The 72,089-nt window shown below is 33.6% G+C and overlaps 2 protein-coding genes and 1 non-coding gene across 4 annotated transcripts; 2 read left to right on the top strand and 1 right to left on the bottom strand.

Moving 5' to 3' along the window:
• The first annotated feature begins 34,020 nt into the window (after positions 1 to 34,020).
• Positions 34,021 to 37,760, top strand: LOC139858351 (probable cytokinin riboside 5'-monophosphate phosphoribohydrolase LOGL10). The gene is made up of 7 exons (XM_071847206.1): positions 34,021 to 34,287; positions 35,735 to 35,832; positions 36,399 to 36,429; positions 36,512 to 36,611; positions 36,745 to 36,815; positions 37,255 to 37,398; positions 37,496 to 37,760. The coding sequence occupies exons 1-7, from the start codon at positions 34,135 to 34,137 to the stop codon at positions 37,589 to 37,591; spliced, it is 693 nt and encodes a 230-aa protein (XP_071703307.1). The 5' UTR covers positions 34,021 to 34,134; the 3' UTR covers positions 37,592 to 37,760.
• On the bottom strand, positions 37,239 to 41,689 carry LOC139858333 (probable diphthine methyl ester synthase). 2 transcript variants are annotated; one of them, XM_071847200.1, is made up of 6 exons: positions 41,525 to 41,689; positions 40,917 to 41,041; positions 40,405 to 40,634; positions 40,245 to 40,284; positions 40,056 to 40,147; positions 37,239 to 37,444 (listed from the first exon to the last, which is right to left on the bottom strand). In XM_071847200.1, exons 1-6 carry the CDS (start codon positions 41,672 to 41,674, stop codon positions 37,419 to 37,421), a joined length of 663 nt encoding a protein of 220 aa, XP_071703301.1. In that variant the 5' UTR covers positions 41,675 to 41,689; the 3' UTR covers positions 37,239 to 37,418. The 2 variants fall into 2 exon arrangements, with proteins under 2 accessions (XP_071703301.1, XP_071703294.1); XM_071847193.1 differs by lacking the exon at positions 37,239 to 37,444 and adding an exon at positions 38,059 to 38,381.
• A 186-nt stretch (positions 41,690 to 41,875) lies between these two features.
• On the top strand, positions 41,876 to 41,957 carry TRNAS-UGA (transfer RNA serine (anticodon UGA)). The gene has a single exon. It is a non-coding gene; the product is annotated as a tRNA-Ser (tRNA).
• The last annotated feature ends 30,132 nt before the right edge of the window (positions 41,958 to 72,089 follow it).

The following is a 72,089-nucleotide window of genomic DNA, read 5'->3' as shown; positions in this document are numbered from 1 at the left end:
AAACAAAACCGTGAGCCACCGTGCGTCGGGGCAAAGCGGACAATATCCACTACGGGTTGTACTAGGGCTGTTACAAATTCCTCAGTCACATAGTGAACAAAGAAGGTATTAAGGTGGATCCGGCAAAGATAGAAACTGTTGAAAAGTGGGAAACCCCGAAAACTCCGAAACACATACGCCAGTTTTTAGGACTAGCTGGTTACTACAGAAGGTTCATCCAAGACTTTTCCAGAATAGCAAAACCCTTGACTGCATTAACGCATAAAGGGAAGAAATTTGAATGGAATGATGAACAAGAGAACGCGTTTCAGTTATTAAAGAAAAAGCTAACTACGGCACCTATATTGTCATTGCCTGAAGGGAATGATGATTTTGTGATTTATTGTGACGCATCAAAGCAAGGTCTCGGTTGTGTATTAATGCAATGAACAAAGGTGATTGCTTATGCGTCTAGACAATTGAAGATTCACGAACAAAATTATATGACGCATGATTTGGAATTAGGCGCGGTTGTGTTTGCATTAAAGACTTGGAGGCACTACTTATATGGGGTCAAAAGTATTATATATACCGACCACAAAAGTCTTCAACACATATTTAATCAGAAACAACTGAATATGAGGCAGCGTAGGTGGATTGAATTATTGAATGATTACGACTTTGAGATTCGTTACCACCCGGGGAAGGCAAATGTGGTAGCCGATGCCTTGAGCAGGAAGGACAGAGAACCCATTCGAGTAAAATCTATGAATATAATGATTCATAATAACCTTACTACTCAAATAAAGGAGGCGCAACAAGGAGTTTTAAAAGAGGGAAATTTAAAGGATGAAATACCCAAAGGATCAGAGAAGCATCTTAATATTCGGGAAGACGGAACCCGGTATAGGGCTGAAAGGATTTGGGTACCAAAATTTGGAGATATGAGAGAAATGGTACTTAGAGAAGCTCATAAAACCAGATACTCAATACATCCTGGAAAGGGGAAGATGTACAAGGATCTAAAGAAACATTTTTGGTGGCCGGGTATGAAAGCCGATGTTGCTAAATACGTAGGAGAATGTTTGACGTGTTCTAAGGTCAAAGCTGAGCATCAGAAACCATCAGGTCTACTTCAACAACCCAAAATCCCGGAATGGAAATGGGAAAACATTACCATGGATTTCATCACTAAATTGCCAAGGACTGCAAGTGGTTTTGATACTATTTGGGTAATAGTTGATCGTCTCACCAAATCAGCACACTTCCTGCCAATAAGAGAAGATGACAAGATGGAGAAGTTAGCACGACTGTATTTGAAGGAAGTCGTCTCCAGACATGGAATACCAATCTCTATTATCTCTGATAGAGATGGCAGATTTATTTCAAGATTCTGGCAGACATTACAGCAAGCATTAGGAACTCGTCTAGACATGAGTACTGTCGATCATCCACAAACTGATGGGCAGAGCGAAAGGACGATACAAACGCTTGAAGACATGCTACTAGCATGTGTTATTGATTTCGGAAATAGTTGGGATCGACATCTACCATTAGCAGAATTTTCCTACAACAACAGCTATCATTCAAGCATTGAGATGGCGCCGTTTGAAGCACTTTATGGTAGAAAGTGCAAGTCTCCGATTTGTTGGAGTGAAGTGGGGGATAGACAGATTACGGGTCCGGAGATTATACAAGAAACTACCGAGAAGATCATCCAAATTCAACAACGGTTGAAAACCGCCCAAAGTCGACAAAAGAGCTACGCTGACATTAAAAGAAAAGATATAGAATTTGAAATTGGAGAGATGGTCATGCTTAAAGTTGCACCTTGGAAAGGCGTTGTTCGATTTGGTAAACGAGGGAAATTAAATCCAAGGTATATTGGACCATTCAAGATTATTGATCGTGTCGGACCAGTAGCTTACCGACTTGAGTTACCTCAACAACTCGCGGCTGTACATAACACTTTCCACGTCTCGAATTTGAAGAAATGTTTTGCTAAAGAAGATCTCACTATTCCGTTAGATGAAATCCAAATCAACGAAAAACTCCAATTCATCGAAGAACCCGTCGAAATAATGGATCGTGAGGTTAAAAGACTTAAGCAAAACAAGATACCAATTGTTAAGGTTCGATGGAATGCTCGTAGAGGACCCGAGTTCACCTGGGAGCGTGAAGATCAGATGAAGAAGAAATACCCGCATCTATATCCAGAAGATTCGTCAACACCTTCAACAGCTTAAAATTTCGGGACGAAATTTATTTAACGGGTAGGTACTGTAGTGACCCGAACTTTTCCATGTTTATATATATTAATTGAGATTGATATTTACATGATTAAATGTTTCCAACATGTTAAGCAATCAAACTTGTTAAGACTTGATTAACTGAAATAGGTTTCATATAGACAATTGACCACCCAAGTTGACCGGTGATTCACGAACGTTAAAACTTGTAAAAACTATATGATGACATATATATGGTTATATATATAGTTAACATTATATTATGATAATTAAACATATCATTAAGTATATTAACAATGAACTACATATGTAAAAACAAGACTACTAACTTAATGATTTTGAAACGAGACATATATGTAACGATTATCGTTGTAACGACATTTAATGTATATATATCATATTAAGAGATATTCGTACATCATAATATCATGATAATATAATAATTTAAAATCTCTTTTGATATTATAAACATTGGGTTAACAACATTTAACAAGATCGTTAACCTAAAGGTTTCAAAACAACATTTACATGTAACGACTAACGATGACTTAACGACTCAGTTAAAATGTATATACATGTAGTGTTTTAATATGTATTTATACACTTTTGAAAGACTTCAATACACTTATCAAAATACTTCTACTTAACAAAAATGCTTACAATTACATCCTCGTTCAGTTTCATCAACAATTCTACTCGTATGCACCCGTATTCGTACTCGTACAATACACAGCTTTTAGATGTATGTACTATTGGTATATACACTCCAATGATCAGCTCTTAGCAGCCCATGTGAGTCACCTAACACATGTGGGAACCATCATTTGGCAACTAGCATGAAATATCTCATAAAATTACAAAAATATGAGTAATCATTCATGACTTATTTACATGAAAACAAAATTACATATCCTTTATATCTAATCCATACACCAACGACCAAAAACACCTACAAACACTTTAATTCTTCAATTTTCTTCATCTAATTGATCTCTCTCAAGTTCTATCTTCAAGTTCTAAGTGTTCTTCATAAATTCCAAAAGTTCTAGTTTCATAAAATCAAGAATACTTTCAAGTTTGCTAGCTCACTTCCAATCTTGTAAGGTGATCATCCAACCTCAAGAAATCTTTGTTTCTTACAGTAGGTTATCATTCTAATACAAGGTAATAATCATATTCAAACTTTGGTTCAATTTCTATAACTATAACAATCTTATTTCAAGTGATGATCTTACTTGAACTTGTTTTCGTGTCATGATTCTGCTTCAAGAACTTCGAGCCATCCAAGGATCCATTGAAGCTAGATCCATTTTTCTCTTTTCCAGTAGGTTTATCCAAGGAAATTAAGGTAGTAATGATGTTCATAACATCATTCGATTCATACATATAAAGCTATCTTATTCGAAGGTTTAAACTTGTAATCACTAGAACATAGTTTAGTTAATTCTAAACTTGTTCGCAAACAAAAGTTAATCCTTCTAACTTGACTTTTAAAATCAACTAAACACATGTTCTATATCTATATGATATGCTAACTTAATGATTTAAAACCTGGAAACACGAAAAACACCGTAAAACCGGATTTACGCCGTCGTAGTAACACCGCGGGCTGTTTTGGGTTAGTTAATTAAAAACTATGATAAACTTTGATTTAAAAGTTGTTATTCTGAGAAAATGATTTTTATTATGAACATGAAACTATATCCAAAAATTATGGTTAAACTCAATGTGGAAGTATGTTTTCTAAAATGGTCATCTAGACGTCGTTCTTTCGACTGAAATGACTACCTATACAAAAACGACTTGTAACTTATTTTTATGACTAAAAACCTATACTTTTTCTGTTTATATTCATAAAATAGAGTTCAATATGAAACCATAGCAATTTGATTCACTCAAAACGGATTTAAAATAAAGAAGTTATGGGTAAAACAAGATTGGATAATTTTTCTCATTTTAGCTACGTGAAAATTGGTAACAAATCTATTCCAACCATAACTTAATCAACTTGTATTGTATATTATGTAATCTTGAGATACCATAGACACGTATACAATGTTTCGACCTATCATGTCGACACATCTATATATATTTCGGAACAACCATAGACACTCTATATGTGAATGTTGGAGTTAGCTATACAGGGTTGAGGTTGATTCCAAAATATATATAGTTTGAGTTGTGATCAATACTGAGATACGTATACACTGGTTCGTGGATTGATTCAAGATAATATTTATCGATTTATTTCTGTACATCTAACTGTGGACAACTAGTTGTAGGTTACTAACGAGGACAGCTGACTTAATAAACTTAAAACATCAAAATATATTAAAAGTGTTGTAAATATATTTTGAACATACTTTGATATATATGTATATATTGTTATAGGTTCGTGAATCAACCAGTGGCCAAGTCTTACTTCCCGACGAAGTAAAAATCTGTGAAAGTGAGTTATAGTCCCACTTTTAAAATCTAATATTTTTGGGATGAGAATACATGCATGTTTTATAAATGATTTACAAAATAGACACAAGTACGTGAAACTACATTCTATGGTTGAATTATCGAAATCGAATATGCCCCTTTTTATTAAGTCTGGTAATCTAAGAATTAGGGAACAGACACCCTAATTGACGCGAATCCTAAAGATAGATCTATTGGGCCTTACAAACCCCATCCAAAGTACCGGATGCTTTAGTACTTCGAAATTTATATCATATCCGAAGGGTGTCCCGGAATGATGGGGATATTCTTATATATGCATCTTGTTAATGTCGGTTACCAGGTGTTCACCATATGAATGATTTTTATCTCTATGTATGGGATGTGTATTGAAATATGAAATCTTGTGGTCTATTATTATGATTTGATATATATAGGTTAAACCTATAACTCACCAACATTTTTGTTGACGTTTTAAGCATGTTTATTCTCAGGTGATTATTAAGAGCTTCCGCTGTCGCATACTTAAATAAGGACGAGATTTGGAGTCCATGTTTGTATGATATTGTGTAAAAACTGCATTCAAGAAACTTAATTTGTTGTAACATATTTGTATTGTAAACCATTATGTAATGGTCGTGTGTAAACAGGATATTTTAGATTATCATTATTTGATAATCTACGTAAAGCTTTTTAAACCTTTATTGATGAAATAAAGGTTATGGTTTGTTTTAAAATGAATGCAGTCTTTGAAAAACGTCTCATATAGAGGTCAAAACCTCGCAACGAAATCAATTAATATGGAACGTTTTTAATCAATAAGAACGGGACATTTCAATATGTATCGGCAACATCCGTATTTCCTAAAATGTAACAATGACCCGGGAACCTCTAAACCACCAGGTTTTTCTAAACCATTGTGGAAAACGACGGCTCGTATTAGAGGAACACCATATATTCCTAGAAAATTAGGAAAACGAACCAAGTCCGAAGAAGAAGAAACCAGTGATTCAGATTAGAGGGTTGTAATCATGTTGTGTATTATATGTATTATAGTGTGCTTGTACTTTTATGTTCTACGTAAAAATTGCTTGTATTGTTTGTTAATTATCTTTTACGAATCTAATCCTTGTCTATTTTAAAATATAAAAACAAAATGGACGTTAAAGGTAGACAACTGAATATTTTAGAAGACCTACCAGAGGATATGATTGAGGAAATCTTGTCTAGAGTCGGTCAGAATTCATCAGCACATTTAGTTATGGCGAAATTAACTTGTCAAACATTTGAAAGACTTTCCAGAAATGCCTTAGTTTATAAAAGGCTTTCCTTTGATAGGTGGGGTATATCACATTGGGGAGACCGTAAGTTACGCCGTGTTTTCTTTAAAGCATTAAATGCGGGGAACCCAAATGCAATTTTACGCTACGGGTTAAGAACCTATTTTGACTCAACATATCCTAACATAGGATTTCGTGAGTTAGAAAGAGCTTCTAACATGCAACATAAAGAAGCATGTTATACTTACGGGTTAGTGATGTTCGCTTCTTACCAAAGTGAGAAAAAGAATATCGGGTTACAACTTTTAAATAAAACCTTCCCACAAGTAACGGATTCAGTAGTTGGGGTGAGAAACAAGGTTTTTAGATTATTGCGATGCTGTTGGACATTACGAAACCCTCGTCCTTTTGACGACATTACAACATGCTGCCTATCCAATGGTCATAACGGTTATTTTCCATAAGACCAAGGATGGGAAGTCATCTTAGTAAAACCAGAATGCATGACCTGTTTCTGGACTTATGAATTACGTGTCTTTATTTCCTTTGCTGAACAACTTGCGTATTAACTAGATTTATCTTCAAAACTGTCCTGTATCATAGTGTACTATATTTCATGTTATATGTAATATAGCGAAGTTGTAAGTTTGAAGAATATTTGTATTTGATATATTATTATAATCAGTTTTTCATATGGAATTGTAGTAGTTGAATTGTATATTAGCTACTAAGTACGAACTTAACGGGTAGGTAGTACCCGAATTTAAACTTATAAAACGCTAATATGAAGAAAAAGCTTTTATAAATGAGTTCATATTATGCTACGAAATACTATTGACTACTCTTAATATTCTGTATGATTAACTCGATTCAGTTGGCTATTTTGAAGGAAATGGTACCGACTACTCGACACACCATGAATATGAGCGAAGAGGAATTTCGTACCTTTCTTGCTGCAAACATAGCCACAGTACAGGCTGCGCTATATACCAACAATAACTCTGAATCTAGCAATGCAGCTAACGGCGCAAGAAATCATGTAGGATGCTCCTACAAAGAATTCATTGCCTGCAAACCTTTGGAATTTGATGAAACCGAAAGACCAATTGGATTGAAACGGTGGACCGAGAAAGTCGAATTAGTGTTTGCCATAAGTAAGTGTACTGAAGAGGACAAAGTTAAGTACGCTACGCATACCTTCACAGGTACTGCGTTAACGTGGTGGAACACCTATCTTGAACAGGTAGGACAAAATGCTGCTTACGCACTACCGTGGTCGGCATTCAAGCAATTGATGAACGAGCAGTACCGTCCTAGAAACGGAGTCAATAAACTCAAGGCAGAACTTAGAGAGTTACGAACACAAGGGTTCGACGTTACCACATATGAACGACGATTCACAGAGTTGTGCCTATTGTGTCCTGGAGCATTCGAAGATGAAGAAGAGAAGATCGACACGTTTGTAAAAGGGTTACCAGTAAGGATTCAAGAAGATGTGAGTTCACACTAGCCCGCTTCTATACAGAAGGAAAGTCGAATGGTTCATAAACTCATAAATCAGATTGAGGGAAGAATTAAAGAGCAGGCGAACGAAGAAGCCAACACGAAACAACTCAAGAAGAAGTGGGAGGAAAACGGTGACAAGAGTCACCAGTACAACAACAACAACAATTACAACCACAATCGCAATAACTATCCCAACAACCGCAACAATAATCGCAACAATAACCGCAATCCTAACAATAACTACAACAAACATCCCAACAACAACAACAACTACAACAACCATTTCAACAACAATAACAATCCCAACAACAACCTCAATAACAACGGCAACAAAAACCAAAAACAGCCATGTCATAGATGTGAAGAAAATCATCAGGGGTTTTGCACGACATTTTGCAACAGGTGTAAAAGAAATGGTCATAGCGCGACAAAGTGTGAGGTCTACGGACTAAAGTTTAATAGAACTAAAGGAACAAATAATGTCGGAACAAGTAATGCCGAAACGAATAGTGTCGGAGCAAGTAATACCAACGCTGTTTGTTATAAATGTGGAAAACCGGGCCACATTATTAGAAATTGCCCGAATCAGGGGAATACTAATGGGCAGGGCCGTTGAAGAGTTTTCAATATTAATGGGGCAGAAGCACAGGAAGACCCTGAGCTTGTTACGGGTACGTTTCTTATTGACGATAAATCTGCTTATGTTTTATTTGATTCGGGTGCGGATAGAAGCTATATGAGTAGAGAATTTTGTGCTAAATTAAGTTGCCCATTGACGCCTTTGGATAGTAAATTTTTACTCGAATTAGCAAACGGTAAATTAATTTCAGCAGATAATATATTTCGGGAGAGAGAAATTAAACTGGGGGATGAAACGTTTAAAATTGATTTAATACCAGTCGAGTTAGGGAGTTTTGATGTAATAATTGGCATGGACTGGTTGAAAAAGGTGAGAGCAGAGGTCGTTTGTTACAGAAATGCGATTCGCATTATGCGTGAAAAAGAAAAACCTTTAATGGTGTACGGAGAAAAGAACAACGTGAAGTTAAATCTTATTAGTAGTTTGAAGGCACAAAAACTAATAAGAAAAGGTTGTTACGTCATTCTAGCACACATCGAGAAAGTTAAACCTGAAGAAAAGAACATCAATGATGTTCCCGTCGCAAAAGAATTTTCCGATGTATTTCCGAAAGAATTACCAGGATTACCCCCACATCGATCCGTTGAATTTCAAATAGACCTTGTACCAGGAGCTGCACCAATAGCTCGTGCTCCATACAGACTCGAACCCAGCGAAATGAAAGAATTACAAAGTCAGTTACAGGAACTTTTAGAGCGTGGTTTCATTCGACCAAGCACATCACCATGGGGAGCTCCTGTTTTGTTTGTCAAGAAGAAAGATGGTACATTCAGGTTGTGTATCGACTACCGAGAGTTGAACAAACTTACCATCAAGAACCGTTATCCATTACCGAGAATCGATGACTTATTTGATCAACTACAAGACTCGTCTATTTATTCGAAGATCGATTTACGTTCTGGATATCATCAAATGCGGGTAAAGGAGGATGATATTCTAAAGACTGCTTTTAGGACGCGTTACGGTCATTACGAGTTTATGGTTATGCCATTTGGATTGACTAACACACCAGCTGTGTTCATGGACCTCATGAACCGAGTGTGTGGGCCATATCTTGACAAGTTTGTCATTGTTTTCATCGATGACATACTTATTTACTCGAAGAATGATCAAGAGCACGAAGAACATTTGAGAAAAGTGCTATAGTTGCTGAGAAAAGAAAAACTGTACGCTAAGTTTTCAAAGTGTGCATTTTGGTTGGAAGAAGTTCAATTCCTCGGTCACATAGTGAACAAAGAAGGTATTCAGGTGGATCCAGTAAATATTGAAACCGTTGAAAAGTGGGAAACCCCGAAAACTCTGAAACACAAACGCCAGTTTTTAGGACTAGCTGGTTACTACAGAAGGTTCATCCAAGACTTTTCCAGAATAGCAAAACCCTTGACTGCATTAACGCATAAAGGGAAGAAATTTGAATGGAAAGATGAACAAGAGAAAGCGTTTCAATTGTTAAAGAAAAAGTTAACTACGGCACCTATATTGTCATTACCTGAAGGGAATGATGATTTTGTGATATATTGTGACGCCTCAAAGCAAGGTCTCGGTTGTGTATTAATGCAATGAACGAATGTAATTGCTTATGCGTCTAGACAATTGAAGATTCACAAACACAATTATACGACGCATGATTTGGAATTAGGCGCGGTTGTTTTTGCATTAAAGACTTGGAGGCACTACTTATATGGGGTCAAAAGTATTATATATACCGACCACAAAAGTCTTCAACACATATTTAATCAGAAACAACTGAATATGAGGCAGCGTAGGTGGATTGAATTATGGAATGATTACGACTTTGAGATTCGTTACCACCCGGGGAAGGTAAATGTGGTAGCCGACGCCTTGAGCAGAAAGGACAGAGAACCCATTCGAGTACAAGCTATGAATATAATAATTCACACTAACCTTACTACTCAAATAAAGGAGGCGCAACAAGGAGTTTTAAAAGAGGAAAATTTAAAGGATGAAATACCCAAAGGATCGGAGAAGCATCTTAATATTCGGGAAGACGGAACCCGGTATAGGGCTGAAAGAATTTGGGTTCTAAAATTTGGAGATATGAGAGAAATGGTACTTAGAGAAGCTCATAAAACCAGATACTCAATACATCCTGGAACGGGAAAGATGTACAAGGATCTCAAGAAACATTTTTGGTGGCCGAATATGAAAGCCGATGTTGCTAAATACGTAGGAGAATGTTTGACGTGTTCTAAGGACAAAGCGGAGCATCAGAAACCATCAGGTCTACTTCAACAACCCGAAATCCCGGAATGGAAATGGGAAAACATTACCATGGATTTCATCACTAAATTGCCAAGGACTGCAAGTGGTTTTGATACTATTTGGGTAATAGTTGATCGTCTCACCAAATCAGCACACTTCCTGCCAATAAGAGAAGATGACAAGATGGAGAAGTTAGCACGACTGTATTTGAAGGAAGTCGTCTCCAGACATGGAATACCAATCTCTATTATCTCTGATAGGGATGGCAGATTTATTTCAAGATTCTGGCAGACATTACAGCAAGCAGTAGGAACTCGTCTAGACATGAGTACTGCCTATCATCCACAAACGGATGGGCAGAGCGAAAGGACGATACAAACACTTCAAGACATGCTACGAGCATGTGTTATCGATTTCGGAAACAGTTGGGATCGACACCTACCGTTAGCAGAATTTTCCTACAACAACAGTTACCATTTGAGTATTGAAATGGCGCCGTTTGAAGCACTTTATGGTAGAAAGTGCAGGTCTCCGATTTGTTGGAGTGAAGTGGGGGATAGACAGATTACGGGTCCGGAGATAATACAAGAAACTACCGAGAAAATCATCTAAACTCAACAACGATTGAAAACCGCCCAGAGTCGAAAAAAGAGCTACGCGGACAGTAAAAGAAAAGATATAGAATTTGAGATTGGAGAGATGGTCATGCTTAAGGTTTCACCTTGGAAAGGCGTTGTTCGATTTGGTAAACGGGGGAAACTAAATCCAAGGTACATTGGACCATTCAAGATTATAGATCGTGTCGGACCAGTAGCTTACCAACTTGAGTTACCTCAACAACTCGCGGCTGTACATAACACTTTCCACGTCTCGAATTTGAAGAAATGTTTTGCTAAAGAAGATCTCACTATTCTGTTAGACAAAATCCAAATCAACGAAAAACTTCAATTCATCGAAGAATCCGTCGAAATAATGGATCGTGAGGTTAAAAGACTTAAACAAAACAAGATACCAATTGTTAAGGTTCGATGGAATGCTCGTAGAGGACCCGAGTTCACCTGGGAACAAGAAGATCAGATGAAAAAGAAATACCCGCACTTATTTCCAGAAGATACGTCAACACCTCCAACTGCTTAAAATTTCGGGACAAAATTTATTTAACGGGTAGGTACTGTAGTGACCCGAAATTTTCCATGTTTATATATATTAAATGAAATTAATATTTACATGATTAAGTGTTTCCAACATGTTAAGCAATCAAACTTTTTATGACTTGATTAATTGAAATAGGTTTCATATAGACATTTGACCACCCAAGTTGACCGGTGATTCACGAACGTTAAAACTTGTAAAAACTATATGATGACATATATATGATTATATATATAGTTTACATGATATTATGATAAGTAAGTATCTCATTAGGTATTTTAACAATGAGTTATATACATAAAATTGAGTTTATTGAATTAAGAAACTCGAAACGATATATATAACGATTATCGTTATAACAACGTCTTACTAAATACATATGAATCACATTAAGATATTGATACACTATGTTTAATCATGATAAATGATATGTAAACATGTCATTATGTATATTAACAATGAACTACATATGTAAAAACAAGACTACTAACTTAAGGATTTCGAAACGAGACATATATGTAACGATTATCGTTGTAACGACATTTAAATGTATATATATCATATTAAGATATATTAATATATCATAATATCATGATAATATAATAATTTAACATCTCATTAGATATAATAAACATTGGGTTAACAACATTTAACAAGATCGTTAACTTAAAGGTTTCAAATCAACATTTACATGTAACGACTAATGATGACTTAACGACTCAGTTAAAATGTATATATGATAATGCTAAAAACGAACATATATTTCATAGCATTATTCCTCAAGAAAGACAAGCTTTTAGTTGCAATTGTTCTATTTACAAGTGATATTCGTTTAAATAATAAAAGGTGAAGACAAAAGACAGATTCGACGAATTGAAGACGCAAACGACCAAAAAGCTCAAAAGAACAAAAGACAATCAAAAAGGTTCCAATTATTGATAAGAAACATCTCGAAATCACAAGAGTACAAGATTCAAAACGCAAAGTACAAGATATTAAATTGTACGCGAGGACGTTCGAAAATCCGGAACCGGGACCAGAGTCAACTCTTAACGCTCGACGCAACGGACTAAAAATTACAAGTTAACTATGTATATAAATATAATATAATATATAATTAATTATATTAATTATATATATATTATATATATATATTAAAAACCGTCGGCAGCAAGAAACTCCAAGGGTGTGAGCTGTAAATATATCTCCGTGACTCGCGGAGTTTTAAGGGCATTTTGCCGCGAGTCGCGGAGCCCCAATTTTCAACTCTGGCTATAAAGCCAACCGAATTCTGATCAAAATATATCATCTTTTTTCTTCTCATTCATACGAGTAAATATATTTATATTTATAATTTATATTTTAATTTTAATTATAATTCTAATAATAAGGGTATGTTAGCGAATGTTGTAAGGGTGTAAGTCGAAATTCTGTCCGTGTAACGCTACGCTATTTTTAATCATTGTAAGTTATGTTCAACCTTTTTACATTAATGTCTCGTAGCTAAGTTATTATTATGCTTATTTAAAACGAAGTAATCATGATGTTGGGCTAATTACTAAAATTGGGTAATTGGGCTTTGTACCATAATTGGGGTTTGGACAAAAGAACGACACTTGTGGAAACTAGACTATGGGCTATTAATGGGCTTTATATTTGTTTAACTAAATGAAAGTTTGTTAATGTTAATATAAAGATTTACAATTGGGCGTCCCTATAAATTACCATATACACTCGATCGGACACGATGGGCGGGGAATTTATATGTACGAATAATCGTTCATTTAACCGGACACGGGAATGGATTAATAGCCACTAGAATAATTAAAACAGGGGTGAAATTACATTCAAGGGTAATTGGTGTAATTGTTAACAAAGTAGTAAAACCTTGGTTTACACGCAGTCGATAACCTGGTGTATTCATTAAACAAAGTATTAAAACCTTGTTACAATTCGAATCCCCAATTAGTTGGAATATTTAACTTCGGGTATAATAATAATTTGATGAGGACACTCGCATTTTATATTTATGACTGATGGACTGTTATGGACAAAAACCAGACGGACATATTAAATAATCCAGGACAAAGGACAATTAACCCATGGGCATAAAACTAAAATCAACACGTCAAACATCATGATTACGGAAGTTTAAATAAGCATAATTCTTTTATTTCATATTTAATTTCCTTTATTTTATATTTAATTGCACTTCTAATTATCGCACTTTTATTTATTTTATTTTATCGCACTTTTAATTATCGTACTTTTTAATTATCGTACTTTTTAATTATCGCAATTTTATTATTCGCAATTTCATTATCGTTATTTACTTTACGCTTTAATTTAAGTCTTGTATTTATTTAATATTTTACATTAGGTTTTAACTGCGACTAAAGTTTTAAAATCGACAAACCGGTCATTAAACGGTAAAACCCCCCTTTATAATAATAATATTACTTATATATATAATTGTATTTTTATAAAAGTAAACTAATATAGCGTTGAGCTTTGTTTAAAGATTTCCCTGTGGAACGAACCGGACTTACTAAAAACTACACTACTGTACGATTAGGTACACTGCCTATAAGTGTTGTAGCAAGGTTTAAGTATATCCATTCTATAAATAAATAAATATCTTGTGTAAAATTGTATCGTATTAAATAGTATTTCCTAGTAAAATTAATAACTATTTTATATACACCTCGCTTCACATCAAGTTATTTTTGGCGCCGCTGCCGGGGACTTATCTTAAAAACCGGAAGCGCAACGCTAATATAAAAAAAAAGATTTTTAGTTACTTTTATTAAAAGTCGTTTTTGTAAAAATACGTTTTAAATATTCGAAAATATAAAAAGAAAAAAAAAAAAAAAAAAAAATATTAGTATTTTTAAGATTTTGTTAAATATTTAAGTTTTATAAGTTTCTTTATTTCTATTTTAGTTTATAAAAATATAAGTTTTATTTTAAAATCTTTTATTTATTTAAAAAACAGAAAACAGAAAATAAAAAAAAATAAAAAAAAAAAAGAAAAACGCGTAAAAAGATAAATCTGTCAGCTCAAATTCTGAACCCCGCGACTCGCGGGGTTTTCTTCTTTAATTGCCGCGACTCGCGGAGATCATCTGACAGGCGACAAGGAAGCCCTAATCGAGCATTAATTACGGATATTATTAATTAATTATTATTATTACCTAATTTGTATTATTATTATTATTAGTTTTATTTTTAATTTTACTTTTTATTTAATTTAATGTATTTAGTATAAATTAGTTTAATAAAATTATAAAATTAGTAGTTTTATAAAATAAATAATATAAAAATAAAATTTTTATAAAAAATTGTACTTTTTACAACTTTTTGTATATTTTTATATTTTGTCCCTTTTTAATCGTTGTAGCGTAATATTTATATTTTTTAGCTCATTTTTTTAATTTTAAACTTAGTTTTTGCTATAGTTATTTTTACTCCTAGATTTTTAGGCTTTGCCGTAGAATTCCTTAAGTGCTTTTTCTTTAGACTAAGATTTAGGTGCTTTAGAATTTTGCGACGCCTTTTTAAGTTTTAGTTTCTTTTTAAGTTATTTCCATTTGGGATTTAGTTTCTACTGTAAGCTTTAATATTTTTAGACACCTTTTACTATGTACCAATTATCATTCCAATTAGTAATTTCAATTTACGATTATAATTTTAAGTTAGTTGTAGTAATAAGGTTAGGTTAGTTAAGTATTTTTAAGTTTTGATAAGTTTCTTTTATTTTTCCGTCACCTTTTATTTTTCAACCATTTTTTTTTTTTTTCTTTTCCTTTTTCAACCTTTTGCGACGAATTCTTTTTCTCTCTTATTTCTCGCTATTCTAGTTTTTAGGACTTAGAATTTTTTCTACTTCTTATCTAAATTTCTTAAAATTACGAAAATTTATTTTAAGTGGTTAAATTAATAGACATCAAAATTTTCTGGTTCGTAGTAATAGTTGGATTTGTACGTGGACCGGGTTATTGGAGCCAAACAGTCCTCAATTATATTGAGACCAAACGAATCCTGCCCCTCTGCTGCATCTTTTGGCTATTCGAAACGTGGGCAAAATCAGAAAAGTCTATTGATTGGATAACTTATTATAATTTTTCTTTCTTTTTTAAAACTAATAGGATATTCAGTGAATGCACCGAGCAAGACGTTCATCACCTTTTGTACGTTCACCACCTGTAACTCGATCAAGACATCGTTTAACAAATATAACCGCCGTTGATTTTTCTTTAGAATCGTCATCCAGTCGACCAAGTACTTCAGTTCAAATTTCCGATAATCCATTTTTTGAACCCAACCTCACAATTGAGAATCCAGAAAATATTCAGGAACGGTTCATAGATCCTGAACCATTAAACTTTCCTCCGGAACCACCAATCATTCAAACAGAGATTGTTGAGGAACGAACTATTAAATCAGAATCATCTAGTGATACCGATTCAACAAATTCAATTATGGAGAATCTGGAACCTTTAAGTATGGAAGACCGAATGAGAGCTAAACGCACTGGCCAAGGTCACGCAATTACTCATCCAGACATTAATGCGCCAGATTATGAAATCAAAGGACAAATTCTACACATGGTGACTAATCAATGCCAATTTAGTGGTGCGCCGAAGGAAGATCCAAATGAACATCTACGTACCTTTAATAGGATCTGCACACTATTAAAAATACGAGAAGTGGAGGATGAACAGATATATCTCATGTTATTTCCCTGGACTTTAAAGGGAGAAGCCAAAGATTGGTTGGAATCGTTACCTGAAGGAGCGATCGATACATGGGATGTTTTAATTGACAAATTTCTTAAACAATTCTTTCCTGCATCTAAAGCCGTAAGACTTCAAGCAGAAATTGTTACGTTTACACAGAAGCCAAATGAAACTCTATATGAAGCGTGGACAAGATATGGAAAGTTGTTAAGAGGATGTCCGCAACATGGTTTAGACACCTGTCAAATAGTACAAATATTCTACCGAGGATGCGACATCACTACAAGAAAAGATATAGATATAGCAGCTGGTGGTTCGATTATGAAGAAAACCGAAACTGATGCTTACAAAATTATTGATAACACTGCTTCCCACTCACATGAGTGGCACCAAGAAAAAGACATCATTAGATCATCTAAAGCAGCTAGAGCCGATTCTAGCCATGACTTAGATTCCATTTCTGCAAAGATAGATGCTTTCGAGAGACGAATGGAAAAGATGACTAAGGATATTCACTCAATACGAATTAGTTGTGAGCAGTGTGGAGGACCACATTTGACAAAAGATTGTCTCAGTATTGAATTAACAATGGAACAAAGAGAGAATATTTCATACATAAACCAAAGACCTGGAAATAATTATCAGAATAATTATCAACCGCCAAGACCGATTTACAATCAAAACCAGAATTATAACCGAAATATTCCATACAACAACCAACAAGGTCCTAGCAATCAACAAGTATCCAATAATACTTATAATCAGCAAAGACCGAATTTTCAAAACAAACCACCACAACAAACCGATGATAAAAAGCCGAATTTAGAAGATATGATGACGAAGCTAGTTGAAACTCAAACGCAGTTTTTCACATCTCAAAAACAAACCAATGAACAAAATGCTCAAGCATTTAGAAATCAACAAGCTTCTATTCAAAATCTAGAACAAGAAGTAAGTAACCTAGCAAGGTTAATAAGTGAAAGAAAACCGGGAAGTCTACCAAGCGATACAAATGCTAACCCCCGGAATGAAACAGCTAAAGCTATTACCACAAGAAGTGGAACAACACTTAAACCACCTGAAATACCAGTAACTTCTGATGAAACTATTCCTACTACACAAGAACCACAACCTGATCAAGAGAAGGAAAAAGAACCGGTAGTTGAAAAGGTTAATGAAGATAACACAGTTAAGGATAAACCTTATGTTAAACCATACCAACCACCACTTCCTTATCCGAGTAAAATGAAGAAGGAAAAACTTGAAGCCGAGCAATCCAAATTCTTGGATATGTTTAAACAGATAAATGTAAATCTTCCTTTCATTGATGTAATTTCAGGAATGCCAAGATATGCTAAATTCTTGAAAGATCTAATCACGAATAGAAAGAAAATGGAAGAACTCTCGGCTGTTACTATGAATGCTAATTGTTCAGCAGTGCTGTTGAATAAGATACCAGAAAAACTATCTGATCCAGGAAGTTTCACAATTCCATGTTTTCTGGGTAGTCTTAGTTCAATAGAAGCATTAGCAGATTTAGGTGCTAGTATAAATCTAATGCCGTATTCACTATACGCTAAACTAGACCTTGGAGAATTGAAACCAACAAGAATAAGCATACAACTAGCCGATAGATCAATAAAATATCCTAGAGGGATAATGGAGAACATGCTAGTTAAAGTTGGTACTTTAGTATTTCCAGTAGATTTTGTTGTTTTGGACATGGAAGAAGATTCTCAAGTTCCTCTCATATTAGGAAGACCATTCTTAAACACGGCTAAAGCAATGATAGACGTGTTCGGTAAGAAACTGACCCTAAGTATAGAGGATGAGAGTGTTACCTTTTCAGTTGATAGAGCAATGCAACAACCACAATCTGCAGATGATACATGTTATTATATTCAAACTATAGATGCACATGCAGAATTATTAGAAGAATTTCCAGAATTACAAGGAACAGGAGAATGTTCTTTAGGAGAAAGTAATGAACCAATTGATAAAGCTGAAATGTTAGCTACACTTATAGCTAATGGATATGAACCAACAACAGAAGAAATTCAAATGCTAAAAGAAGAAGACAGATACCGATATAAATCATCGATAGAAGAACCTCCGAAATTAGAGTTAAAGCCACTTCCAAACCATTTGGAATACGCTTATTTACATGGTGAATCTGAATTACCTGTAATAATATCGTCTTCTCTTACTGAAAATGAGAAATCACAGCTCATTTCTGTGTTGAAAGCTCATAAACCAGCCATTGCATGGAAGATTCATGATATTAAAGGAATAAGTCCTTCGTATTGCACACATAAAATCCTTATGGAAGAAGGTCATAAAACGTATGTGCAACGCCAACGAAGACTAAATCCTAATATGCAAGATGTAGTTAAGAAAGAGATTATTAAACTGCTAGATGCAGGTTTGATATATCCAATTTCTGATAGTCCATGGGTAAGCCCAGTTCAATGCGTACCTAAGAAGGGTGGCATGACTGTCATCACAAATGAGAAAAATGAGCTTATTCCTACTAGGACTGTAACAGGATGGCGTGTATGTATTGATTATAGAAAATTAAATGACGCCACCAGAAAAGATCACTTTCCCTTACCTTTCATAGATCAAATGTTGGAAAGATTAGCCGGAAATAGTTACTATTGTTTTCTAGATGGATTTTCCGGATATTTTCAAATTCCAATAGCACCCGAAGATCAAGAGAAAACCACATTTACGTGCCCTTATGGTACTTTTGCTTACAAACGCATGCCATTTGGACTTTGTAACGCCCCTGCAACCTTTCAAAGGTGTATGATGGCGATTTTTCACGACATGATAGAAGAATGCATGGAAGTATTCATGGATGACTTTTCAGTCTTCGGTGATACATTTAAATCATGTCTAGTTAATCTGGAACGAATGCTAATTAGATGCGAAAAATCAAATCTAGTACTTAATTGGGAGAAATGCCATTTCATGGTTAAAGAAGGCATCGTTCTTGGACATAAAATTTCAAAAGAAGGAATTGAAGTGGATAGAGCTAAAGTAGATGTAATTGCTAAACTTCCACATCCCACAAATGTTAGAGGAATTAGGAGTTTTCTAGGGCATGCCGGTTTTTACCGACGTTTTATAAAAGATTTTTCTAAAATTGCCACTCCTATGAATAAACTCCTAGAAAAGGATGCGCCATTCATCTTTTCAGATGAGTGTATCAAATCTTTTAATATTCTTAAAGAGAAACTCACTAATGCACCGATCATGATAACACCAAATTGGAATCTACCATTTGAACTAATGTGCGATGCAAGTGATTTTGCAATGGGAGCCGTTTTAGGACAAAGGATTGAAAAACGATTTCAACCTATATATTATGCTAGTAAGACATTACAAGGAGCACAAACGAACTATACAACTACTGAAAAAGAACTCCTTGCTATTGTCTTTGCTTTTGACAAATTTCGATCATATCTCGTTCTAGCAAAAACGGTGGTCTATACCGACCATTCTGCTCTTAGATACCTATTTTCAAAACAAGATGCTAAACCAAGATTAATCCGTTGGATCTTACTCTTACAAGAGTTTGATATTGAAATCCGAGATAAAAAAGGAGCAGAAAATCTCGCCGCTGATCATCTTTCTCGTCTTGAAAATCCCGAATTAAAAGTTCTGAATGAATCGGCCATACAAGACAACTTTCCTGATGAATATCTATTGAAGATAGATTATAAAGAAATCCCATGGTTTGCAGACTATGCAAACTACTTAGTTTGTGGATTCCTTGAAAAAGGATTATCGTACCAAAGACGAAAGAAATTCTTCAGTGATATAAAACACTATTTCTGGGAAGATCCACATCTGTTTAAAAGTTGTCCCGATGGAATAATACGCCGATGTGTATTTGGAGATGAAGCTAGTAAAATTTTAAACCATTGTCACACAGGACCAACAGGAGGGCATTATGGGCCTCAACTAACAGCAAGAAAAGTTTATGAAGCTGGATTCTATTGGCCTACAATTTACAAAGACGCACACCTTCTTTGCAAATCCTGTGATGCATGTCAAAGGGCCGGAAAAATAAGTCAACGTGATGAAATGCCACAAAATGTCATCCAAGTATGTGAAGTATTTGACATTTGGGGTATTGACTTTATGGGTCCATTTCCAAAATCTCATAATAATCTATATATACTCGTAGCCATTGATTATGTATCTAAATGGGCGGAAGCACAAGCTCTCCCAACTAACGATGCACGAGTTGTAGTCAACTTTTTAAAACGTCTTTTTGCAAGGTTTGGAACACCGAAAGCTTTAATAAGTGATCGGGGTACTCATTTCTGTAATAATCAACTTGAGAAAGTTCTTAAAAGATATGGAGTAACTCATAAAATCTCCACCGCATATCATCCACAAACAAGTGGACAAGTTGAAAATACCAACCGAGCTTTAAAACGTATTCTAGAGAAAACCGTAGGATCAAATCCGAAGGAATGGTCCATTAAATTGGAGGATGCACTCTGGGCTTTTAGAACAGCCTACAAAACTCCAATTGGAACCACACCCTTTAGACTTGTTTATGGAAAAGCATGTCATCTTCCAGTAGAAATTGAACACAAAGCATTTTGGGCTTTGAAGACATGTAACCTTGATTTACATGAAGCCGGACGTCTACGATTAAGTCAACTAAACGAATTAGAAAAATTAAGACATGAAGCATACGAGAATTCGTTAATCTATAAAGAAAGAACGAAGAAATGGCATGATAAAAGAATCAGAAGTTCAAAAGAATTTAAAGAAGGAGACAGAGTTCTTCTTTTCAATTCACGATTCAAGCTATTTCCTGGAAAATTGAAATCAAGATGGTCTGGACCATTCATAGTCAAAAGAGTTTTCCCATACGGAACGATAGAATTAATAAATTCAAATGGGATGGAATTTAAGGTTAATGGTCACAGAGTTAAACACTACATACATGGTCCGATGGAAGTCGACAATGAAGTTAATCACAATTTCGACACCACAGCTAACTAAGTGTGGGGAGAATCAAGTCTTTAAAGGATAATATGTATTTCTGTTAGAGTTAGATTGTCTATTTTCGTGTAGTTCTCGAAAATGGAACACGTATGGTCTTTCCCTAGCAGACCCTAAAGAACTAGTCTTCTCCCCCCATTCTGAATTTTTATTTTTTTTAGGTTTTTACAAAATGAAGACTGCCTGTGAACTAAACCATGGTCTAATGCTACACGCTTTGATCACTAAAAGAAATAATGATATACTACCGAGTGAATTAGTATCAGTAATCAGAGAAAGAATGGACGGAGTTAGAAAAGGATCCAGATGCGAAGATAATAAGTTACAATTTGGTAAAGGAAAATCAAAATCCGCAGCAAAAAGAAGAGCACGACACCTAGAACGATGTCACAAATGCGGAAAATGGTCACATGGAGGTAAATGTTCAAATAATCAAACCTATTCAAATACCGAATTTGTTACTTTATGCAGAGACGGACCGTTCATATGTTTAGAAGAAAAGACAATGAATGCTCGAGGTTACGCCTATGCAGCCATGAAAAACCAATTAAACCGACTATCTTATGAATATAATAGATCATATAACTAAGAAATCTATTTCACAGGTATGTCTGTACAGTTTTTATTTTTATTTTTATTTTTAACCTTTTGATAATAAACGCTAATTTGTTCGCTAAAAAGTATTAAATTGGTATTAAATAAAATTAGGTTTGGCGACCGAAATTATTGATATCCTTCAAAAATTTATTACATCACTGCGAAATTTAACGTTTATTCTTAAGGTATAAATATCTTTAATCAATCAACCCAAAATATTTCAAAAATTCGTCATGAGTTAAATTAGGTCTTGGAACCGAAATTACTTTACCGAAAAGAGGGGCGCATATTTTTGATAATATTTGATTGATTAAAGTGGGATAAAAAGAAAAAAAGATTTTTAATTTTATTATGTTTTTAAAATTAATATTTAAATCTTAAATTAATATTGTAAATTTTGTAAAAACAATATATTTAAAATTGTAAATATTTGAAAAATTAATATAAGTTTGGCATGAATTTATAATATGAATTTTTAAATTAAGTTTGGTGTGAATTTCTAATTTTTAAAATATGAATTTTTAATTTTATGCATTTCAAATTTTAAGTTTGGTGTGAATTTTTAATTTTTAATTTTGAATTTTATATTTAAGTTGTGTGAATTTAAAAACAAAAATTTACTTTATCTCATTAAGTTAAGAATATGATTTTTAAAATTCGTCGTAAGTTGAAGACTAGGTCTTTGAACCGAAATTGCTTTACCCGAGGGAGGGACGAGAACTTTTATTATCATTATTTTTAATCTTATTGATTTAAAGTATGCCAAAAAAATTAAAAAACCCAAAAATCTTAGCTTTTAAAACAATCGCTACTAAAAGACAAATTTTAAAATTTTGTCGAGGGACGGACAAGGACATCGATCCGAAACGACCTCGTCCTAAATAACAAGGGAAACAAAATTTTAAAATTAATTTCTTAATTGTTTTATAAGTTAAGGATTATAAAAAAAAAAAAAAAAAAAAAAAAAAAAAATTTACTTTATACACTTGGTTACCATTAAAAATACTAGTAAAGCAGTAGTTGTATTAGAATCTAGTGCTCTCTGATAAAAAAGAACAGCCCTAGTCTTATATACTGACTACCCAATTCTAGTAAAATTTTTCAATTAAATGAATTCAAATCATGTTTATACATATTTATGAACGATAAAACTAGGTTTTAACACCGAAATTATTGTTACCTCGGAAAGGACATAAATTGAGAAACAAACTAAAATGTTAAAATTCATTTAAAATGGAATAGAGGACGATAAAAAGAAAAATAAAAAGCCAAGTGTGGGAAAATTTACCAAGTTATCTTAAACATATGTCACATATATCTGTAACAAATAATTGAAAATACTTTTGCTTTGGACTAAACTAAACTGTTTTACCCAATGAAAGAAAAGAAAAGATGGATCTACACGATGAATCAATTCCATCATTAAAAGGAAGTAAAGTCTTCCGAAAAAGACACGCGCTTCTTGATTTAGGTCATGAAGTTGTCGTCCAGACCAGCTGTAGGTTGACGAAAAATCTAGAAAAGTCATCACTAAAATCAGCAGGAAATCCACAGACCTCAGCATTAAACAGGGTCGCCAAGTGGTCAGATTTATCCTAACCATGAGAAGGATTTATCTCATACAATGGGGGGGCACCATGCAAATTAGCTGGATAAGACTAATGAATCAGATCCCCAGAAAGGATAATCTCCTTAAAGATTAAAAATCAGCTTTTAAGACTGATATTACTCAATCCTAGAGATTGACCTTAAAGATTGAGAATTCAAACTCATGGAATTCAATGATATCTAAACTCGAGCTTAAACGAGAAAATATTTTGATCAAAATTATAAACCGATTTGTTTTCTGAAAACCCTATTTTCAATGCGTTCATTACCATTGAACGTAAAATCCTAGGAATTCACCTGGAATTCATTAGGTCACCTGAACTAAATCGGGTGTCAACCGTAAGAACGGTGGTTGAATAGCATGGTCAAAGACAGGACCTTGTGCCAGACCGAAAAATTATAAGGGCGAGCTTTACTATTGCTCCTACCAAGGATAGTAATTGCGTCCGACACGTTATAGACCATAATCAAAAGCATGTCACGGGACATTGCCTTAACAGTTGCTTGTTCAACGCTTTCCTTTACAACCGGACGGTAGTTTGCCGAAAGGTAATATACGGGACAAGTAAACTGGACGTGTTGCTTTCCAAATACAAGGTTAGCAAGTGGGTGACACAAAACCGCAAGTTTTGAGCTAAAATTTTCAAATCTAAAACCCACCAAACCCACAAAAATATTTTGCAAACACCGGTAAAGGGTTATTCCGGAAAACTTATCTAGGGTAAAAACTAGATTTAATTTTCAAAAGATCAAATGTTTTCATAAAGATCCAATTTCCTTAATGGATCTAAATTTTTATAGTCATGTGGGACTGTAAACCATATCGTTACTACCATTGTTTATATCGCCGTATAGAAATCACTGATGTACAAAGTGTGAAGAATAAAGAAGTGATTCTAGTATTTCAAGACAATATTGCTTGAGGACAAGCAACGCTCAAGTGTGGGAATATTTGATAATGCTAAAAACGAACATATATTTCATAGCATTATTCCTCAAGAAAGACAAGCTTTTAGTTGCAATTGTTCTATTTACAAGTGATATTCGTTTAAATAATAAAAGGTGAAGACAAAAGACAGATTCGACGAATTGAAGACGCAAATGACCAAAAAGCTCAAAAGAACAAAAGACAATCAAAAAGGTTCCAATTATTGATAAGAAACATCTCGAAATCACAAGAGTACAAGATTCAAAACGCAAAGTACAAGATATTAAATTGTACGCGAGGACGTTCGAAAATCCGGAACCGGGACCAGAGTCAACTCTTAACGCTCGACGCAACGGACTAAAAATTACAAGTTAACTATGTATATAAATATAATATAATATATAATTAATTATATTAATTATATATATATTATATATATATATTAAAAACCGTCGGCAGCAAGAAACTCCAAGGGTGTGAGCTGTAAATATATCTCCGCGACTCGCGGAGTTTTAAGGGCATTTTGCCGCGAGTCGCGGAGCCCCAATTTTCAACTCTGGCTATAAAGCCAACCGAATTCTGATCAAAATATATCATCTTTTTTCATCTCATTCATACGAGTAAATATATTTATATTTATAATTTATATTTTAATTTTAATTTTAATTATAATTCTAATAATAAGGGTATGTTAGCGAATGTTGTAAGGGTGTAAGTCGAAATTCTGTCCGTGTAACGCTACGCTATTTTTAATCATTGTAAGTTATGTTCAACCTTTTTACATTAATGTCTCGTAGCTAAGTTATTATTATGCTTATTTAAAACGAAGTAATCATGATGTTGGGCTAATTACTAAAATTGGGTAATTGGGCTTTGTACCATAATTGGGGTTTGGACAAAAGAACGACACTTGTGGAAACTAGACTATGGGCTATTAATGGGCTTTATATTTTTTTAACTAAATGAAAGTTTGTTAATGTTAATATAAAGATTTACAATTGGGCGTCCCTATAAATTACCATATACACTCGATCGGACACGATGGGCGGGGAATTTATATGTACGAATAATCGTTCATTTAACCGGACACGGGAATGGATTAATAGCCACTAGAATAATTAAAACAGGGGTGAAATTACATTCAAGGGTAATTGGTGTAATTGTTAACAAAGTAGTAAAACCTTGGTTTACACGCAGTCGATAACCTGGTGTATTCATTAAACAAAGTATTAAAACCTTGTTACAATTCGAATCCCCAATTAGTTGGAATATTTAACTTCGGGTATAATAATAATTTGATGAGGACACTCGCATTTTATATTTATGACTGATGGACTGTTATGGACAAAAACCAGACGGACATATTAAATAATCCAGGACAAAGGACAATTAACTCATGGGCATAAAACTAAAATCAACACGTCAAACATCATGATTACGGAAGTTTAAATAAGCATAATTCTTTTATTTCATATTTAATTTCCTTTATTTTATATTTAATTGCACTTCTAATTATCGCACTTTTATTTATTTTATTTTATCGCACTTTTAATTATCGTACTTTTTAATTATCGTACTTTTTAATTATCGCAATTTTATTATTCGCAATTTCATTATCGTTATTTACTTTACGCTTTAATTTAAGTCTTGTATTTATTTAATATTTTACATTAGGTTTTAACTGCGACTAAAGTTTTAAAATCGACAAACCGGTCATTAAACGGTAAAACCCCCCTTTATAATAATAATATTACTTATATATATAATTGTATTTTTATAAAAGTAAACTAATATAGCGTTGAGCTTTGTTTAAAGATTTCCCTGTGGAACGAACCGGACTTACTAAAAACTACACTACTGTACGATTAGGTACACTGCCTATAAGTGTTGTAGCAAGGTTTAAGTATATCCATTCTATAAATAAATAAATATCTTGTGTAAAATTGTATCGTATTAAATAGTATTTCCTAGTAAAATTAATAACTATTTTATATACACCTCGCTTCACATCAATATACATGTAGTGTTTTAATATGTATTCATACACTTTTGAAAGACTTAAAGACACTTATCAAAATACTTCTACTTAACAAAAATGCTTACAATTACATCCTCGTTCAAGTTTCATCAACAATTCTACTCGTATGCACCCGTATTAGTACTCGTACAATACACAGCTTTTAGATGTATGTACTATTGGTATATACACTCCAATGATCAGCTCTTAGCAGCCCATGTGAGTCACCTAGCACATGTGGGAACTATCATTTGGCAACTAGCATGAAATATCTCATAAAATTACAAATATATTAGTAATCTTTCATGACTTATTTACAAGTAAACAAAATTACACATCCTTTATATCTAATCCATATACCAACGACCAAAAACACCTACAAACACTTTAATTCTTCAATTTTCTTCATCTAATTGATCTCTCTTAAGTTCTATCTTCAAGTTCTAAGTGTTCTTCATAAATTCTATAAGTTCTAGTTTCATAAAATCAAGAATACTTCCAAGTTTGCTAGCTTACTTCCAATCTTGTAAAGTGATCATCCAACCTCAAGAAATCTTTCTTATTTACAGTAAGATATCTTTCTAATACAAGGTAATACTCATATTCAAACTTTGATTCAATTTCTATAACTATAACAATCTTATTTCGAGTGGAAATCTTACTTGAACTTGTTTTCGTGTCATGATTCTGCTTCAAGAACTTTCAAGCCATCCAAGGATCCTTTGAAGCTAGATCTATTTTTCTCATTTCCAGTAGGTTTATCCAAAAAACCAGAGGTAGTAATGATGTTCATAACATCATTCGATTCATATATATAAAACTACCTTATTCGAAGGTTTAAACTTGAAATCACTAGAACATAGTTTAGTTAATTCTAAACTTGTTCGCAAACAAAAGTTAATCCTTCTAACTTGACTTTTAAAATCAACTAAACACATGTTCTATATCTATATGATATGCTAACTTAATGATTTAAAACCGAAAAATACGAAAAACACCGTAAAACAGGATATACGCCGTCGTAGTAACACCGCGGGCTGTTTTGGGTTAGTTAATTAAAAACTATGATAAACTTTGATTTAAAAGTTGTTCTTATGGGAAAATGATTTTTCTTATGAACATGAAACTATATCCAAAAATCAAGGTTAAACTCAAAGTGGAAGTATGTTTTCCAAAATGGTCATCTAGACGTCGTTCTTTCGACTGAAATGACTACCTTTACAAAAATGACTTGTAACCTGTATTTCTGACTATAAACTTATTCTTTTTTTGTTTAGATTCATAAACTTAAGTTCAATATGAAACCATAGCAACTTGAAACACTCAAAACGGATTTAAAACGAAGAAGTTATGGGTAAAACAAGATTGGATATTTTTTGATTGTTGTAGCTACGGAAAATATTGTAACAATTCTATACAAATCATATCCTAGCTAACTTATATTGTATTATACATATATTCTAATATATTATGTAATCTTGAGATATCATAGACACGTATGCAAATATTTTGACATATCATATCGACCCATCTATATATATTATTTGGAACAACCATAGACACTCTATATGCAGTAATGTTGGAGTTAGCTATACAGGGTTGAGGTTGATTCCAAAAATATATATACTTTGAGTTGTGATCTAGCCTGAGACGTGTATACACTGGGTCGTAGATTGATTCAAGATAATATATATCGATTTATTTCTGTACATCTAATTGTGGACAACTAGTTGTAGGTTACTAACGAGGACAGCTGACTTAATAAACTTAAAACATTAAAACGTATTAAAAATGTTGTAAATACATTTTTGAACATACTTTGATATATATGTACATATTTGTTATAGGTTCGTGAATCGACCAGTGGCCAAGTCTTACTTCCCGACGAAGTAAAAATCTGTGAAAGTGAGTTATAGTCCCACTTTTAAAATCTAATATTTTTGGGATGAGAATACATGCAGTTTTATAAATGTTTTACGAAATAGACACAAGTAAATGAAACTACATTATATGGGTGAATGATCGAAGCCGAATATGCCCCTTTTGCTTGGTAACCTAAGAATTAGTAAACCGATCTACTAATTGACGAGAATCCTAAAGATAGATCTATTGGGCCTAACGAACCCCATCCAAAGTACCGGATGCTTTAGTACTTCGAATTCGTTTTTATCATGTCCGAAGGATTTTCCGGAATGATAGGGGATATTCTTATATGCATCTTGTTAATGTCGGTTACCAGGTGTTCACCATATGAATGAATTTTATCTCTATGTATGGGATGTATATTGAAATATGAAATCTTGTGGTCTATTATTATGATTTGATAATATATAGGTTAAACCTATAACTCACCAACATTTTTGTTGATGTTTTAAGCATGTTTATTCTCAGGTGATTATTAAGAGCTTCCGCTGTTGCATACTAAAATAAGGATAAGATTTGGAGTCCATGCTTTTATGATATTATGTAAAAACTGCATTCAAGAAACTTATTTTTAATGTAATATATTCTTATTGTAAACCATTATGTAATGGTCGTGTGTAAACGGTATATTTTAGATTATCATTATTTGATAATCTACGTAATACTTTTTTTTTAAACCTTTATCGATAAAATAAAGGTATGGTTGTTTTAAAAATGAATGCAGTCTTTGAAAAATGTCTCATATAGAGGTCAAAACCTCGCAACGAAGTCAATTAATATAGAATGTTTATAATCAATATGAACGGGACATTTCAGTTGATTATAATTATAATTATAATGATAATGATTATAATTATAATGTAGAAGGTTTTTCCCGTTCAGGTTATTCTGGAGGACGAGTAATCTAACTCATATTTTTACCGTTTGGGCTACCTTGGAGGACGAGTAATCTGACCCTATATTTTTCTCATTCATGCTAATCAGGAGGATACAGTCCAACATGATTACTTTGTGGCCATTACCACTAATGTAAAAAAAATTATACAATGCATTTTTTAAATTGTATAGGACACTCACTAAATTTAATTATATGACTCAATATATTTTTAAAAATCTATAGTTTTTAAGAGGTAAATAATCGGTAAAGTACCTTTGAGATCCAATTATCTTTGAAATTCTTTATTGAATTGTTATCCTAAATTTGTTACTGCTAATTGCACCGACCACTAGACTATCTTGTTATTATAATTTTAATGGCTAAATATCTGAGACATATTTTGTCACACCCCCTAAATGGGTTCGGGGGTAACTGTGACTAATCAATACCAAAACACAAGTGTAAAAGCGAGAACGACTTTAAATGAGACGTTTTTTATTAAAATCCAATATATTAAAGCAGCGGAAATCAAATTGTCATTAGAAATGAAAAACTAAATTGTAAATGTAATTGTTTTAATGCAATAACATAAATATAAAATGCGGAGTCCATAGCAGCATAGTCCAAGTAGCAAGTAATCTGTAGCAGTCATCACCTGAGACAAAACATGCTTCAACTATCAACCAAAATGATTGGTGAATTCATAGGTTTATTTTAGCAAACTACCAAAGTTTTTGACCACAAGATTTAGTTAAAATAGTTGATATATCCATATCAGTTAAAAGTAGTGCTGAAGTGTATGATATCGAAACTAAACAAAGTTATCCTATGACACTTTGAACTGTCAGTATCGTTGAAATCATTATTATGTATCCATTGACCGACGATCACCTGGATAGAGACGTCACTCTCAATATGCCTACTCACAATAACTAAGTTTGCGTTATGCATAGCAATTAACGATATCATGGCAGGGATTTTAGCATGAAACATAGCATGGCAGCACAGTTAAAGTTTGAGCACTTGTGTCTAAATCGTAAAACAGTTTAAAAGCAAGCATGTGTCTCACCTCAAAGTTTGTAAAACATTTATGAAATAGTAAAAAGCGGGGTTATGAAGTTCACCTTAACAGTAGTTTAAGTTATTTCCACGAAAGAGAAGAATGAACGGAAGTAAACGACCGGGATCTCAACCTAGAGATATAAACTTGGTCATTAGTTTGTTCAATATAACGAGTAACTGTTCATAAGAGTCTTATGAGTTGTTGAGTTTGCAATCAAGTTGTGTCCACTATAATCAAGTTTAGATGTTGTACAACTTTGCCCAAACCTCGGTGCTATCAAGTAAGTCGGGATGACCAGATGTAACCGGGGGTCAGGATCTTTCAGTTGGACTATAAGTCTACAACCTTTCGTTTAATCCAAAACCTAATTCCCATCATGACAACCTAGACATCATCCACATGACCGTAAGTAGCGGTGAGGTTCGTATAAGTCATACATTATCTGTATAATTATAGCTTCCACGTTTTAGGTGCGTATAGGAATACGATACGTTTAATATTATTTACTATACTTTATAGTTTTAGTAATTAGTATAATATAATATATTAATTAATATTAGTTGAATTATAATGTTATAGTATAATAATATGTTATAAGTTTTATTATTATTATATTATTTATATTTATTCTTTAAATCTTATTACTTTATATTATTATGTTGTAAGTAACCTTATATTATTAGGTTTAAATAACCTAGATAAGTCTAAGTCTTTTATCCTATCTCATGTATATTTATCACTTTCTTAATTATCTTTAACTTTTTAAATCATTATTATCTTTTAAACTTTTATAATTATCGCCTTATTATAATTAATAACTCAAGTATTATATTTACCATATTTCTTTATCATAATCCTTATCTTAACACTTTTACTTATCAATATTTATTATCTTATGATATGATACATATAGCATAACCTTTACCACATGTTACTAATATATATATATATATATATATATATATATATATATATATATATATATATATATATATATATATATATATATATATATATATATATAGGGGCATGATCAATGGGGAAGTAATCAATCGGGGAGAAGCGGGGGGAAGCAAAAAAAAAATTCGTTTTTTTTGGAATTTTTTTTCCGGCATCAAGATCACACGAAAATATGAACATTTAGAAGAGACACTTCGTGATGAATGTCATTATTTAGGCGGGAAAACGATCGACAAAAATAACATTCAAGATAATATTGTTCGTGAAGAATATGAACGTCTTTTTTTCATGTTTTGTGAAGTAAAATTTAGCCCGATTTAGAGTTTAGGGTTTAGGGTTTAGGGTTTGGTGTTTTGAGTTTATTCCATAAACCCAAAACACCAAACCCTAAACCCTAAACTCTAAACCGTTCGTGTTAAAAAATCAATCTAAATCCTAAATCTAAACCCTAAATCTAAACCCTAAACCCTAAATTTCTAAACCCTAATATCTAAACCCCAATAGCTAAAACCTCAACATATGCTCGAAAAATACGATAATTGTTATATATTACTTCTTCGAGCGTTTTCCCGCCAAAATAAAAACATTTATCAAAAAGTGTCTCTACTAAATGTTCATATTTTCATCTCATCTATAATGTTCGTGAACAAAGTCTTTTCAAAAAACGAAAAAAAAAAAAGTTTTTGTTTCCCCCCGCTTCCCCCCGAATGGTTACTTCCCTCTTGATCCTACCCCTATATATATATATATATATATATATATATCATAATTAAAATTTAACTTAAACATCATCATTTACATATACTTTCATGTTACCAATTTATATACTCGTGATCAAAGTTTTAAGTTCATATTATTCATATATCATAATCATCATACTAATCATAATTATTATCTTAACTCAATAATGATACATATATACATATACTTTAATTAAATTTTAATTTCAATTTCATATATACATATACATATTTTATGGGTGCATGCATCATATATACATATACTTTAATTAAATTTTAATTTCAATTTCATATATACATATACATATTTTATGGGTGCATGCATGCATGCATGCATACAATATCATCTTTTATTATTACACAATCGTATTCATAACTTTAACATTCATTATCATCTTCAAGTGTTCATAATATCAACCATAACTTATTAATATTAACCATGATCATAATCATATTCAAATAATCATACTTTTAACAAATTCATTGATCATATTCATATTATCATACTTTTATTAAATTTCATGATCATAATCATAATAATTAACATAATACTTAAAAAGAAACAAATTAAAAAGTGTTATGAACTTAGGAAATTTAGGGATACCTTAAGATGTTTTAAGAGCAAGAAAAGTGGTGTTGGATGGAGACAAGAATCCGAACAGCAGCAAAGCAGAAAACATGAGCCAAAAAGTGACCAAAAGTGGTGGTTCTTGGTGGCGGTTGGCGGCGGATAGCAAACAGTAAAATGCAGCAGCAACAGGGTGCAAAACAGGCGAGTCAGTGGCTGTTTTGTGGACGTAGAAATAGCATAAAAATAGCAGCAAACCAGGCAATTTTGGGTGATGTTTTGGTGGTGTTTTCAGTCGCCAAAAACAGCTGCAGGGTATCGGCTGTGGTGGTGGTTTCGACGGACAGCATCAACAAGGCTGCAGTAGGGCGGTGATGGAGACTATTTTGGGGGTGATGGTCGACGGTAGTGGAGGTGGTGATGAGCTGCAGAAAACGCAGATGTAGGAGTATTTGAAGGTGGTGGTTTGGTCGACTAAAGTGGTGGTGATGGGGTTGATCAAACTGTCGAGCAAAAGAAAGAAAAGAGAAGGAATTCAAGTGATTTTTGATGCAAATTGTGAGGAGCTAGAGGTGTCTTTTTATAGTGCATGATTTAGAATCATAATCACATTAGGACTTCTAAATGATAAGCTTAGAAGAGTGATTAGGACTAGGATTGAGAAGTTGGAACTAGATTAGGACTCCTTATGCCATTTAGATTAGGATTAATTGTACCTATCTTTTAAATTTGTATTTTATTTTATTTTATTTTATTTATTTAAACTGCTAGCCGCCACTTTTATTTATATTAGTATTATTTTTATTTTATTTTTCTAATTTCGGCAGTATACCCATATATATATATATATATATATATATATATATATATATATATATTATATTTTTTTTTATATATTATGTATTATTACTTTTATTTAACTAGACCTATCCTTTAATTAATTTTAATTGTTCTCCATTAGTTTAATAGTTTAGAGAAATGCCACATTTTATTAATTACCTAAAGTTTATAATATCACAGAAAAACATAAACTTTAATTAACAGTGAGTGTCGACTAAAAGTTTACTATTTGATCAACGTTTTGTCAAATAAAGTTTATGAGCACACAAATCCTAAGGCAATTTAGTAAAATAGAAATAGAAAAGTGAGAGTCTGTTATATATTTCATGTTTAATAAAAAGAATTAAAATTAATTTAACAAGTATTCTAAATCTATATTTATATATTCTATACATGAAAATGAGGAAGTAGTGCACATGAGGGCATAGAAGAAACTGGATCATGTTTCACGCATTGCATTGAGTATTTAAAAGGGATCCCATCTCTGTCTTTTTCTTTTTCTTTTTTGAATTAATAAAAACAATGAATAAAATATTATAATAAAATAATAAGATGGTGGGATGTTGCCAGGTGTTGAGGTTAATAGAATTTTTTTATATATAAATGAAATATATAAACACAGCCAATTAATCCCAACTCTCACACCATTCACATATCTTTCTCCAATTCTATATATATTTTCTCTCAACTTACAACGAAGTGGGAAATTATATATAGTCTTTTTTAGATATAGCACCAAAAAGCAAGTACGTGGATATTGATATTTCCATAAATGGAAAGTATTAACCACCCTAAACTAGGAGGGGTAACGGTGGTAAACACCGGCAAATCATCGCGGTTTAACCGGATCTGTGTCTTTTGTGGTAGTAGCTCCGGAAATAATCCGGTTTACCGACATGCAGCCGTTCAACTCGGCAACGAACTGGTATGTCTTTACATAATTACATACTCCGTATATCCTTTTTTAGTATATTGTCATTCTTATACAACATATATATACGAAAATGGTTTTAGCTAAGCGGTATCGGATACAACAATTAATTTATTAGTGATAACAAAATGATGTACACTAAGTGTGGAATATGTTTTCAAGTGGTTTATGTACGTAATTATGCATGGTATATGTTTCACAGAAAAATAAATAAGTGACGAAAAAGTTATACACTTTCAACTTTTAATCATGTAGGATGCGTAATTTATATGGTACTAGATTATTTGTATGCTCTACATACACCGTTCTATAACATCCTTTAAGTAGTATTATGAATTATGATTATTAGAAATAGAAATAATGCTTTTTAGTGTTTATTTTGCATAGACACTTGTAATTAACTTGCGAGTAATAAGTTGTTAATTACTCTTATAATACAAGGGTTTGATTAAATTATATTCAAATATAAGTTAAAGATTATTAATAGAATGTATAACTCTTTTATGCATCAATAATTATCATAATGATAGTCCTTAAGGCTGTCATTAAAAAACTTCTTAATATTAATTATATTTTCAAATTTATGAAATCATACAACTGAATTATTATTTATTAAGCAGTATTATTTACTCATGATCTTAAAGTATAAATTAGTTAAATCATAGAAAATGATAAGCATGGATATTATAAGGAATTTTGAATTGACAGTAAGATGTCATTGAATAAACTAGAGATGCATTATTTGTTTATAAATTGATAGTATTTTCGTTAAAGTAATGCAAGAATGATTCTGTTCTCTAGATTTTTGGAAATAATGATTGGTTGATATACAAGTTTCTTGAAATAAAAAATATAACAAAAATAAATTGTATAATAATAATAATAATAATAATAATAATAATAATAATAATAATAATAATAATAATAATAATAATAATAATAATAATAATAGTTATTGTAACTTCTAAAAATAATTTTTAATATATGTCTAAATATATGAATCTTAGAATATACTACGTATTTTAGGGGATGAACACCATATAAATAAAATTTTAATTTAAACATATGTGGACATTTTGACACGTATGTACACATTATTTGTTATAATAGTATAATGAAAAATGCTAAGAAAGGGACGGGATGGATTGCTTGAGTCAATTCATCAATAAGCATCCTAATATATATTTTTTGTCATGTACTGTTCTGTTTATCAAAATTGCAACGTTACTCTGTAGCTTAATGATGATTGACTTGTTGACCAATAATAAAAAAAAGCTTTCAAATAAATTAATAAACAAAACAGTTAGTAACGTGTGATGTTACGACATAGTTACGTGTTTGATTAATATTGTGGTATTTATCAAATAAATAAAAGAGTGTAAATAATAAATATAATTAATAGGAGTAATAAATAAAGAAATAAAATGGAAAATTGGTGCAGGTTGAAAGGAAGATTGACTTGGTGTATGGTGGAGGAGGCATTGGGCTGATGGGCCTTGTTTCCAAGGCCGTCTTTGATGGTGGCTGCCACGTCTTAGGGTATACTTTAACTGCTTTATTTATTTATTTTTCTTATTATTACGAAATGCATGACTGAATCTTCTTACAAATACTTAGATTGTTACGATGGAGGCAAATATAGATTTACTACTTCGAAAAATTACTTTATTTCCTAATGCTACAAAATAACAACCACTCTTTACATGCTTATATATAACATTACGTTGTTAACTGCAAGTTAAAGATATAAGGGTTTTAATATATAATATTTCTTGCCTTTAAAAATAAGGGGGTTTTTTTGTCCCGTTACTCTGGGATAACAAGTATTTCGACTCCGTACACTAATGTACGCGTCTCTCCGTGGCCATTTTCATTTCTAGCTCACCCCAGGCCATCACAAAATTCGAACTTGACCAAGGCCCTAACTACTAGGCTATTTTGCTCACCTTACCATGTATGTTAAACATACGTTTTTATTTTGCTCACCTTACCATGTATGTTAAACATACGTTTTGCTTGAACTGAAGATAAAGAAACATGGATTTCGATATTTTTATGCATAAATGCTTGTACGTTAAGCGTGACATTTATTGTTAATGTTGCAGGGTGATACCTGAAGTGCTTATGTCGATAGAGGTAAGTTCGATCTCTTAGTTATGATATTTTGCTTTCTGCTTCAAATTTGCAGATAATAGCTTAAGTATTTTGGTATCTTTAGATCATTGGAGAAAGTGTTGGTGAAGTTAAACCAGTATCAAATATGCATCAACGAAAAGCCGAAATGGCACGCCAAGCAGATGCCTTTATAGCGTTGCCGGGTATTATTTGTATATAAACTTTGTTTCCAAAAACATACATGTCTTAACATTACAATCATGTATACACAGAACATGGTATCAATGGTGTCATTAATGTATTTTTCTAATGGTTTAAGTTTTGGAAATACTATAGGTGGATACGGTACACTTGAGGAACTTCTTGAAGTCATTACTTGGGCACAACTTGGAATTCACCAAAAACCGGTAATTAATACTACATATTTTTTATAATTTTCAATGACACGTAATTCAGTGTGTAATGGGTGAGCCATGAAAGCAGAAGGCCACCCAATAGCAACCGCTCAGTGAGTTAGGTATGCACCCAGATTATGAAATCGGCATTCGATTGCGAGCTATGTCGTTTGTCAACCTTTTGCCACCAAAAATATTTCTTATAATCATTATCAGTTTCATTATTATGAAAGAAAATAGGGAGTAATACCTTTTGATCAGCTAATTGTGGGGCTAAAAATGTGATAACCTTTGGCCTACACATTAGACTATAAACAGAACATACATACCAATTCACACATGCAATATACTTATACATGACTCACATGTATGATGGTTTCTTTAATAAGGCATTTGTTAAACAAAACTAAGTCACTGTATGATGGTTTCTTAAGATATTGAATATCTACAGGTAGGATTATTGAACGTAGATGGATACTACAACTCGCTATTGTGTTTCATAGACAAAGCTGTTGACGAAGGTTTTGTCACCCCAGAAGCCCGTCGAATCATTGTCTCTGCCCCAACTGCCCATGAACTCTTGTCCAAGCTTGAGGTACATAACCCTCCCATACTTTAGTTTTCTTCTTCAACAACATAAACTAATTTTTATACAATAATAAAATATGAATATGATTGTGAATATTGGTCAGGAGTATGGGCAGGGGAATGAGGCAGACGTTAAGTCAAGTTGGGAAATGGAGCAACATTTGGGTTATACTGTTATAAAGTCAGAGATTGCTCGTTGACTATTTCTCAACACCTACAAACATCAACTAAAAACTAATAATTCATTAACAATCTTTAGTTTGTTTTAATTATCTAACACTTGATTTCATCTACCCAATTTATAGTGTGGATTTATTTGATTCTTGTATATTCAGTTGTGCCTAGTGAATTAACGAATAGGCAGATAGATAGATGGATAGATACTGTTACTGTTTTAATATAAAAGTAATGAAAGAAGTTATTAGTTATACAGTTATATTCATGTGAAATGTAATTAGGTAAACAGTACTTATTCTTTATTTGTTTATATATGAAACGAGAAAGTGGTCCGGCCCACTTCGTTGAGCAATGGTCCAAGTTAAAAAAACATTTAAAAACAATTGAAAATGACAAAAGTTACTATTCGTAAGCAACATTTAAAAACAATTGAAAATGACAAAAGTTACTATTCGTAGGTGTTGCTAATATGCTTATTAGAAATTAGAAATGAGATATTGGACTTCAAATTTAAACATTATAAAAGAGATGTTAGAAACATCGGCGTCTTTAGCATGACAAAATCTAGTACGTAAGATTAATATTCGATACATTTAGCTACAAGGCTATTGATATTGGTATCTAATTTGTTTCAATTTCTATAAAAATCAAGCATTTCTTCTTCAACGGGATGAGTTTTGCCAACTATAGTGAGACAGTGAAGAGGTACACCGAAATCGACACTGCGTAACTGCTTCATTGAACCCGCCACCACCATCTGATTCTCGCATCCGAGACGTGCAAAACCCACACAAAGTGTATCTTCATTGTAAGCTGCCCAAAGAATAAAAACATCAAGATCATATATTTTATATATATTTTCTGTTCTCTTTTATATGAATGAATAGAACATGAATCACAACTCAAAGTTAAAAGAAATAATAAAAAGATCTCGCAACTCGAAGTTGCCATGACAACCCAAGTAGATATTTCTTTCAAATCTGGATCCGAGAATATTATTGAGCGCCGCCATAATGATTTCGGTGATAAAATGAAATGTAATGAGCCTCTATTTTTTTAACGGCTATTTCGACATCGAATACTCTCATTTGTCACCCACAACACGCGTTAGGAGGATACACCTTTAGGACTCAGGGGTACCCGATGTGCTTTGAATTAAACCGAGTGGCTTAGGGCATACACCTTTATTCGCCACAACAGAATTCTTGAGAAAACCTCTCCCTGGATTCGAACCTGCGCCAATTAGGACTCAGATCCAACCCAGAGCTTGTACCACTCAGGCAATGTCTCGGTGGTTTCGACATCGAATACTCTCATTTGTCACCCACACACACATTGGTTACCCGGTGTAATGAGACTCTATTGGTTTCTAATGCTTCGTCTATGGCTAAGGATCATCCTAATATTAACAATCTAGGTCCAAAAAACTGGTGACCAGGGTATGGTTTTTTCTTGTAAGCCTGTAGTTCATAGTTCTGCTGAATGTGTTGGTGATCTTAGAACTGAAGCTGCTATGGCAACTGAATGCTGGAAATAATAGTTATGAATTTGTGTAAGTGTAAGGGTTTCAAGTTCAATCTTTATTCTGAAGAAGATGATGTGAATTATGATGATCATATGGGGAAGGATGGTGATGGCACCACCAAAGGTAATGTTTTGAATGCAAATTTTTTTTTTATAGTTTTGGTAGCAGTTTGACTATTAAAAGTCAAACTGTATAGTCTGGTATTCAGTATAGCTTGTTGACGTTTTTACTTGATTATGATAGTAATGTTAGATGTTCTTTTCACTGATTGGTGGTTCCGAAAACGGAATTGGATGGATAGAGTCTTTTCTAGCAATTTTGGATGTAGCAGATTGACTTTTTGTAGTCATAATTTGGGTTTTAGTTTCCTGGATATTTAAGAAATTATTTTGATCATTTTGATGGGGTAAATTAACAAAGATGGGTTTGATTTTATGTTTATGGGATGCTAAAGTATTCGGAGTCCAGTAATGAACTCAAATTGGGTTATAAATGATGCTTTTGAAGATATTTGGGCCTGGTTATTTCGATTGGGCCATGAGGTTATTAGATGGGATAAAGGAAGTAATGGTTTATGTGAAATTATTGTGAGTTGGGCTGAATTGAAGTGTTCAGGCCGAACCAGAAAGAAGAAGGAAAAGGGTATAAGAGAGTTATGGAAATAATGGGTTTTCTAGAATTTTTTGCAGCACTAGTCCTATTCTCATTTTTGGTTTGTTTTTGGTCATTTTAGAGGTTGTCATTTTACGTGTTTGGGACGTTCCCTAAAAACGTCCCTTCGGGTATACTTAACTTCTATTATATATAAAAAAATTCCCGGAAAGAAAAACAAGTAGATATTTAACAAACTAAAAGTGTCGATTTTTCATTCATTATACATTCTAAAACTCTAAACATGCTGATATTTGATTCAAAAATAACTTTTTTGGCAAATAATTTAACATTGTTATCAAACAACATACCAGATTCTCCTCGTAGTTGTTCAACCTCCAATAACTGATCAATAGCAACACCAATTGTCATAAAACTAGGAGGCTCGTACTGCTTTTTTCCTCTGAAATATTATTAAATAAAACCTATAAGTTTAAAAAAACTAGCAAGCGTATGCAACAAAATATAATCAATTATAAGCCAGACATTTGGAATCTAACCTGCATAATGACTCCAACGAAGGCTCTTTAACACGTATATCTGCAATTTGTTCAAATATGATATTACTAAAGCTTCATCATCAAAACAATAACTAAACTTCTTTTAAAGAAAATAAGTTATAAGATTAAAAGCAATTGAACAAACTTAAAATATTAATACCTAACAAGCACAACGTATGCAGCCCAAGTCCTCGGTTTCTTTGAATCTTTTCATAGAAACTGTCAGGCCTCCACGTTTCGGTAAAGAACGGTAACGAAACAGTCTCTCCGTATCGGTAAAGTTGTAATCCGCAGACTCCAACAGCATTCATAACTGATGCATTGTATATAACCTTAACTTCCACCTCCATTTTCTTTGCTCGTACAACTAGATCACTGTGTGTTGTCGCTCTGTTTCCACAAAGTGTGTATATTAGTATTCAACATATAAAAATCCAAATCTTATGTAAAAGTGTGATATATCAAGGTGAGCATTATGGCATGATACACATAGCTTTAATCAACTTAATAATGATAACCGAATTTCATTATTCAAGTGTCCACTAATTCTGGATTGCCAATCAAGTTAACAGATATGTTATATGCAAATCAATATCATAAGGGCAAACAATCGTTAACACCTGTTTACAGCTGAAAAAGAATTGGATATAAATAAAGGACAAGTATAATTACCCAAAAGGATCTCCAACAACAAGAAAAGCAACGTCATATTCACGAGCCTCCAACAGCATATCATCAGCCTTTTCTTCTACCATTTCTCTATCTGCAACTGTAAGCGGTTTCCCATACAATTTTTCCTAAAACATTTGACATCAAATTATGTTCCCAATAGCTGCTTAGAAGTACAATTTAATCACAGACAGATTCAAACGGAAGAGAGAATCTTTTTTTTTTTTTTTTTTTTTTGAGGAATAAAGAAAGCATAAGCTGATAAGCATCAACACAAGGATTTCCATCAATAAAGGCCAATCAGCATAACGTGGCAAATTTGACCCAATTCAGTTAAAAATGGGTCGATTTTGGTTTACACCTTTACTTCAATCTGTATGTAGTTATTAGTTTAGCAGATCCATCATGAACCAGATTCATCATAATAATTAAGTCCTTTTACAACATTTAATGTAGGTCCCAATTTGTCACGGTAAATTAACAAAAACTTGATAAAAAAAACAAAAACAGAAAGAACTTGGTAACACAGTTAAACTTGAACAAAATGGCTATCTTGTAAAATCAGATTATAATATAATGATGAACAACATTGAAAAAAGAAGTGAAAATACCAGAGTAGAGATGCCATCAGTGGAGATACCAAAAGAAAGAAGAGAAGTATAGGATTCAATATATAACTTTTCACATTTTTTAACAGCTTCTAAACCTTTTAAAGTAATATCCTTTTCATCTCCTAACCCCAATCCTATTATATACAACATCTCAAGATCTCGATATATATATGTAAATTCTCTGCAAACTACTTCTTTTCTTCTTCACCGTTGTAATTGCAGCTGCTGCTGCTTTAAATCTGATCTGATGAAATATTAAAACCCTAACCCTAATCCCTAAGCATTGGTTCTATTATATGTACGTTGGTGTGGTCTTATTAAATATGTTACAAAATTAACAAAAATGCATTAGTCGATATGTCCGAGTGGTTAAGGAGACAGACTTGAAATCTGTTGGGCTTCGCCCGCGCAGGTTCGATCCCTGCTGTCGACGATGATTTTTTTCACGGTAAATATTTTTGATTTTGTGAAAAATAAAGACTAAATTACCAATATTATCCACGTGTTTGTCAGTTTTAGTCTCTATTTTTACAAAACTGCAGTTTTCAGCCTCAAATGCATAAAAACGTCCCAAAATAGTCCCTCATACTAACTTTTGCTAACTGTCCCAACTAACAATAAAATACATATTCGGCTTACGGATTTCAGAATCTTTTTCTTCTAACAAGTCTTCATACGAGTTTGTGGATTTAACAATTCTAAATATGTTGTCACCCAAAATCTTCAAAATTGGTGGTTCAGCCCATCTTATAAAACCACACTTCTTTGATTCATGTACAACGAAATATAAAATATACAGTAAAACAGAACCAATTAAATTACAAACGAGTTACACTTCCAACACAACAATAAAACCTTATGTCGGGGTTCTTTGCCGTCCTTGAAATTCAAATAACGAGTGACTTCCACAAACACTATAGACACCCTTGAAATTAGATGTGAGTTGGAATTGCTTGAATTCGATGCTTCAATATGTGAAATCGATTAGGGTTTATGTCAAATTAGAGTTGGTAATCGTTTAAAATAAAGGGTGAATGGTAACGTGTATAGCACATATTGTATACTTAATGAACAATTAACAAAAGTTAGTATGAGGGACTATTTTGGAACGTTTTTATACATTTAAGGATGAAAATTGCAGCTTTTTAAAAATAGGGACTAAAACGACTAATACTGACAAACACATGGACAATTTTGGTAATTTAGTCAAAAATAAAATTGTTTATAGACAAAATTGTCAAAATCGTCCATGTGTTTGTCCATTTTTGCTCTTTTCATTCAGGGCCGGTCCGGAATTTTCTGGTACCCGAGCGACTCGAGAAAAAATGCCCCTTAAAAATTAATAACACGCTCTTTTTATTAGGGTTTAAAACGTGATAAGAAGTAACAACGTTAAAGTGTTATAAATATTACATTACGACTATTATATAACCTAGTCCACTAACTTATATTGTTAGTGGATTTGAGTTTTTTAGTAACATTGATGTATTTCGTAGTTAATTGGGCTAAAATTAATCGTACTACTCTATATATCATACATGTCTCACTTATCATTAATTCATGTACAATTAGAATTAGAAGTAGGGATGGCAATGGATCGGATATGGATCGGGTGAAGCTGTATCCATATCCAAATCTATTTATTTTTTTTAATCCATATCCATTTATAAAAATTTCATCCATCCATATTCATATCCGTCGGGTGAAGCGGGTTAATAGATAATCATCCATATCCATATCCATATCCATATCCATTTGAATTTATATTATTTTTAGCAATTATAAGCGGTGATTCACTATATACGATCAAAAGTAATATTTCTTAATAGTTTATGCGACCGAAAGTCACATTTTTACTAATGTATATAACAAATAGTACGTCAACAAATAGCCTATTAAACGTGTAAAGATATAAATTATGTGTAAGTTGTTTACTTTTTAGTTATATGGAATCACATTTAAACCACCAAAGTACGATAAATACATTTAAGGATTTAAACAAAACAAAATATAAGAAAAAAATTATATATTTTTTTAGAGAAAATATAAAGAAATATGAATATAATTAATGAAATATCACTACATAAATGATATTAATTCGAGTGATAAATTTGTATATTTAGTTATTTCGGATGAAAGCGGGTTCATTCATGTACGAGACTTTTCATCCATATCCATATCCATATCCATTTCGGTTCATCCATATCCATTTAGATCGTTGATAATGCCATTTTTATATATATATTTTGGGCGTTATCTTGTTCCAATTATTCGTATTTTGAAGATTTTGAAGCCTTTATTGGTTCGTTCGATGATTAATGGAGAAAAAGGTGAAGACAAGGTTTAGAGTTAATATTTGATGAATTTTTGTGAAGATTTCAGTTAAAGAAGATTGTACAAGAGAAGGTTAAAGCATTCAACGAAGAAAAATGAAGACCTGCTGTTACTGCATGTACTTACGGCTGCAACATTATACATTATGGCCGTAATATTTGGACAGAACGACACAATTTGTGCAACATTAAAAGTTATGGCCGTAATATCCAATATTATGGCCGTGATTTCTTGTTTTTTAAAAGTTATGGCCGTAATTGCCTAAATTGCGGCCGCGATTTTTAGGTCGGTCAGCAGATTTTTTCAGCTCCTATAAATAGACGATTTTTACCCCAATTTAGGGTTATGCAGTTTTTATTCCGAATTTTAGCCTACAACAACATTAGTTACGAATTTATTTGTCTTTCTTCATTATTTTACAAGGGTTTAAGCTACAGTATCATTCTTGGTTAGTTTTGATCTTGAATTTACTTTATTTGCTTTCAATTTCAATTAATACAATATTCATGTTTGATTGTTTTTCTTATTTATTTGTTATTTACTTTGTCATGAGTAGTTAAATCTTTAGTATTCACTTAGATGCATGAACCTAGGTGATGGATTGCATCTTTTAGTTAAATACAATTAATTTTAATTACATAATTTTATGTCTAACTAAGATCCATCGTTATTAAAGCTTATTGATTGTTAGATCGCGGAAGTTATTGATTAACTAACGACAGTTAAATTGATTAATAGCTTTTACTGGATATTGAACGTGAATAATTTAGGAATACATGAGATTTTATGAGGGACACCGATAATAAAATTAATCGTATAGTGGTTGAGCTTAAAATTAGTTGCAATAATTGTGAGGTTGTAAGGGACACCAAACCAACATAAGTTAGACTATAATCTTGAGTAATATCATTGTGAATTGGTCAGTAACTCTAGCTTAACGACAGTTATACCTAGGTAGCTAGTCTTAAACTGTAGGAATCGACAGATAAATACAGTGTCACAATATCATAATTGTTTAATTAACGGTTTGAACGAGCAATCCTAGCCTAGGGAATTGAATCTAAGTGGATACCTTTGTCTCTTATTGAATTAAGTTTAATTAATTTTCGCTTTTGCTTAGTTTAACAACAAAACTCCCTTTTAAATCCTAGAATAATTAATAGTTCAAGTTTTTAATTGCCTGCTCTCTGTGGAACGAATTGGTCGAATACTTATTTAATTACTACACGAACTGGTTATAGTTGCCTATATTGTGTAATAAGTGATAGGTATTTAGCTAATAATTTAGAGTACGAAATTACACATCAACTTTTTGGCGCCGCTGCCGCGGAGCGGTGTTTAAATTGAAAACTTGTTTAAGCTTTTAGTTATTCGATTCTTTTGTAAGAATTTTATTCTTGCAAAAGTTACTTTTCTGTTATTTTTCGGATTTACACGGATTGTTTGCTGTGGTGTGATCGCATGTTAGGTACTAATAACTCTGGAACCGTCTAGAGTTTACCATACACGCAGCAAAGCCAAAGTTGAACAGGAAATCGCCGAAGGTTTCGCTGAATTACCTTTTTATATTCCGGATTTTGAATATATCAAGAAGGAAGAAGATACAATGGGTGAACCAGCACAAGGTCAATCCATGGAAGCTTTAATGAAAGCCACGAGGGCTGGTAATGGACATGCCATTAGACAACCGACAGTCAACACATATTTTAAGGTCAAGGGGCAGATTCTTAACATGATAACTCATCAATGTCACTTCAGGGGTACACCGAAAGAGGATGCATTCGAGCATCTTCGGAATTTTAAGAGTATTTGTAATTTGTTCGAGATTGCGAATGTCGAAGATACAGTTATCTACTTGAGGATTTTTCCTTGGTCGTTGAAAGATGACGCCAACGACTTGTTAGAATCATTACCTGAAGGTGATATTGATAGTTGGACTACGATGGAAGATAAGTTTCTGTCGCGTTTCTTTCCAGCTTCTAAGGCTGCTCAATTGCAAAGTGACATTAATCACTTCACTCAAAAGCCACATGAGACACTTTATGATGCATGGACATGGTTTGGTAAGATGTTACGTAATTATCCTCAACACGGGTTGAACAACTTCAATAAGGTCCAGATCTTCTATAAAGGTGTTAATGTGCTGACGAGGAAAGAAATAGATATTGCTGCAGGTGGTTCTTTGATGAAAAAGACTCGGGATGAATCTTACAACATCATCTCCGAAACGGCTACACATTCATATGATTGGCATCAAGAGATGGATGTTTCTCACTCTTCTCATGTTGCTAGTACCGAAACTAGTGACGAGCTTGCTTCAGTTAAAGCTCAACTTGCTACTGTTAAGAGACAGATGGAGTCCATGACTAAAGAGATGCATGTTATGAAAGTTGGTTGTGAATTGTGTCAAGGACCGCATCTGACGAAAGATTGTGATCAAGTGTCAATGGAGGAACAGGCTAATTATCTGGGTTATGTCAAGAAGGGTGATTTTGCTCTTAGTGAATTTTCGGGTGGGAGACAATTTTTCAACCAAGCGAATAATACGGGTGCTAACAATTATCAGAGTGGTAATCATGTTTATCAAGATAATCAGAAGCTATATCCATATAGGTCGCCTGGGTTTAATAACAGAAATCAGTAAGCACCGCCTAGAAATTTTCAGCAGCCTATGCCACCAGTTCAGCAGCCAGAAAATAAGATGCCTCCGTTGGGAGATTTGCTAAGGGGTTTTATCATGAAAACGGACGAGAGTATCACTGCTTTGAGGCAAGATGGTGAATCTACAAAGCTGCAAGTTAGAAATCAGCAGGCCTCGATTCAGAACTTGGAACAGGATGTGGGGCGTATTGCTCAATCTTTATCGGAGAGACCACCGGGTGCTCTCCCATCTAATATGCAGTCAAATCCGAACAACAAAGGGCCGGCTAAATGAGGTTTGGTTATTAACAGGGAGACTCTGAAGTCTCCTCCTGTTGTTTCTCCTAATTTTTTGCAGGTACCTACCAATGAGGAGCTAAATGAGGATGAGCCTAAGAGTGAAAAGTCGACTGACGAAGAGCAAAAGAAAGATGATCTGCCGGAGATCATAACTAAATCACTGCCGTTGAAGGAATACAAAGCGCCAGTTCCTTACCCGAAAGCATTGAAAAAGGATAAGCTCGCTAGTCAATATCAGAAGTTTACAAACATGATTAAACAGATTAGCGTGAACATGCCACTCGCGGAAGTGCTCCAAGGGATGCCTAACTATGGGAAGTTTCTCAAAGATCTTATCTCCAAGAAAGGTAAGTACCATGAGGTATCCGCCGCATTCCTCCATAGGGAATGTTCGGCCATCCTGAAAAAGAGCAAGATGCCTCCAAAATTGGGAGACCCGGGTAGTTTTCTTATCCCTTGTGTTATGGGCAATTCGAAAGTGTACGATGCACTTGCCGACTTAGGTGCTAGTGTTAACCTTATGCCATATTCGTTATATCTTAAACTCGGCCTAGGAGACTTGAAACCTACTAGAATAGGGATTCGCTTAGCAAACCACTCTTTTGATACCCCCATTGGAATAGCCGAGGACATATTGGTAAAGGTTGAGTCACTTGTATTCCCAGTTGATTTCGTGATCTTAGAGATAAGAGAGGACACTAAGGTGCCCATTATTTTAGGTCGACCATTCCTTAACACCGCGGATGCTATCATCCACGTTCAAAAAGAACAACTTAGCTTAGGTGTTGGGAATGAGAGGGTGATTTGTCACATAAATAAAGCCATGAGACACCCTATTTCAACCGATGATGATTGTTTTGCTATTGATGTTATTGACGATTGTGTTGAGCATGATTTGCAGGAGTTATTAAGTGTAGACACGTCGGATGTAATCATGATTGGTGAAGTCAATGGTGACTTTGACCCGGAAGTTGAGTTGGAGCAATTGCTTAAGGAGGATGAGCTTAAAGAATCGGAATCATTTGAAACTATCCGGTTGAAAAATGAATTTCGTATCAAAACATCTCTCGAAGAACCGCCCACCTTGGAGCTTAAGGAACTTCCACCTCACATGAAATATGCTTATCTTCAAGGTACGTCCCAATTGCCGGTTATTATTTCTTCTACACTTACCGGCGACCAAAAGGGTCGGTTGGTTTTCGTTCTTAAATCCCACAAAAGGGCAATAGCTTGGAAAACCTCAGACATACCGGGCATCAATCCGGACTTTTGTACTCATCGAATCCTAATGGAAGATGATTTTAAACCCGTAGTACAAAGGCAACGTCGTCTAAACTCGAATATGAAAGAGGTTGTAAAAAAGGAGGTGGTTAAATTGCTCGATGTCGGGTTAATTTATCCCATCTGGGACAGCCCGTGGGTAAGCCCTGTTCAATTCGTGCTCGAAAAGGGGGGCACGACTGTTGTTCTCAACGAGAGGAACGAACTTGTTCCTACTCGTACCGTCACGGGGTGGAGAGTTTGTATAGACTATCGTCGTTTGAACGACGCCACTAGGAAGGACCACTTCCCGCTTCCATTTATCGATCAAATGCTTGAGCGTTTGGCGGGAATGGAGATCTACTACTTCTTATATGGATTTCAGGCTACTTCCAAATCCCCATCGATCCGAAGTACCAAGATAAAACCACATTTACTTGTCCTTTCGGTACCTTTGCTTATCGGCGAATGCCATTCGGGCTATGCAATGCCCGGAGCACCTTCCAAAGGTGTATGATCACCATCTTTCATGACATGATCAAGGACTTCATGGAAGTTTTCATGGACGATTTTTCCGTCTTTGGAGACTCTTTCGACGCGTGTCTTGCTAATCTTGAAAAAGTGCTCAAAAGGTGCGAGGAATCAAACCTTGTTCTTAATTGGGAAAAATGCCACTTCATGGTGAAGGAAGGCATTGTCTTAGGGCACAAAATCTCTCGTGTAGGTATTGAGGTTGATAAGTCCAAAATTGATGTTATTTCGGGCCTTCCTAAACCTACAAACGTTAAAGCCATTCGTAGTTTTCTTGGTCACGCGGGATTCTATAGAAGGTTCATCAAGGACTTTTCTAAGATTGCCTGACCATTGACCAAACTCCTTGAGAAGGACGTTCCATTTAACTTCAATATCGAGTGCGAGAATGCCTTCAACTTCTTAAAAGAGAAGCTCACACACGCTCCTATCATGGTATCTCCCGATTGGTTACATCCTTTCGAGCTTATGTGTGACGCTAGTGATTTCGCGCTAGGCGCAGTTTTAGGTCAACGCCACGTTAATCACTTTAAACCTATTTACTACGCGAGTAAGACACTTACGGGGGCTCAATTAAATTATACCACCACAGAAAAGGAACTCCTTGCGGTCGTCTTTGCGTTTGATAAATTTAGGTCATATTTGGTTTTGTCTAAAATGGTCGTTTTCACCGATCATTCGGCCCTTAAGTATTTGTTCTCCAAACAAGATGCTAAGCCTAGACTCATTCATTGGATTCTTCTTCTCCAAGAATTTGACATTGAGATCAAGGATAAAAAGGGTGCCGAAAATTTAGCCGCGGATCACTTATCTCGTCTTGAAAATCCAAACCTAGAGGAACTCGATGAATCGGACATTCACGATACATTCCCCGATGAGTCCCTTATGGGTATTGAAATTGAGTCTGAAAATCCTTGGTTCGCCGAAATTGTTAATTATCTAGCCGCGGGCATTCTTTCCAAAGGTTTAACTTATCAACAAAAGAAGAAATTGTTTGCGGATAACAAGTTTTACTTTTGGGATGCCCCACATATTTTTCGAATAGAGGCGGATCAAGTGATTCGTCGTTGTGTTTATGGGAAGGAAGCTCAACAAATTTTAGAACATTGTCACCAAGGACCCACGGGTGGGCATCTTGGAGCTAATTATACGGCTAAGAAAATCTTCGATTCGGGATTCTATTGGCCTACCATTTTCAAAGATGCTAGTGCCTTTATCAAAACTTGTGACACTTGCCAAAGGGCGGGAAACATCTCCAAAAGAGATGAGATGCCCCAAACAAGTATTCAAGTTTGTGAGATATTTGACATTTGGGGGATAGACTTCATGGGACCTTTTCCCGCATCCAACAAATGCAAATACATCCTTGTGGCGGTTGACTACGTGTCAAAGTGGGCGAAGGCAAAAGCTTTGCCTACTAATGATGCAAGATTCGTCGTTGACTTCCTTAAAAATCTCTTTTCGCGTTTCGGGCTTCTAAAGGCCTTGATTGGTGATCGCGATACACACTTTGCAAATCAACTACTCGAGTAGGTGCTCAAAAAGTATGGAGTAACCCACCGTTTCTCCACGGATTACCACCCTCAAACGAGTGGTCAAGTTGAGAATACTAACCGCGCACTAAAACGCATTCTTGAAAGAACGGTGGAAAACAATCCTAAGATTTGGAACCGGAAGTTGAATGACGCACTATGGGCATTCCGAACTGCATATAAAATGCCTATTGGTACCACACCATTCCGTCTCAATTACAGAAAAGTGTGTCATTTACCAGTTGAAGTGGAGCATAAGGCGTATTGGGCACTTAAACAGTGTAATACCGACCTTAATGAAGCGGGGGAACATTGGTTTTTGCAAATTCATGAACTTGAGGAATTGCGAAACCATGCCTATGAGAATTCGCGCATTTATAAGGAGAAAACGAAGTTATGGCATGATGCGCGTTTGAAGATGAGAAAAGAATTTGAACCGGGCGATAAAGTTTTGTTATTTCAATCTAAGTTCAAATTCTCCGCCGGAAAGCTTAGGTCACGATGGTCCAGTCCATTCGTGGTGAAGAAAGCTTTTCCGGCCGGGCACGTTGAATTCTTTGATAAAGAGGGGAGAAACTTTAAGGTGAATGGTCATCGGTTAAAGTTGTATAATGAAGCATTCGACAACACCGAGAAGGAGGACCTCACCTTCTACCCGAAAGATGCATGAGCGAAGGAAAGAGTCGAGAAAACGACTCGTTAAAAATCAATTTTGTAGAGTTTGTATTTGTTAGGTAATTGGTGTGTATTTTTGCTTTAATTGATAAACCATGAAAAAAAAAACTGAAAAAAAAGAGAAAAAGAAAATGCTTATGAGATCCGAGCTTAAGTAGTAGTTTCTAAGACTCGAGCTGATAGATCCTTTGGGGTGCTAGATCACCTAACCACCTAAGACCTTTTTCTGGTTTGGGATCGGTTGGTTGAAGGTTCGCTACACAGGTCAAGGACGTTACTATCTCAAGGCTAGGTGATCATCTTTAGGTAGCTTTAGTTTTATGTATTAGTCTCATACTTATGCAGCAGTGATTACCTTTGGCTCATGATGTGGGAAAAACCTAGTAGAGCTAGAGCTTGGAGAGAGTCACCTTTGCAGGGTACGTTGAATAAGAGGGATGTGACCGGACCACCTAGTAGAGCTATAGCTTGCATATTTAGAAATTATCAGCATGAACTTAAATCAAGAGAGTTAGAAAGTTAAAATGGACTTCTCCTTCATAAACACATGTATGAATCTATTTATAACTGGATCTCTGATTAAATTGTGAAGTATTGGTATTTGCAATAGTGCTTTAAATATTGTTGGGAGGCTATCTTGATGCAAATAAGGGTCATGTTACAAATACTAAACCTTATAACGTAAGATTGTCTTTTACCATTTGTAACCGTTTTACACCAATTGTTATCCGAATTATACCTACCTCATTAAACCAAAACGGATGTAGAAGCAACCCAAAAATGCGTGTTTCTTTTGACATAATGTGTAGGTATATAAATGTTTATTGGTGGGTAGTTATTGAGGTTGGAAAGTTAATGTGGCGATCGCTCCAAATCTACTTGGACGAACACGTCATTCATCGATTTCATTGCGAGGTATTTGACATCTATATGATACGTTTTGTAAACATTGCATTCTTTTGAAAAGGCACACCATAAATGAATATTAAAAATAAAAGGTTTTCGACATCTGATGATTTCTACATATAGACAATCACCGTAATATAATAGTTTACAATAATACTTCTATTGACAATGCAGTCAAAATAAGATAGATGGTGATGATTTGTAAATGCAACGTTTTCTCGAATAAAGCATGTATGACTCCATGCACATATCTTGTATAACATATAAGCAAACAGCGGAAGACTTCTAGGGAACCTGAGAATAAACTTGCTAACAAGTGTCAACACAAAGGTTGGTGAGTTCATAGTTTTAATGTTTCGTATAATCTGTATATAAAGGTGGATCACAAGATTTCAGTTGTTTCATCCAGAAACGTTTATCAAAATATTCTACAAGATTGAGCACCCTGGTAACTAAACTTTAACGTATATATAATAAGTACCCCTGTTTTAACATACATGCAACCAACATGTACAATACACGCAAACCAACGTGTACTAAACTCGAATAGCATACGTCTGTTTTATGGTTCAGGCTAGGGTTTCTATACCTGGAACAGACGGGGATGTCAAGCCCTATGGATCCATATATAACTACTCGCGCCCACCAGTTCTTATAACCGGCAGTTACTAGTTACCAAAGCTAAGGGATTTTTGGTTCAAACTCGATGTAGAATTTAGTATGTACTTGTATCCATTGTGTTTAAAATAAAGTGCATGTATTCTCAGCCCAAAAATATATATTGCAAAAGCATTTAAAAATGGAGCAAATGAAACTCACCTTAGCAGCACATAAAGTCGTTCACCGAAATGTGACGAAAACGCGGAATACCAAATAACCGTAGATCTCAACCTAGAGAACATATGTTGGTCAATAAATGTCTATCAAGCTAGGTCAGGTCATAGTGTATCACAATCCTAAAGATCGAGACCGACATACAAAAGTTATCAACAGTCGTTTCAAAAAGTTAATCTGACTCAATACTATAGTTGAATGATCATGGCAATCGAAACATTCTAACATTTCACATAGTTTCCCAATTCTTGTAAAATTAAACTATAGTTTTTATAAGGCTTTAAAATATGATAAAACAATCAATTTTGACAATTGCTCAACAAGACGAGACGTGACTTATATAGAAATTCATTTACTCGATTAGTAATATTTGAAAATCCAATTTATCAATCTTATAAACAAGTTGTTTAAATATCAATTGCAGATTCAAAAGCAATTCAATTAATGTCAATCATAATTCACTTGACCGTATCTTTAAATTCATTCATCGAAATTACGCGATTTCTAAATGAAAAGTTATTGATTTTTCGCCAGCTTTCCAAAAATATGCATATCATATACCTTTTATCAGTAATTTATGTATTTAATTCGTGATTCATCATAAACTGTTTAACAACGAAATTTAGCATACAAGCATGCATAAACATATATACTCGAGCACTAGATATGGATACACTTTTAATATATAAAAGATAAGATATGAATGCTCAACTATCAATATTGTGATTCAATATTGCAGGAAAGTACGTACACGCAACGAAGATGATAAACACTAGGTTTGACTTGCGAACAATACCCATGAACATTACCCATAACCTCCATAGTTATAACCCATAGTTTCCTTAGCTCTTATTTGCTCGAAAACCATTTTGAAATCATTTGGACATAACCTCGTCGTAGTATTTTATGTATAATACTAATAATTATTATACAACTAATAATAATATTAATAATAATATTAATCTTAATAATAATAATAATAATAATAATAATAATAATAATAATAATAATAATAATAATAATAATAATAATAATATATAACAGAGGGAGTAAGAAATAGAATATGGGTGTGTGTGTGTACGTCGAGCAAACTGGCCAGTTTATAGAATGTTTCTGAATCCTGACTACCATGCGATCGCATGGGTTTTATGCATATTTCTCATGCGATCGCATGGCCCCAAAATCCAGCTCACAATTTTTTGTTGTTTTGTTTGTCGACATATATTTATAATATATATATAATATATATTATTTATATTAATTAGTTATATTTTATATTATATTCACGTGCATAGTTGACTTTTAATTTTTGGTTCGATGACTCGTACGTTTACGCTCGACTAATGTCTCAGTTCCGGTTTCTCGAATGCATTTTCGTATGCTTAGAAAACTTGTACTTTATGTTTCGTGATTCGTACCTTTTTCAAAATATAATCTTAAATTATCAATAAACTATATTACTCAAAGTATAATTTATACATTTTAGTAATTTGGTCATTTGCTTGTATAAATCAACTCCTCGTTATTTATTAAAATATATTTAATAATATCGAAACATTTTATATCTAATTCAATTTTATGCATTATCACATTGTAAAATATATATTTTCGTTTAGAAAAATATAAATTTGTATATAATATTTATTTATCAAACGGAACAATAAATGGGTGTTACTATTGTTTACAAAAATAATTTCGAACCTTAATATATATATATATATATATATATATATATATATACAATATATATAAATACTTTTTCTATACACGTTGCAAGTTATTTATATATCAAATACAGTTAAAAAGGAAAGATTTCTCAAATCAAGGTGGACCTCTCAACAAAGACTTATCACAATACTTACGGGATTTATAATTGTTGAAATATCTGCTAATTCAATTGTTGGTATTATCTTCTAATTCCGTAGATGAATATATTAAGCATATATTGAGACAAATATGTTTAATCTAAAATATTATACATTTAATACTTTGTTAACGTTTTCAAGTTATAATATATAATATATATATATATATATATATATATATATATATATATATATATATATATATATATATATATATATATATATATATATATATATATTCATATCCATTTACATATTCGTTCGTGAATCGTCGAGCATAGTCAAAAGGGTAATTGAATGTATGAACATAGTTCCAAACTTTTCGAGACTCAACATTACAAACTGAAATGTCCCGTTTATATTGATTATAAACGTTCCATATTAATTGATTTCGTTACGAGGTTTTGACCTCTATATGAGACGTTTTTCAAAGACTGCATTCATTTTTAAAACAACCATAACCTTTATTTTATCAATAAAGGTTTTAAAAACATTACGTAGATTATCAAATAATGATAATCTAAAATATACTGATTACACACGACCATTACATAATGGTTTACAATAGAAATATATTACATTGACATATGTTTCTTGAATGCAGTTTTTACACAATATCATACAAACATGGACTCCAAATCTTGTCCTTATTTTAGTATGCAACAGCGGAAGCTCTTAGTATTCACCTGAGAATAAACATGCTTTAAACGTCAACAAAAATGTTGGTGAGTTATAGGTTTAACCTATATATATCAAATCATAACAATAGACCACAAGATTTCATATTTCAATACACATCCCATACATAGAGATAAAAATCATTCATATGGTGAACACCTGGTAACCGACATTAACAAGATGCATATATAAGAATATCCCCATCATTCCGGGACACCCTTCGGATATGATATAAATTTCGAAGTACTAAAGCATCCGGTACTTTGGATGGGGTTTGTTAGGCTCAATAGATCTATCTTTAGGATTCACGTCAATTAGGATGTTTGTTCCCTAATTCTTAGATTACCAGACTTAATAAAAAGGGGCATATTCGATTTCGATAATTCAACCATAGAATGTAGTTTCACGTACTTGTGTCTATTTTGTAAATCATTTATAAAAACTGCATGTATTCTCATCCCAAAAATATTAGATTTTAAAAGTGGGACTATAACTCACTTTCACAGATATTTCCTTCCTCGGAAATAAGACTTGGCCACGGATCGATTCACGAACCTATACAAATATGTACATATATATCAAAGTATAATCAAAATATAATTACAACCATTTTTATTATGTTTTATTTAAAGATTAGAGTGTATTAAGTCAGCTATCCTCGTTAGTAACCTATAACTAGTTGTCCACAGTTAGATGTACAGAAATAAATAGACATATATTATCTTGAATCAATCCACGACCCAGTGTATACACGTATCAGGCTAAATCACAACTCAAAGTATATATATTTTTGGAATCAACCTCAACCCTGTATAGCTAACTCCAACATTACTGCATATAGAGTGTCTATGGTTATTCCAAATAATATATATATATATATATGGGTCAATATGATATGTCAAAACATTCGCATACGTGTCTATGGTATCCCAAGATTACATAATATATTAGAATACATGTATAATACAATATAAGTTAGCTAGGATATGATTTGTATAGATTTGTTAAACATTTCCCGTAGCTAAAAAGATCAAAAATATCCAATCTTGTTTTACCCATAACTTCTTCATTTTAAATCCATTTTGAGTGAATCAAATTGCTATGGTTTCATATTGAACTCTAATTTAAGAATCCAAACAGAAAAAGTATAGGTCTATAGTCGGAAATTTAAGTTACATGTCAATTACTAAAGAGGTAGTCATTTCCGTCGAAAGAACGACATCTTGATGACCATTTTGAAAAACATACTTTCACTTTGAGTTTAACCAAGATTTTTAGATATAGTTTCATGTTCATATGAAAAATTATTTTCCCAAAAGAACAACTTTTAAATCAAAGTTTATCATAGTTTTTAATTATCCAAACCAAAACAGCCCCCGGTTTCACTACGACGGCGTATATCCGATTTTATGGTGTTCATCGTGTTTCTAGGTTTTAAATCATTAAGTTAGCATATCATATAGATATATAATATGTGTTTAGTTGATTTTAAAAGTCAAGTTATAAAGATTAGCTTTTGTTTGCGAACAAGTATAGAATTAACTAAACTATGTTCTAGTGATTACAAGTTTAAACCTTCGAATAAGATAGCTTTATATGTATGAATCGAATGATGTTATGAACATAATTACTACCTCAAGTTTTATGGATAAAACTATTGGAAATGATAAAAATGGATCTAGCTTCAAAGGATCCTTGGATGGCTTGAAAGTTCTTGAAACAGAATCATGATACGAAAACAGTTCAAGTAAGATTTTCACTCGAAATAAGATTGTTATAGTTGTAGAAATTGAATCAAAGTTTAAATATAAATATTACCTTGAATTAGAAATATAACCTACTATAAATAACAAAGGTTCCTTGATCTTATATGATTACTTGAAATGGATTAGAAAGCTTGGAAGTAGACTTGCAAACTTGGAAGTATTCTTGATTTTTATGAAACTATACTTATGGAATTTATGAAGAACACTTAGAACTTGAAGATGGAACTTGAGAGAGATCAATTAGATGAATAAAAATGAAGAATGAAAGTGTTTATAGGTGTTTTTGGTCGTTGGTATATGGATTAGATATAAAGGATATGTAATTTTGTTTTCATGTAAATAAGTCATGAATGATTACTAATATTTTTGTAATTTTATGAGATATTTCATGCTAGTTGCCAAATGATGGTTCCTACATGTGTTAGGTGACTCACATGGGCTACTAAGATCTGATCATTGGAGTGTATATTGAAATGTCCCGTTCTTATTGATTAAAAACGTTCCATATTAATTGATTTCGTTGCGAGGTTTTGACCTCTATATGAGACGTTTTTCAAAGACTGCATTCATTTTAAAACAAACCATAACCTTTATTTCATCAATAAAGGTTTAAAAAGCTTTACGTAGATTATCAAATAATGATAATCTAAATTATCCTGTTTACACACGACCATTACGTAATGGTTTACAATACAAATATGTTACAACAAAATAATTTTTTTGAATGCAGTTTTTACACAATATCATACAAGCATGGACTCCAAATCTCGTCCTTATTTAAGTATGCGACAGCGGAAGCTCTTAATAATCACCTGAGAATAAACATGCTTAAAACGTCAACAAAAATGTTGGTGAGTTATAGGTTTAACCTATATATATCAAATCGTAACAATAGACCACAAGATTTCATATTTCAATACACATCCCATACATAGAGATAAAAAAATCATTCATATGGTGAACACCTGGTAACCGACAATAACAAGATGCATATATAAGAATATCCCCATCATTCCGGGACACCCTTCGGATATGATATAAATTTCGAAGTACTAAAGCATCCGGTACTTTGGATGGGGTTTGTTAGGCCCAATAGATCTATCTTTAGGATTCGCGTCAATTAGGGTGTCTGTTCCCTAATTCTTAGATTACCAGACTTAATAAAAAGGGGCATATTCGATTTCGATAATTCAACCATAGAATGTAGTTTCACGTACTTGTGTCTATTTTGTAAATCATTTATAAAACCTGCATGTATTCTCATCCCAAAAATATTAGATTTTAAAAGTGGGACTATAACTCACTTTCACAGATTTTTACTTCGTCGGGAAGTAAGACTTGGCCACTGTTGATTCACGAACCTATAACAATATATACATATATATTAAAGTATGTTCAAAATATATTTACAACACTTTTAATATATTTTGATGTTTTAAGTTTATTAAGTCAGCTGTCCTCGTTAGTAACCTATAACTAGTTGTCCACAGTTAGATGTACAGAAATAAATCGATAAATATTATCTTGAATCAATCCACGACCCAGTGTATACGTATCTCAGTATTGATCACAACTCAAACTATATATATTTTGGAATCAACCTCAACCCTGTATAGCTAACTCCAACATTCACATATAGAGTGTCTATGGTTGTTCCGAAATATATATAGATGTGTCGACATGATAGGTCGAAACATTGTATACGTGTCTATGGTATCTCAAGATTACATAATATACAATACAAGTTGATTAAGTTATGGTTGGAATAGATTTGTTACCAATTTTCACGTAGCTAAAATGAGAAAAATTATCCAATCTTATTTTACCCATAACTTCTTCATTTTAAATCCGTTTTGAGTGAATCAAATTGCTATGGTTTCATATTGAACTCTATTTTATGAATCTAAACAAAAAAAGTATAGGTTTATAGTCGGAAAAATAAGTTACAAGTCGTTTTTGTAAAGGTAGTCATTTCAGTCGAAAGAACGACGTCTAGATGACCATTTTAGAAAACATACTTCCACTTTGAGTTTAACCATAATTTTTGGATATAGTTTCATGTTCATAATAAAAATCATTTTCTCAGAATAACAACTTTTAAATCAAAGTTTATCATAGTTTTTAATTAACTAACCCAAAACAGCCCGCGGTGTTACTACGACGGCGTAAATCCGGTTTTACGGTGTTTTTCGTGTTTTCAGGTTTTAAATCATTAAGTTAGCATATCATATAGATATAGAACATGTGTTTAGTTGATTTTAAAAGTCAAGTTAGAAGGATTAACTTTTGTTTGCGAACAAGTTTAGAATTAACTAAACTATGTTCTAGTGATTACAAGTTTAAACCTTCGAATAAGATAGCTTTATATGTATGAATCGAATGATGTTATGAACATCATTACTACCTTAATTTCCTTGGATAAACCTACTGGAAAAGAGAAAAATGGATCTAGCTTCAATGGATCCTTGGATGGCTCGAAGTTCTTGAAGCAGAATCATGACACGAAAACAAGTTCAAGTAAGATCATCACTTGAAATAAGATTGTTATAGTTATAGAAATTGAACCAAAGTTTGAATATGATTATTACCTTGTATTAGAATGATAACCTACTGTAAGAAACAAAGATTTCTTGAGGTTGGATGATCACCTTACAAGATTGGAAGTGAGCTAGCAAACTTGAAAGTATTCTTGATTTTATGAAACTAGAACTTTTAGAATTTATGAAGAACACTTAGAACTTGAAGATAGAACTTGAGAGAGATCAATTAGATGAAGAAAATTGAAGAATGAAAGTGTTTGTAGGTGTTTTTGGTCGTTGGTGTATGGATTAGATATAAAGGATATGTAATTTTGTTTTCATGTAAATAAGTCATGAATGATTACTCATATTTTTGTAATTTTATGAGATATTTCATGCTAGTTGCCAAATGATGGTTCCCACATGTGTTAGGTGACTCACATGGGCTGCTAAGAGCTGATCATTGGAGTGTATATACCAATAGTACATACATCTAAAAGCTGTGTATTGTACGAGTACGAATACGGGTGCATACGAGTAGAATTGTTGATGAAACTGAACGAGGATGTAATTGTAAGCATTTTTGTTAAGTAGAAGTATTTTGATAAGTGTATTGAAGTCTTTAAAAAGTGTATAAATACATATTAAAACACTACATGTATATACATTTTAACTGAGTCGTTAAGTCATCGTTAGTCGTTACATGTAAGTGTTGTTTTGAAACCTTTAGGTTAACGATCTTGTTAAATGTTGTTAACCCAATGTTTATAATATCAAATGAGATTTTGAATTATTATATTATCATGATATTATCATGTATGAATATCTCTTAATATGATATATATACATTAAATGTCTTTACAACGATAATCGTTACATATATGTCTCGTTTAAAAATCATTAAGTTAGTAGTCTTGTTTTTACATATGTAGTTCATTGTTAATATACTTTATGATATGTTTTCTTATCATAGTATCATGTTAACTATATATATATCCATATATATGTCATCATATAGTTTTTACAAGTTTTAACGTTCGTGAATCACCGATCAACTTGGGTGGTCAATTGTCTATATGAAACATATTTCAATTAATCAAGTCTTAACAAGTTTGATTGCTTAACATGTTGGAAACATTTAATCATGTAAATATCAATCTCAATTAATATATATAAACATGGAAAAGTTCGGGTCACTACAGTACCTACCAGTTAAATAAATTTCGTCCCGAAATTTTAAGCTGTTGAAGGTGTTGACGAATCTTCTGGAAATAGATGCGGGTATTTCTTCTTCATCTGATCTTCACGCTCCCAGGTGAACTCGGGTCCTCTACGAGCATTCCATCGAACCTTAACAATTGGTATCTTGTTTTGCTTAAGTCTTTTAACCTCACGATCCATTATTTCGACGGGTTCTTCGATGAATTGGAGTTTTTCGTTGATTTGGATTTCATCTAACGGAATAGTGAGATCTTCTTTAGCAAAACATTTCTTCAAATTCGAGACGTGGAAAGTGTTATGTACAGCCGCGAGTTGTTGAGGTAACTCAAGTCGGTAAGCTACTGGTCCGACACGATCAATAATCTTGAATGGTCCAATATACCTTGGATTTAATTTCCCTCGTTTACCAAATCGAACAACGCCTTTCCAAGGTGAAACTTTAAGCATGACCATCTCTCCAATTTCAAATTCTATATCTTTTCTTTTAATGTCAGCGTAGCTCTTTTGTCGACTTTGGGCGGTTTTCAACCGTTGTTGAATTTGGATGATCTTCTCGGTAGTTTCTTGTATAATCTCCGGACCCGTAATCTGTCTATCCCCCACCTCACTCCAACAAATCGGAGACCTGCACTTTCTACCATAAAGTGCTTCAAACGGCGCCATCTCAATGCTTGAATGGTAGCTGTTGTTGTAGGAAAATTCTGCTAACGGTAGATGTCGATCCCAACTGTTTCCGAAATCAATAACACATGCTCGTAGCATGTCTTCAAGCGTTTGTATCGTCCTTTCGCTCTGCCCATCAGTTTGTGGATGATAGGCAGTACTCATGTCTAGACGAGTTCCTAATGCTTGCTGTAATGTCTGCCAGAATCTTGAAATAAATCTGCCATCCCTATCAGAGATAATAGAGATTGGTATTCCATGTCTGGAGACGACTTCCTTCAAATACAGTCGTGCTAACTTCTCCATCTTGTCATCTTCTCTTATTGGTAGGAAGTGTGCTGATTTGGTGAGACGATCAACTATTACCCAAATAGTATCAAAACCACTTACAGTCCTTGGCAATTTAGTGATGAAATCCATGGTAATGTTTTCCCATTTCCATTCCGGGATTTCGGGTTGTTGAAGTAGACCTGATGGTTTCTGATGCTCAGCTTTGACCTTAGAACACGTCAAACATTCTCCTACGTATTTAGCAACATCGGCTTTCATACCCGGCCACCAAAAATGTTTCTTGAGATCCTTGTACATCTTCCCCGTTCCAGGATGTATTGAGTATCTGGTTTTATGAGCTTCTCTAAGTACCATTTCTCTCATATCTCCAAATTTTGGTACCCAAATCCTTTCAGCCCTATACCGGGTTCCGTCTTCCCAAATATTAAGATGCTTCTCCGATCCTTTGGGTATTTCATCCTTTAAATTTCCCTCTTTTAAAACTCCTTGTTGCGCCTCCTTTATTTGAGTAGTAATGTTATTATGAATCATTATATTCATAGATTTTACTCGAATGGGTTCTCTGTCCTTCCTGCTCAAGGCATCGGCTACCACATTTGCCTTCCCCGGGTGGTAACGAATCTCAAAGTCGTAATCATTCAATAATTCAATCCACCTACGCTGCCTCATATTCAGTTGTTTCTGATTAAATATGTGTTGAAGACTTTTGTGGTCGGTATATATAATACTTTTGACCCCATATAAGTAGTGCCTCCAAGTCTTTAATGCAAAAACAACCGCGCCTAATTCCAAATCATGCGTCGTATAATTTTGTTCGTGAATCTTCAATTGTCTAGACGCATAAGCAATCACCTTCGTTCGTTGCATTAATACACAACCGAGACCTTGCTTTGATGCATCACAATAAATCACAAAATCATCATTCCCTTCAGGCAATGACAATATAGGTGCCGTAGTTAGCTTTTTCTTCAATAACTGAAACGCTTTCTCTTGTTCATCATTCCATTCAAATTTCTTCCCTTTATGCGTTAATGCAGTCAAGGGTTTTGCTATTCTGGAAAAGTCTTGGATGAACCTTCTGTAGTAACCAGCTAGTCCTAAAAACTGGCGTATGTGTTTCGGAGTTTTCGGGGTTTCCCACTTTTCAACAGTTTCTATCTTTGTCGGATCCACCTTAATACCTTCTTTGTTCACTATGTGACCGAGGAATTGAACTTCTTCCAACCAAAATGCACACTTTGAAAACTTAGCGTACAATTCTTCCTTCCTCAATACTTCTAACACCTTTCTCAAATGTTCACCGTGTTCTTGGTCATTCTTTGAGTAAATAAGTATGTCATCAATGAAAACAATGACAAACTTGTCAAGGTATGGTCCACACACTCGGTTCATAAGGTCCATGAACACAGCTGGTGCATTAGTTAAACCAAACGGCATGACCATAAACTCGTAATGACCGTAACGTGTTCTGAAAGCAGTCTTTGGAATATCATCTTCTTTCACCCGCATTTGATGATACCCGAAACGTAAGTCAATCTTTGAATAAACAGACGAGCCTTGTAGTTGATCAAATAAGTCGTCGATTCTCGGTAGTGGGTAGCGGTTCTTGATGGTAAGTTTGTTCAACTCTCGGTAGTCGATACACAACCTGAATGTACCATCTTTCTTCTTGACAAACAAAACAGGAGCTCCCCACGGTGATGTGCTTGGTCGAATGAAACCACGCTCTAAAAGTTCTTGTAATTGGCTTTGCAGTTCTTTCATCTCGCTGGGTGCGAGTCTGTAAGGAGCACGAGCTATTGGTGCAGCTCCTGGTACAAGATCTATTTGAAATTCAACGGATCGATGTGGGGGTAATCCCGGTAATTCTTTCGGAAATACATCGGGAAATTCTTTTGCAATGGGAACATCATTGATGCTCTTTTCTTCAGTTTGTACTTTCTCGACGTGTGCTAGAACAGCATAGCAACCTTTTCTTATTAGTTTTTGTGCCTTCAAATTACTAATAAGATGTAGCTTCGTGTTGCCCTTTTCTCCGTACACCATTAAGGGTTTTCCTTTTTCTCGTATAATGCGAATTGCATTTTTGTAACAAACGATCTCCGCTTTCACTTCTTTCAACCAGTCCATACCGATTATCACATCAAAACTCCCTAACTCTACTGGTATCAAATCAATCTTAAATGTTTCGCTAACCAGTTTAATTTCTTGATTCCGACATATATTATCTGCTGAAATTAATTTACCATTTGCTAATTCGAGTAAAAATTTACTATCCAAAGGCGTCAATGGACAACTTAATTTAGCACAAAAATCTCTACTCATATAGCTTCTATCCGCACCCGAATCAAATAAAACGTAAGCAGATTTATTGTCAATAAGAAACGTACCCGTAACAAGCTCCGGGTCTTCCTGTGCCTCTGCCGCATTAATATTGAAAACTCTTCCACGGCCTTGTCCATTCGTGTTCTCCTGGTTCGGGCAATTTCTAATAATGTGGCCTGGTTTTCCACATTTATAACAAACTACATTGGCATAACTTGCTCCGACACTACTTGCTCCGCCATTACTCGTTCCGACACCATTTGTTCCTTTCGTTCTATTAACCCCTGGTCCGTAGACCTCACACTTCGCCGCGCTATGACCATTTCTTTTACACTTGTTGCAAAATTTGGTGCAGAACCCTGAGTGATTCTTTTCACACCTTTGGCATAGCTGCTTCTGATTGTTGTTGTTGTTGCGGTTATTATTGTTGTTGGGATGATTGTTGTAGTTGCTGTTGTTGTTGTTGGGCCGTTTGTTGTAGTTACGATTGATGTTGCGATTGTTGGGATAATTGTTGCGATTATTGTTGTTATTGTTGTATTGGTGATTCTTATCACCGTTTTCCTCCCACTTTCTTTTGACTTGCTTCACATTGGCCTCTTCAGCAGTCTGTTCTTTAATTCTTTCTTCAATTTGGTTCACGAGTTTGTGAGCCATTCTACATGCCTGTTGTATGGAGGCGGGCTCATGTGAACTTATATCTTCTTGGATTCTTTCCGGTAATCCTTTCACAAACGCGTCGATCTTCTCTTCCTCATCTTCGAATGCTCCCGGACACAATAGGCACAATTCTGTGAATCGTCTTTCGTACGTGGTAATATCAAATCCTTGGGTTCGTAACCCTCTAAGTTCTGTCTTGAGCTTATTGACCTCGGTTCTGGGACGGTACTTCTCGTTCATCAAGTGCTTGAATGCTGACCACGGTAGTGCGTACGCATCGTCTTGTCCCACTTGCTCTAGATAGGTATTCCACCATGTTAACGCAGAACCTGTGAAGGTATGCGTAGCGTACTTTACTTTGTCCTCTTCAGTACACTTACTTATGGCAAACACCGATTCAACCTTCTCGGTCCACCGTTTCAATCCGATCGGTCCTTCGGTTCCATCAAATTCCAAAGGTTTGCAGGCAGTGAATTCTTTGTAGGTGCATCCTACACGATTTCCTGTACTGCTAGATCCAAGGTTATTGTTGGTATGTAGCGCAGCCTGTACTGCGGCTATGTTTGAAGCTAGAAAAGTACGGAATTCCTCTTCATTCATATTCACGGTGTGTCGAGTAGTCGGTGCCATTTCCTTCAAAATAGTTAAATGGAACAAGTTAATCATACAGAATATTAAGAGTAGTTAATAGTATTTTGTAGCATAATATGAACTCATTTATAAAAGCTTTTTCTTCATATTAGCGTTTTATAAGTTTAAATTCGGGTAGTACCTACCCGTTAAGTTCATACTTAGTAGCTAATATACAATTCAACTACTACAATTCTATATGAAAAACTGATTATAATAATATTTCGCGTTCAAACTTTTATACAATATTTTACAAACTTACAATACCGCTTATTTTACATAAAGCATGAAATATAGCACACAATAACTTTGATACAAGATAGTTGTGAAGACAATTCTAGCTAGTACACAAGTCGTTCAGCAAAGGCAATAAAGACACGTAATTCATACGTCCAGAAACAAGTCATGCATTCTGGTTTTACTAGGACTACTTCCCATCCTTGGTCTTGTGCAACATAACCGTTATGGCCGTTGATAAGACAGCGTGTTGTAACGTCGTCAAAGGGACGAGGGTTACGTAATGTCCAACAGTCCCGTAATAATCTAAAAACCTCATTTCTTACCCCAATTACCGACTCCGTCACTTGTGGAAACGTTTTGTTTAATAGTTGTAGCCCGATGTTCTTGTTCTCACTTTGGTGAGAAGCGAACATTACTAATCCGTAAGCATAACATGCTTCTTTATGTTGCATGTTAGCCGCTTTCTCTAAATCACGAAGTCCAATATTCGGATATATTGAGTCAAAATAATTTCTTAACCCGTTGCGTAAAATAGCATTTGGGTTCCCCGCAATATATGCGTCAAAGTAAACACATCGTAACTTATGGGTTTCCCAATGTGATATCCCCCATCTTTCAAACGAAAGTCTCTTATAAACCAAGACATTCTTGGAACGTTCTTCGAATGTCTTACAAACTGATCTCGCCTTAAATAGTTGTGCCGAAGAATTCTGGCCGACTCTAGACAAGATTTCATCAATCATGTCTCCGGGTAGGTCTCTTAAAATATTGGGTTGTCTATCCATTTTGTGTTTTTAAACTGTAAAATAGACAAGAGTTAGATTCATAAAAAAAATACTTATTAATACAAGCAATTTTTACATATATCATAAAGCATAAGAACACTATATTCCATATATTACACCACACGAATACAACTATCTTATTCCGACTCGCTCGTTTCTTCTTCTTCGGTTTTGGTTCGTTTTGCCAAGTTTCTAGGGATATATGATGTTCCCCTAATACGAGCAGTCGTTGTCCACATTGGTTTAGAAAAACCTGGTGGTTTAGAGGTTCCCGGGTCATTGTTACAACTTAAGGACTTCGGGGGTTGACGATACATATAAAGTTCATCGGGGTTGGAATTAGATTTCTCTATTTTTATGCCCTTTCCCTTATTATTTTCTTTTGCCTTTTTAAATTCAGTTGGGGTAATTTCTATAACATCATCGGAATTCTCGTCGGAATCCGATTCATCGGAGAATTGGTAATCCTCCCAATATTTTGCTTCCTTGGCGGAAACACCATTGACCATAATTAACTTTGGTCGGTTGGTTGAGGATTTTCTTTTACTTAACCGTTTTATTATTTCCCCCACCGGTTCTATTTCTTCATCCGGTTCCGATTCTTCTTCCGGTTCCGATTCTTCTTCCGGTTCCGACTCTTCTTCCGGTTCCTCTTCGGGAACTTGTGAATCAGTCCACAAATCATTCCAATTTACATTTGACTCTTCATTATTATTAGGTGAGTCAATGGGACTTGTTCTAGAGGTAGACATCTATCACATAATATCAAACACGTTAAGAGATTAATATATCACATAATATTCATATGTTAAAAATATATAGTTTCCAACAAAATTAGTTAAGCAATCATTTTTCAAGTAAACACGGTCGAAGTCCAGACTCACTAATGCATCCTAACAAACTCGATAAGACACACTAATGCAAAATTCTGGTTCTCTAAGACCAACGCTCTGATACCAACTGAAATGTCCCGTTCTTATTGATTAAAAACGTTCCATATTAATTGATTTCGTTGCGAGGTTTTGACCTCTATATGAGACGTTTTTCAAAGAATGCATTCATTTTAAAACAAACCATAACCTTTATTTCATCAATAAAGGTTTAAAAAGCTTTACGTAGATTATCAAATAATGATAATCTAAATTATCCTGTTTACACACGACCATTACGTAATGGTTTACAATACAAATATGTTACAACAAAATAATTTTTTTGAATGCAGTTTTTACACAATATCATACAAGCATGGACTCCAAATCTCGTCCTTATTTAAGTATGCGACAGCGGAAGCTCTTAATAATCACCTGAGAATAAACATGCTTAAAACGTCAACAAAAATGTTGGTGAGTTATAGGTTTAACCTATATATATCAAATCGTAACAATAGACCACAAGATTTCATATTTCAATACACATCCCATACATAGAGATAAAAAAATCATTCATATGGTGAACACCTGGTAACCGACAATAACAAGATGCATATATAAGAATATCCCCATCATTCCGGGACACCCTTCGGATATGATATAAATTTCGAAGTACTAAAGCATCCGGTACTTTGGATGGGGTTTGTTAGGCCCAATAGATCTATCTTTAGGATTCGCGTCAATTAGGGTGTCTGTTCCCTAATTCTTAGATTACCAGACTTAATAAAAAGGGGCATATTCGATTTCGATAATTCAACCATAGAATGTAGTTTCACGTACTTGTGTCTATTTTGTAAATCATTTATAAAACCTGCATGTATTCTCATCCCAAAAATATTAGATTTTAAAAGTGGGACTATAACTCACTTTCACAGATTTTTACTTCGTCGGGAAGTAAGACTTGGCCACTGTTGATTCACGAACCTATAACAATATATACATATATATTAAAGTATGTTCAAAATATATTTACAACACTTTTAATATATTTTGATGTTTTAAGTTTATTAAGTCAGCTGTCCTCGTTAGTAACCTATAACTAGTTGTCCACAGTTAGATGTACAGAAATAAATCGATAAATATTATCTTGAATCAATCCACGACCCAGTGTATACGTATCTCAGTATTGATCACAACTCAAACTATATATATTTTGGAATCAACCTCAACCCTGTATAGCTAACTCCAACATTCACATATAGAGTGTCTATGGTTGTTCCGAAATATATATAGATGTGTCGACATGATAGGTCGAAACATTGTATACGTGTCTATGGTATCTCAAGATTACATAATATACAATACAAGTTGATTAAGTTATGGTTGGAATAGATTTGTTACCAATTTTCACGTAGCTAAAATGAGAAAAATTATCCAATCTTGTTTTACCCATAACTTCTTCATTTTAAATCCGTTTTGAGTGAATCAAATTGCTATGGTTTCATATTGAACTCTATTTTATGAATCTAAACAAAAAAAGTATAGGTTTATAGTCGGAAAAATAAGTTACAAGTCGTTTTTGTAAAGGTAGTCATTTCAGTCGAAAGAACGACGTCTAGATGACCATTTTAGAAAACATACTTCCACTTTGAGTTTAACCATAATTTTTGGATATAGTTTCATGTTCATAATAAAAATCATTTTCTCAGAATAACAACTTTTAAATCAAAGTTTATCATAGTTTTTAATTAACTAACCCAAAACAGCCCGCGGTGTTACTACGACGGCGTAAATCCGGTTTTACGGTGTTTTTCGTGTTTTCAGGTTTTAAATCATTAAGTTAGCATATCATATAGATATATAACATGTGTTTAGTTGATTTTAAAAGTCAAGTTAGAAGGATTAACTTTTGTTTGCGAACAAGTTTAGAATTAACTAAACTATGTTCTAGTGATTACAAGTTTAAACCTTCGAATAAGATAGCTTTATATGTATGAATCGAATGATGTTATGAACATCATTACTACCTTAATTTCCTTGGATAAACCTACTGGAAAAGAGAAAAATGGATCTAGCTTCAATGGATCCTTGGATGGCTCGAAGTTCTTGAAGCAGAATCATGACACGAAAACAAGTTCAAGTAAGATCATCACTTGAAATAAGATTGTTATAGTTATAGAAATTGAACCAAAGTTTGAATATGATTATTACCTTGTATTAGAATGATAACCTACTGTAAGAAACAAAGATTTCTTGAGGTTGGATGATCACCTTACAAGATTGGAAGTGAGCTAGCAAACTTGAAAGTATTCTTGATTTTATGAAACTAGAACTTTTAGAATTTATGAAGAACACTTAGAACTTGAAGATAGAACTTGAGAGAGATCAATTAGATGAAGAAAATTGAAGAATGAAAGTGTTTGTAGGTGTTTTTGGTCGTTGGTGTATGGATTAGATATAAAGGATATGTAATTTTGTTTTCATGTAAATAAGTCATGAATGATTACTCATATTTTTGTAATTTTATGAGATATTTCATGCTAGTTGCCAAATGATGGTTCCCACATGTGTTAGGTGACTCACATGGGCTGCTAAGAGCTGATCATTGGAGTGTATATACCAATAGTACATACATCTAAAAGCTGTGTATTGTACGAGTACGAATACGGGTGCATACGAGTAGAATTGTTGATGAAACTGAACGAGGATGTAATTGTAAGCATTTTTGTTAAGTAGAAGTATTTTGATAAGTGTATTGAAGTCTTTCAAAAGTGTATAAATACATATTAAAACACTACATGTATATACATTTTAACTGAGTCGTTAAGTCATCGTTAGTCGTTACATGTAAGTGTTGTTTTGAAACCTTTAGGTTAACGATCTTGTTAAATGTTGTTAACCCAATGTTTATAATATCAAATGAGATTTTGAATTATTATATTATCATGATATTATCATGTATGAATATCTCTTAATATGATATATATACATTAAATGTCTTTACAACGATAATCGTTACATATATGTCTCGTTTAAAAATCATTAAGTTAGTAGTCTTGTTTTTACATATGTAGTTCATTGTTAATATACTTTATGATATGTTTTCTTATCATAGTATCATGTTAACTATATATATATCCATATATATGTCATCATATAGTTTTTACAAGTTTTAACGTTCGTGAATCACCGATCAACTTGGGTGGTCAATTGTCTATATGAAACATATTTCAATTAATCAAGTCTTAACAAGTTTGATTGCTTAACATGTTGGAAACATTTAATCATGTAAATATCAATCTCAATTAATATATATAAACATGGAAAAGTTCGGGTCACTACATATATACCAATATTACATACATCTAAAAGCTGTGTATTGTACGAGTACGAATACGAGTGCATACGAGTAGAATTGTTGATGAAACTGAACGAGGATGTAATTGTAAGCATTTTTGTTAAGTAGAAGTACTTTAATATGTGTCTTGAAGTATTTCAAAAGTGTAAGAATACATATCAAAACACAACATGTATATACATTCTAATGGAGTCGTTAAGTCTTCGTTAGTCGTTACATGTAAGTGTTGTTTTGAAACCTTTAAGTTAACGATCTCAATTAATGTTGTTAACCCAATGTTTATTATATCAAATGAGATGTTAAATTATTATATTATCATGATATTATGATGTATGAATATCTCTTAATATGATATATACATTAAAATATCGTTACAACGATAATCGTTACATATAAGTCTCGTTTCGTAATTCTTGAGTTTGTAGTCTTGTTTTTACATATGTAGTTCATTGTTAACACACTTAATGATATATTTAAATATCATTTTATCATGTTAAATATGGTGTATCAATATCTTAATATGATACATATATATTTAGTAGACGTTATCATAACGATAATCGTTATATATATCATTTCGAGTTTCTTAACTTAGTAATCTCATTTCTTATGTATATCACACATTGTTAATATACTTAGTGAGATACTTACTCATCATAATCTCATGTCAACCATATATATATGTTTATATATACCACAATATGTAGTTTTTACAATTTTGTAACGTTCGTGAATCGCCGGTCAACTTGGGTGATCAATTGTCTATATGAAACTTATTTCATTTAATTAAGTCTTAACAAGTTTGATTGCTTAACACATTGGAAACATTTAGTCATGTAAATATTACGCTCCCAGGTGAACTCGGGTCCTCTATGAGCATTCCATCGAACCTTAACAATCGGTATCTTGTTTTGCTTAAGTCTCTTAACCTCACGATCCATTATTTCGATGGGTTCTTCAATGAATTGAAGTTTTTCATTGATTTGGATTTCGTCCAAAGGATAGTGAGATCTTCTTTAGCAAAACATTTCTTCAAATTCGAGACGTGGAAAGTGTTATGTACAGCCGCGAGTTGTTGAGGTAGCTCCAGTTGGTATGCTACTGGTTCGACACGATCTATAATCTTGAATGGTCCAATGTACCTTAGATTTAGTTTCCCCCGTTTACCAAATCTAACAACGCCTTTCCAAGGTGAAACCTTAAGCATGACCATTTCTCCAATTTCAAACTCTATATCTTTTCTTTTACTGTTCGCGTAGCTCTTTTGTCGACTCTGGGCAGTTTTCAATCATTGTTGAATTTGGATGATTTTCTCGGTAGTTTCTTGTATTATCTCCGGACCCGTAATCTATCTATCCCCCACTTCATTCCAACAAATTGGAGACCTGCACTTTCTACTATAAAGTGCCTCAAACGGCGCCATCTCAATACTAGAATGATAACTATTGTTGTAGGAAAATTTTGCTAACGGTAGGTGTCGATCCCAACTGTTTTTGAAATCAATAACACATGCTCGTAGCATGTCTTCAAGCGTTTGTATCGTCCTTTCGCTCTGCCCATCAGTTTGTGGATGATAGGCAGTACTCATGTCTAGACGAGTCCCCAATGCTTGTTGCAACGTCTGCCAGAACTTTGAAACAAATCTACCATCCCTATCAGAGATAATAGAGACGGGTATTCCAT

Source organism: Rutidosis leptorrhynchoides, chromosome 1 (genome assembly GCF_046630445.1).
Source record: "Rutidosis leptorrhynchoides isolate AG116_Rl617_1_P2 chromosome 1, CSIRO_AGI_Rlap_v1, whole genome shotgun sequence".
NCBI lineage: Eukaryota > Viridiplantae > Streptophyta > Magnoliopsida > Asterales > Asteraceae > Rutidosis > Rutidosis leptorrhynchoides.
The sequence above is the reverse complement of the archived record's forward strand: the minus strand, read 5'-3'. Positions and strand labels throughout refer to the sequence as shown.

What these genes read in the sequence shown, in the direction of transcription:
- LOC139858351 (XM_071847206.1), top strand. Translation starts at nt 34,135, where the DNA reads ATGGAAAGTATTAACCACCCTAAACTAGGAGGGGTAACGGTGGTAAAC. An exon ending in TTCAACTCGGCAACGAACTG is followed by an intron (nt 34,288 to 35,734) that starts GTATGTCTTTAC and finishes AAATTGGTGCAG; the next exon opens with GTTGAAAGGAAGATTGACTT. An exon ending in AAGTGCTTATGTCGATAGAG is followed by an intron (nt 36,430 to 36,511) that starts GTAAGTTCGATC and finishes TGGTATCTTTAG; the next exon opens with ATCATTGGAGAAAGTGTTGG.
- LOC139858333 (XM_071847193.1), bottom strand. Translation starts at nt 41,674, where the DNA reads ATGTTGTATATAATAGGATTGGGGTTAGGAGATGAAAAGGATATTACT. An exon ending in GTTGTTGGAGATCCTTTTGG is followed by an intron (nt 40,635 to 40,916) that starts GTAATTATACTT and finishes TTGTGGAAACAG; the next exon opens with AGCGACAACACACAGTGATC. An exon ending in GCATACGTTGTGCTTGTTAG is followed by an intron (nt 40,285 to 40,404) that starts GTATTAATATTT and finishes AACAAATTGCAG; the next exon opens with ATATACGTGTTAAAGAGCCT.